Genomic DNA, 72,089 nt, shown 5'->3' on the forward strand with positions numbered 1-72,089 from the left:
TGCAGCCAGTCCAAGGCCAATTTTGAGGCCATGAAAGCTGGACAGCATTCAAAGCCTGCTTGACACACCAACAGATGTCAATTACATGCTGGGTCAAAAATTTACCCAGTTTGAACCACTGAGCTATCCAGGTTGGGTGGTCAAACAATCAAATCATCATACAGCTGGCTTGATCAGTTCACTTATATGTAGAGATGTAAACGGATAGTCGAAAATCCCAATTCGATTCGCAGCCGTATCCATTTAGGTGTATTTGTATCCGGTCAGAGGTATCCGGATACAAATTCAGATAATCTGGAAAATAATCTTTCCAATTCAAATAGATATCAACTAATAATAAAGAATTATGTAGCTAATGATCTTGAGTGGTCCTCCCTGACCCCTGTTACTTTATACTTGGTTCTTCATTTTGCAATAGAATTCTCTCCATTTGCTACCTTATTGTGTAATTTCACTTTGAGCGGCATCAACTTGGTATCAGAGCAAGTTCCAAGTCTTATGCCTAAAGGTAAAGCAAAGCGACCCGCAACGCATCTCTTGAAGAGGCTTCTCCCTATGATGAAGTAAATGAATTACAACAAACAAATGCCAACCTTCAAAGAACCATGGAAGAAATCTTAAAGAGGCTACCTTCATCTAGTGATCCACCGCCTCCACTACCTCGTGCCCCATTGTAAAATTCCTAATTTCAATGAAGAGCGTGATGATGCGTCAAGTTCTACATCAAACCAGTCACACCCATCGTTGCAGTCATTGGCACGCCCTCCATCACCGCCACATTAACAATATACTTGGACAATGAAGCGTCATGCACGTGCACGTGCACGTGAAAATGCTGATAAGAGTATCCATGTAGATGTTTCCAATTTTGATGGTAAACTTGATCCTGACTCTTATGTTGATTGGATTGCTTAACTTGAAATATTTTTCAAATGGAAAGAAATGAACAATGGAATAAAGGTTGATTTTGTTGCTACCAAACTTAAAGGTCATGCACTACTTTGGTGGCAACAATATCAATCAACACGTGAATAGAGATGAAACCGTTCCACTAGAAGATGGGCGGAAATGAAATAAAGATAGATAATAGATCCTTGAGTTTAAAAACAGTTTCTTCAGCATCCAGGAAGCTTGAATATAGTTGTATGGGGCCAGTAATGTAACTGAAATTTTCCACTTGTAGTTTAACCAATTAAATGAAATAAGCATGCCTGAAAGCTGCAACAAGGAACTACAATATGAAGTACGAACATACTATATGATTACAGTTAGTATACATCTGCTTTGCAGTAAGTTGATGGATCGCATAATGAACTCTCAAGAGAGGGGGGGGAGTCAGACACAGAAAACCAGTCAAGAAATAGAGATTCTACAACCCCAACTCTGGCAGAATAAAGAAAGACAAACACTGAACATTTTCTAGAGTAAGTACCTAAGAAACAATAGAAGAAGCCAAAGAACTAAATTCTGCAAGTATGATGGCTCTCAACAAGAGCAAGCAAATCACTCATAAAAGGAAAATTACTCACACAAAAATAAGTATCATTAGGGAAAATAGCACAACAATAAAAGGATAGATATAAATATCAGATTTAAGCATAAAAAAAACTTATAGTCAGAGCAAGAGTAGAATTCACATCATAATATACAGGTGAGTAAATTTTACCTGCAAATTGCAACTGTAACTGTGAAAGAAGTGTGAGCAATTAAGTTTAAGTAAAATGAACGTCTCCAATCTACTTCACCAGCATTTTCACCCATGACTTTTTCCAACTGGTTGACAAGTAAGGGCAAAACCATATTAATCTACAAATCATCTTTGAAATATTAAATCAAGGAATTATGCACTTGCCAATCTACGGTTGTCAAAATTTTAACAGCATTACATGTATAGCTAACAATAGATACTGTGTGTATAGCCGTATATTTTTCTTTAGTACATCTCAGTTTGAACATCAATGTAAATATTACTGTACATATCAAGAGCAATATATATGATCAATCAGATGAAGTGAGCCAACAAATGAAAACTTCTTTATTGCCAAGCAAAATGAAAGGGAATCAAGAGGGTCTTCACTTGTTTTCCAAAACAAAAAAATGTTGCAAGTCATTTTCAGAAAATAAACAAGTGAACGAAGTGTTGCCCACAATGTTGCATGTTCTCTTCATGACATGCTGCACACTTTTTTTTAGTCCAACACTAAGAATTTCAAAAATGGTAGAAATCTTCTACCAGAATCCGAAAGGCAAGATGTTGTAATACTGCTTTATTGGGGCAAAAATTAGGCACAAGGGTGTTAGTTGTGGACAAAGACATGGAGTGTCAATCAAGCAACTAAATGAAGTCCAGTGACTAGATATTAATGAACTGACAGGTTCCTGCCAGGCTCCCAAACCTCTTCCTCCCTAGGATATTAATTTTATGAAAATTTAAAAAAAAATAGAGAGTGGTGGGGGGGGGGGGGAGAGAAGAAGAGAGAGGGAGACGGAGGGAGGAAAAAGGAAAACACTTCTTGCTTATCTAAATAATGCTAGGATTGACAATCATTTGTATCAAATATAAGAAGCTTGAACTCATCTTCATGGTTTAGGTTTACCTTAGGTGCCCACCTCCGTACGAAATAAGGAGGGAATCCTTCCATATTATCATTGAAACCATATCCATGCAAGTTCTGAAACAACATATTTGACATGAGAAGTTGATCACCAAACTTGCTTAGCAACAAAGGACGAGCAAGCAACATTATATACTGCTACACATAGGAGATCAAAGGCCATACCATTTTCCTGACAAAAAATATAAGATCATCATCTTGACGTCCCCTTGATTCTCTACCGCGAATGAAATACATACCCAAGATGTCATGCCAAAAGTGTGGATCCATTTCAACATCTGTAGAATCTTGCTCATCAACTGTTGTTTTTCCTAACAAATTTGAGTGCTTTCTCACCATGCTCAGCAGTTCATACCTGCCAAGCAAACAGATGAATAAAATAAAAACCAACACTTGCCTCATGTAACATCAGACAAAAATTCAAACCCCTTGAGAGGTTGACATGTTTTTTTTTTTTTCTACAAGAAAGATTTCACAAAAGGGCTCAATATTCTTTACAAGGCTTCAAAATCAGAGAATATTCCCTAAAATGGAAAAAGACGGGAAACTACACCAAAAATGACCTCCAGTCTCTTTTAATGTTAGATAACACATCAGGAAAATCTCTAGAGTAGTATTTGACAATCCTATTCCAACCAGATTTCTATGAAAACAGGACATGGACTTAAACCGAAATCTGAACTCATATTCCTACCGATTCTATATCATAACAAAGCTAACTTCTAATATAAAAAAGAACCAAATAACCCCCAAAATTTGGACTAAGCTAATCATACTTGACTAATCCCATATTCCGAGCTCCTAGCCTTAGATTAAGCCCCATCAAAGTGGCCTATAACCAAAAGAAAAATCTCTTGGACCAAAGTACCAACACATATGTAACCCAGCCCAAGACTTATTTCCACTCAATTAAGCCTGTTAATGTGAATTTTCTGCATCACTAATCCATGGGTAACAGCCAGTTTTCTGTCCAATCATATCTGTGCACAAGTTCTTTGAAATACATCACCGATTGTGTGTGAAATTTCCACATAATAAAGTTCTACCAGAGTTGGTGGAATTATACCCACATGGCAGTCTTGTTGATCCTAGCATGTGACATTCAAAATTCTGGTGCTAAATCTTACAGTTAGGTTGTGCCTAGCTGCAGTCCAAGGCCCTCCGTAAAAAGTCTGTTGATGTCATGCTCTACAGAGAATTTAGAAATATAACAGTCCAACACAAATGATCTAACAAGGACCCTTGGTGTCCATAAATCCAAAACCCTGTCTCATAGGAGATTGTACCCATGTAACTTGTTTTGTTCCATGATCTAGCACAACAATACTGTCCATTGGGTATCCATCTCCTTATCACTTAGCTCCTGCCCGTTGGTTGAGATAGTTGAGTACTCTCAATCCAGTTAAATAAGGGTTGTTTTTTGTTCTTTTCCTTCCCCTTTTTAACTATCATCTTAGGTGATACAGTTAGGTATGTTTTAATTACCAAGCAGAGTGTCTCTAAATGGTAGCTTAGTCAAGGATGAAACAAATCATTCATGTAGTTTCAAACTCACATTTTTCAACCTCCATCAAGTGCAAGAATGGGATTTCAGCCGGCAACTTCTTCAGTGGCATGAGCCCTGGTTGCCAAGTTCTTTTGTATTGATGGCAGTTGATTTTTCATCTATACCCTCATCCTTCAGAAGAGGTCATCTAGGCTTTGCATCCAGCGCTGCTGACAAGGTGTGTTTGCCTGACAGGTTTCTTATGTGAATTCGGTTTTCAAGGTGAGCAGATTAGCCATCTCCCCTAACTCCCTCAATGGGAAGTATTTCTAGAAGCTAGTATTATAATTTAAAGCGAACAAGGTATTGCCTTTCTGGTCACATCATATCTTTATCAGAAACCATCATAATTTGGGGAGTTCCATATCATAGTTCTGCATTTCACACATTTGGTGCGGCACCACTTGTTGTTTTTCCTTCATTTCTTTCTAATTTGTTTCTTTTTCTCTTTACCAAGAACCAATTCTCCACAGGAAATGTATTCCGAATTCATTGAAAAAACAGGAGAAACCATGCAACAGAGTAACCCAAGAACGGGTGAACCCATGTAATCGATCAAATAAGAAATATCATCATAACTGCATCCCGAAATATTTATTCGAATGAAATGATAAAAGAGAAGAACAAACAGGAGAGCTACAGATGCATGCCACTTATGTTTCGGCAAGTAGTACCCTGAGGGGGAGGGGAACAGGAAGACTAGGTTTCCGTACCTGGAAGGTGTTTCTTCTCCTCCTCCTCCGGTAGCGAGCATTTTTTCCTTATTCTTTTCTTTTTTTCTCTCAACAAAACCCTTTTATTTTCTGATCTACGTCGGACTGTGAACTTCAAAGATGAAATGGATAGATGATGGCCTTCTCTGTTTTCCAAGAATTGAATAAAGCAGTTTTGGTTTTGGTTACCACAAGTCTGACGATCTGACCTCTCGCAGAAGAAAAAGGGACAAGAGTCCTGAACCCTGATTGGTAGCTGCCAAGTATTAGATCCGAGTCCAGGGTGCAGCCTTCCGAAGCAAGAAAGCGGTAACTTAGGCTCTGTACTGTAATCTTCTAAAAAATAAATTCTATCATTTTTTCATTTTTTTTGAAACGGTAAAAGCTGTTTGATAAATCCGATTCAATTTTTTGTTTTTTGAAATGAACCGGCACTTTTTAGGTTTCAGAATCCATTTTTTGAAGCATGAAAAGCAAGCTTCTCACACTCATAATCGATTCTGAGAAAAAGGCGCAGAATGAAGGTTCCCACTTAAGTACAAAAGGGTAAAACCGAAATTTGCGATCAAAACATAAGAAAATGGTAAGCCATTATGTGGAAACCCTATTTCTTCTTTCTTAGAAATCCTGAAAAGAGAAGCAGAGCCTAACCAAAGCGGGAAGTGGACGCTCCAGCTGTCGACGAGAATCTAGAGAAAGAAGCTTCTTCGCCTGCCGTGGACGAGAAACTGTATTGCAAGATCTCTCTCTCTCTCTTTCTCTTTCTCGTTCTCTTTCTCTTTCTCTTTCTCTCACTCTCGTTCTCTTTCTTTCTTGATCTCTTCTCCCTCTGCCCCCCTGAATTTGTTCTTGTTCTACGGTTTAGCAGGTCGAGGGTTTTAGACTCCTCTGTGCACGAAGACGCACAAGATCTGTGAGGTTTCTTCTGTCACTTCAGTAGGGTTTGCACTTTGCTCAGAGGTACGCCCCCTTCCCTTCTCTAATCTCAGTTCATCCTTTTCTTGTGAGGCTCAGAGTTATTAGGCTGTTGCCGAATCTAAAGGCTGGTTTGGTGTGTTCAATCATCTCAAGATTTACTGGTTTATTTTTATTCTGTTTCGTCTTATACAATACATGTTTGGGAACCCCCATAGCCCCACAACAAGATTCCAGAATCCATGATCTTGAAATCCAGACACCTTTATCCTCATCACAAGTTTTCTGTACTTCTCACGGAGCTAAATCCAGACACCTATCCCTTAAAATGTAGAGAGAGAGAGAGAGAGAGAGAGAGAGATTGAAAAGAAAAAGTCATTCCCGCCTCTGTGGCGTTGGCGCTTCTTCCTGTTTTAGTAAACTTTACTCCATAGCCACACAATGTCTTCCAAAGCCAGAAACTAAAAATAATTAAAAAAAAAAAAAAAANCTGATTCTCATTTTAGTGGTTGCTCCTCTTTGTCTAACTGATACATATGCAAAATGCTTGCTTTGAATTGTAAGTTGAAATTAGGTGATTTAAAAGGAGTATTGTTGGATACAGAATTTGCAATGCATGATGGGGAGAATAACGTGAAAGTTTGTTTCACGATGATCTGATTGTTAGCTTACATCAATGGTTTGCTTTCGAGTTGCATTTGGATGCCTTTATATTTAACATATCTTATAACTGAGATTGTGGTTGTCATCCTCACTAGTATTTTTTATATATAATGATGAACTGCATTTTTCTTGTTTTTAATTTGGAAAAATTTTGGCAATGGAGCCATATTGGAATCCTCCTTGGGATAGTCAGGGTAAGCTGTTTCACTGGAACCCTTTGTATAAGGAATTATTTAGATTTTTTGAGTTTCTTCAGCTGAGATTGCTGTCCTTGTGCATTGAGATAATAGATTCAATTCAACCACTGTCATCTATTGCTGAACCTGCTCTATTTGAAGCTTTTGTCTATGCGATTGAATTTGGTAGTGATGCAACTTAGATATATTTTTGCTAGGAATGGTGAAAACTGAATCACAAATGGCTTGATTAATCATTACTTTTGGGTTGTTAATTTGGAACATTGACAATGATTACCAATGTGCTTTGTAATTTGTGTTTGAGATTTTGGTCCTAGAAGTGATGTTCCTTAAAGCTAAGTAATCATATATGGTAGTATGCAAAAATTATGTAGAGCTCTAGCCTTGAGTTGCCTCAACAGATTTCCCATGTTAGTGATTAGTCTTATCTTTGTTACAATGAATGGCTAACATCCAGTAATAGGACTATAGCTAGCTCCTCTGAGCTTAATTATTGTGATGCCGTCCATAAAATTTTGTTAGAAAATCAACTCAAAAGAAGTTTTAGATAGAGGATTCAGGACTTTTAGGTTATTTCCTTTTTCCCCCTTTTTCTAGCCTCATGATTTTGTTTAATGTAAGAGGTAGCAGACTTGGATATGTGGCTTGCTTCAAATTCTTAGCATGCATAGTGCCCGGCTCTTGTGTAACTCAAATGCTGGAGTCACCCAAGGTTTCCACTTAGTTAATCTATTGGAGTGAGCCAACATTTTTCTTACTAGAAATTCAGTCCCTCCTCACTCTTTTTATTATTGTCTTATGAACTTTGCAACTCTTTTTATTATTTTGTCATTTGTCATCTTGTTTGTAAGTTTTATCATATTCCCAATTCATCCAGTGCTTTTGGATTTTCAAATATGGAACAGATTTTGGAGTATGAAACTTCTACAGCTCAACTATTTATGTTCCAAACGACTTGGCTTGGTTGCACAAGATTTTCTTTATGATAATAAAATCCCCCACCTGGGGGTTGAGGGTTTGGTTGTCAACAAAATGTTGTGCTTTTGCATTTTGTTAAATTTGTTGCTCTTTGTTTCTTTTCCCATATGAGAATTGACTCTTCCAATTGGTTTCCTTTTTTATATATAATATGACACCCCCTTGGTGATTAGATCACCTCCAAGGTGAAGGACCCTCTTTGGTGGTCCCATTAATACCCCAAAAGATGGGAGGGATCTGCTGGACATATGCCTCTTTGTATGGAATCTCGTTTTTGACAAAAGGTGCTCTAAAACAGGGTAGCCACCAGGTCTATTATAGATGATTCTTGCTGTCATTTAATTCCCAGTATGAACAGTACATAACCACCGATAATTAGGTGATAATCCTACCCAAAACTCAGATTAAATAGATAACAGCAAGCCTGAATAGGAACAGATGAAACAACACTTAAATGAAGGAGGAAAACAGATTATATGATGGAAGAATGTAACTTTTGGCTTCCCACCATCAAACCTGGATCAGAATCACACTGATCCCAAGTATTTCCCACCCTTTAACTGAATCTCATGGTAGCTCCATTGAAGCAAACATCAATTTCTTTCATCATAAAACACGGGGAGCTCATGGCTTTTATAACTTATAAGTAAAACTGAATAATACTGAGTTTTCCTATCAGGAAACTGAAATACAGTTTACAAGCCATTAGGAAACTGAAAAGAAAGTAAAAATGGAACTCTCCATGTGGGGAGAGTCCTAATGTATCTTAGCTACTAAAAGTAATGGTTAAGAAAAGAATCAAAACAAGTAAAGACTAACCCACGGCTTGGACTGGTGGATCCAATTCCAAGCCAGCAGGACAGGTTAAAGGCCACTAAGTCCTGTTTGGAAAAACATAAGAAAGGCCATTAAGGCCTCTTTGCCTTACCTTTATTCTTCTTATGGGAGTATGTTATAAATTCCTCTGCATCACATGGTGTTTAATTGAGTGAGTCCTGTTTGTTAAAGGCCACTAAGTCCTGTTTGTTCTCAGCGCAGTTTTGGTTCTTTGAAGAAGCGCTTTCCAATTCTCAGCAAAATGCCATGTTTTCCACTGAACACCCAAACATGCATCGTCATTGCTTGGTGTGCACTTCACAACTTCATTCGGGAGGAAGAAATTGCAGACAAGAATTTTAAGGAGTTTGGTGAAAATTGGTGGAATGAGGAGCCTGAAGAAATTCAAGATTATGTACCACCGGCTCACATTAGTATAAGCTTAGCAGAAAGAAGAAGATAGATGGATGATCTTAGGAAAAAGATTGCAAATGAGTTAGTTGTTAAAGCCGGAATGACTCAAATTACATGATTACATTTTGATTATTGGATTTAAACTTTGAACTAGTGGGACATGTTTTGCAGTTAAGAATTAAGTTCGAAGACCTAATTTATGCCCTTAAGTTCATAATTAGATACTTTAAGAATTATGTCAATACTTGAATTTATTCTTGTTCATACTTTTATGTTATTATGATAGATCATATTTTTGTTGAAACATTTCATATTTCATATGGCAAGGAAACACGGCCAAATATTTCATATTTGAAGTGAACACCATGTTGTTGATATGGAGATATTCTTATTTGTCTCATTCAACTTAAGTTATTTGGGTAATAATGATTTTCGATGCTTATAATTTATTAAAAAACCATTGACTATCCTTAGATTTTATTTAAAAATCACAACTTTGACACCCATGTTGAAGATGGCACTTTATGTAAATATTGGTTTCTAACAGAAACGATTCTGTTAAGTATGAACCATACATGTTTCTGTTTCTTTCAGGTTACAAAATCAATTTTTTTTTGCGATTACCATACAACATTTAAGATGCAGAATCACTCCAAAAAAATAGAAATGCAAAAAAATGTGCTAGCCCCAAAATCATGTTAAAAAAACAGAATCGTTACAGTACAGAGCCTAAGAGACTAAGAGGAGAAGATCTACAATAAGATTGACAGATGAACAAGTCTGGCAAACTAGACAAACAAAAACAGGTACAGATCCTAAAGACTCAGAAATCAAAATCGTTCCTTAGAATCGGCAATCTCTTCTCAGGGGTTTTCCCATCTTTCCGGGCGGTGATCCACCAAACGATCATAACAACTAATCCAACGAAGTAAGGATGTCTTTTCATATTCTTGTAAACCCTTCCTGTTAAACATCTTCTGGGTCTCTTCTTCCCCCTCAGATCCATAAAGTAAGATCTAGGGCTTATCTCGAAATCTTCTCTGGCCATCGAGTAGTCTCTTCCGGGGGCCTTCATCATCTTCCTCGGAGGAGCTTTCCACAAAACAATCAAAACCACTAGTCCGAATACGTAAGGATGTTCTTTGATCTTTTCTGCAGAGAAATCCATAAAGCTCTTCACATGAGGGAGGGCTTCAGTCACCCTTCGGTCTGTGAAACCCACGAATTTCTTCAACAGAGGATGGGAGTCCTTCAATCTCGTTACAGTGAAGCAAACTAGGTCGAGTGTTTCGTTTATTTTACGTGACAGGAGCCTCTGCAGGTTCTCTAAGAAAGGGAAATTATCTTTGAGCTTCTCTGAGAGCACCTCAATTGTTGACTCATTCGCCATTGTTATGCCAAAGAAACGAAATGGAATTTGGTAAAGAGCATAGACCCCTACCTCAATGAAGCTAAGAAGAGGAGTTGCTTTTAACCATTACTTTCTTGGGCGGCTGGACCTTGGAAAAAATTGGTCTGCAATTCCGTATAATTTTATGAAATATCACATTCGGAGGGTGATATGTGTATTGATATTAATGCAATGGTCCATATCTGATTTCAATGTCTCTTTACTGAATTAAGGTTTTATTAATTGTATCAGATCTGGATCATTGTATTGGTATTAATATATGTATTACCACTAAAGATGATATTTCACGAAATTATACGAGATTGAAATTACAAACGATTTCAACCCTTGGACCTTGGGTTGGAAGGGAGGTTTATCGCGAGTTCGGCTCCTCTCCAATATTTCTCTAGTTAAATGATGGTAAGAGTGGGCCCGGTCAGCGACAACACTTTAGTTTGCCCGGTTTGGTGAATGTCGTGACTTGGAAAGAAACAAAAGACATAATTGGCTTAGGACAAGTATTTGATGCAACTATGAGTGGATGGTTTACGATGGGTACTTTTATCACGTGTAATGGTGACCAAGACTATTATAGGGAGAAAGAAGGCTATCTTAGTTTTTTTTTTGTTATGATTTTTATTTGTATTTATTAATTATTTTTTAAAAATGATTGGTGACAATGAATTATGGATCACAAATAGTAATCATTTGTTTACTATTTATAAAATATATTATATAATGAAAAAATGGGTTTTAGATTTCACCTTTATATTTGAGCTTCGAGCGAGAAAGATGATAGGATTTGAAAATTGTTATTGAAAAAATATAAAATACACTGAAGTTACTTATTTATATTTGATTTTGAGTAGTTTAGCACATGTGTTCATTTAAGGTAACATAAAAATCAACATAAATGATTTGTGGAACAAATCACAAATAATTTGAGAGTAATTTGTGATTTATTCTAATTTATCATAAATAGAAATAAGTGCTATAAATTATACCAAACATTTGTAAAAATAGAAATAAGTCAAATAAATACAATAGAAATCAAACCAAAGAGAGCCTTATCCAGAGCTTTATCTGAAATGCATGCTTAAATGCTGTTGATGTTCTTGCCAACCTTCGATATAGGAAAATTGTTGATTTAAATTTATGGTCTTGTTGTGGATCTGCTTCTTGTTATGGTGAAGCCTGGTCTCAAAGCATTTTGGAAGTTGTTTACCGAGGAAATATATAGGGGTTATCTTGTAAGGGTTAAATATATAGTGGTTATCTTGTTATGGTCAATATTTTTTTTCGTTCTGCTGCGCTGTTAATTCCTAACACTTGTGAGACTATTGAGCATGTCCCATGGTTCTAAGTATCGATGTTTGATTGATTGTATTGATATTGATATTGATTGAGATCAATACCTGATTGATTTGGATTTTGTGTGTGTGTGATCTCTTTTTTCGTTTTGCTGCGCTGTTGATTCCTAACACTTGTGAGACTGTTGAGCATGTCCCTTGGTTCTAAGTATCGATGTTGCATTGATTGTATTGGTATTGATATTAATTGAGATCGATACTTGATTGATTTGGATTGATTACTAGTATGTGCTTTTTTTGAAATGTAAGGAAACCAAAAAAAAAAAAAAAAAAAAGATATACTTTTCTGAAAAAGAAGAAAATTTACATCTTTTTCCTTTACGTATCATATATTTTATGATGCTTCAACCCCTCTCCCCCCACCCCCAACCCCAACCCCAACCCCCAACCCCCAACCAAAAGCAATGGGCTTAGGATCTCTTATCCTGGATGACTGGGGGATATCTTTATAGTGGCTAGAGGTCATGTGTTTCTCACTTCTGTCATGATTGGGGAAGCTATGGCCATTGGGATGGGTTTGAAGATTGGTATTGGGCACGGTTTGAAGAGGGTCTCTATCCACTTTGATTACCAAATTCTAGTTTTTGCATAATGGAATTTGTCTTTGCCCTCTCACGTTGAGGTGCACCCTATACTCTTAGATGTTAAAAGACTGTCTTTGACATGTATAGACTTTTGCCCTTTTCATCATATTAGTAGATCTGATAATGCTTGTGTTCATAGTCCATACTTTTATGTCTAATATATTTCAAAATTACCCTCATGGTTCTATTTCACTGTAAAACAGAAAAACACCCTCATCATGATTCTAAAAGTCGGATGGATCTAAATGGTATCGCCTTAGCCATCGGATTTTTAAAGATTCTTTTTTTTTTTTTCGTTTTGTCCGATGAGGTTCTTATATAAAATTTCCCACGGTTGTAGTGCAAAAAATGAAAAAAAAATGTTTTTGACACATGGGTTCTTTCTACTTAAAAAAAAAAAGGGGTTTCTTTTGTTTTTTGGGTAGAAAAAAAGGGTTTCTTATTCAATAGAATATAGTGAAATATTTAATTATTATATGACGAATCCTAGAAAAGTGGCTGGATTCATCCCTACGGGTGGGGCAAAAAAGGTCAGTGATATACCCCACACCCTCGCCAAGTTTTCGGAGCAGCAGCAAATCAACAAGTCAAGCCATCCAATATCACGACGACCTTATTTCTCGGCATCAACTTATCAGAATTCAGTTTCAGACAATTTTCTCCCAAATTCTACGATTCTTCGACATCTGCCTGCAATTTCGCATTTCAGTTTCAGGTAAGTATTCTTCATTCAACGTTTTTAATGTAATAATAATTTCATCTTCTCCGTTTAACTTTTTCTTTGCCTTTCGAGAATTGCTCTTCCAATTCCTTGATCGATTGTGTAATTAACCTACTAACATAGATTCTCCATTTATTTTCTCATACTTTCTAGGGTTTTGTAACTCTTAATTTTTGCTTTCTGGTGTTGTTGTTTCTTATGAAGCATTCATGGGTACTAAATATAATAGATCTCTGTTTGTTATATGCCTTAAACTTGGAATTATTTGGATTTTTATTTATTTTTGTTATTAGTGAAGCTTGTAGTGGAAAATGGAGATTCATGATGTTTTGGGCGATTCACGACCTGTCCAACTTGCGACCAAGAGTGCGATTTATGTTTGGGGTTATAACCAACGTGGGCAAACGGGTAGAAAGGATAAAGAATCCCAGTTGAGGATCCCAAAGAGTTTGCCTCCCGAGCTTTTTGGGTGCCCGGCAGGATTCAATTCTCGCTGGTTGGATATTGCCTGTGGTCGTGAGCATACTGCGGCTGTGGCCTCTGACGGTTCACTTTTCACTTGGGGTATATTCTCTTCACTCTGGAAAGGAGTTGACTTTTTTTTTTTTGGTTTCTCCTTTCTCCTCTCCTATTCTAATTGTTGTTTCATTTTATCTATCTGGTCTTTTCTTTTCGTTGGAGAATGAGTTGAAATTCTTGTATATTCCAGGTGGATTGTGAAGGAGTTGCCGCTTAATTATGAGTCTTCTAATTTGTTTAGTTGTGTATTTTCTCTTTGGTTGATATATGTTACATGTTGTTGCTTCATCATCCATTCAGATGAAAATAATGGAACAATTAATCCAGCTAGGAATCGAGGGGCTTTTGAGAACTACTCCCTGCCAGCATACAGGTGGCCTTGAAAGCTTGTGATATTGGGAAATATGATCATATTGAGCAAACATTTTCATGTAGTTCTGCTTATAGGCATTTTCCCCTCCTTTTCTGAGGATCTTCTGTGTTCCTCCTTATCAATCAAATTTCTTTTAGCAATAAAAAAAGGTGCAAGTAACATAGCATTGTAGGGAAGTAAGGTCATGAGTATTACAAATGTTGATTTGATCCGTGTTGCGTAGGTTGCTTCTGGTTGGATGCAAATTGTTCTAAATTTTTTTATGTAAATATTTTGAGGAGAAGGATCTAGAACATAACAAAAATAACAACTTATCTTATAGAAGTTGAAAGTGAAGTCAAACAGTACCTATGGCATTCACATTCACAAAGATCTAAGAAAGTAAAATATTTCCTATGGCATACTTATCCACATAAATCAAAGTAGTTTAGTTGAATTTTTTTTTCTTTTCTTGAGAGGTAAATGTATTGTATTAAGGAAAAGAAAAGAAAAATACATAAAAAGACAGCCACTATCCTCCTCCTTTAGACATGCCTGAAAAGAAGAAAAAGGACACCAAGCAAGCATTCATCAGAGATCAAAGACAAAACCAAAATTAACTCACTTACATCTGTAATAAACCTTATGATCCAAATCTCCCTTAATGGAAGCAAGGAGATCAGTAGTAACACAATTTCTGGTATTAGTTGAAAATTTTGGTTACCATGTAGCTAGTTTTTGAGTTAGTTACACCATTTTAGGTATTAGTTTGAAAGTTTCTATTTTGTATTTGTTTCAACCTGATATTACTTTACAACAAGTCATCCAATTTGTTGGAGCCAAATTTCAACGATGGACACTAGATTGATGTGCTTTCATTTACATGAATCTGATGCTATAACCAGTTCAATGCTAGGGAGCATTGTATATTATGCAATCCGTACGACAAGCTCACTTCAAGGTGTGTATCTCTAAAGCTTACCTACCAATGTGTGTTCATGTACCTCACATTTCTTGAGGCTTGCTTCATGTTTTGAGTCCCTCTCAGAAGATTGGCGCTTGAAAAATTGTTTTCGATTTTTTTTTTCTTGATTATTTGTTCAGAATAAAACTTCTCACCCTTCTCTTGTAGATAAGTGAGAAATTGTACTAGAGTAGAAAGAGGGTGAACTGAACTGCAAAAGTGTGATGTGAACATGGTGGAGGGCTGGTAGGGAAAGGGGAAAGAATCCTGAGATGTCTCAGAGTTACAGGGGGGAGAGGAATCGCACAAGAGAAAAGAGGGGGGGATTACCAACACAGCCAAGGGGCTGCCAAGCAACGCATGCACACACTCAAACCAAACTCAATTCATCTTATATTCTATCCAATATGTTGGTTTTTTTTTATTTTTTTTTATACCCAGGGTGTCCGGATCTTTGACCCGACTAGTCCCTGGGGTCATTGTGATACCGCTTACACAGGTTCAGGTCAGTCCGAGATGGAAACTCTTGTGCTGTTACAAGCATATAAATAGGAAAATAAAAAAGACTAATATGGAAACAAATCCTAAAAGAGACAAGTTAAAAAAAGGAAACATGGAAAACAACTCTATGTCCTACTCTAAATCCTAGATATCCTACTTGAAATAAAAGATTACAATATTCCAAAATAGAAATAAATTAAAATACTAAAAGATCCTAATAGCCAAAGACCCAAATTGGATCGGGTTCATCTGCCTCTGGATACCCAGATGGGTTTGGACCGGTCCACGGGTATCCACCTGTAGATTGTCTGAAAATAGAATTGTCATTTTACTTACCAACCTGGTTACAATCAATTGCTGTAACCTTACTTGTTTTCCTATCCCACACTACTGACCTACTTTTTATATAGAGTTAGGGTTTGTTCTTTTTGCATTATTCACAATTAGCTATGTTTTAGACAAAAAAATTTCTATCGATGAAGGTACTTCGACAAAATTTGTTGGGGGTTGATAATTGTGATATTACCATCCTCTTCTGCAGATGGTTACATTTCCTTTGCATCATACGTATTTGTTCATGCTTTATACAGTGGAGCTGATTATTTACCTATTTCATTGCACTTAGGGGCAAACGACTTTGGTCAGCTGGGGGATGGAACTGAAGAAGGTAGAAAACATCCGCAAAAGGTACAATTATTGCAGACAGAATTTGTGAAATCTGTATCTTGTGGAGCACATTGTACAGCTGCAATTGCAGAACCTTGTGAAAATGATGGGACTATCTCAACCAGTAGACTTTGGGTGTGGGGGCAAAATCAGGTATTTCTATATGGGTTTTGAGCTTATTGTCTCTTCTAATGATATAACCTCTTATTAAGCTTTGACCTTTTTCTATTTTCAGGGCTCAAACTATCCATGTTTATATTGGGGAGCCTTTACTCCAAACACGGTACAGTTATATGATGCTTCTTTTTAATATTCATCTTTTATAATCTTAGGCTTCTATGGATACCTTTGACTCATCTATGGAGCAACGTGGGAGACATCCCATATATGCATGATTCACAGCCACAAGTTGATTTCAGCTTTATGACAGTTTTCCTTTTGTATGCATAAGAAACTAGTTGTAGCATTAAGAGCTTGAGTATGATTAAAGGGCAATCATTCTAGATTTGGAACGTTGGAAGATATCATAATGTAGTGCTAATGATGCAGATAAGTCACGTAGTTAGTTTATTTTATTGGAAATAAGCCTTGGGTCGGGTTATGTATGTGTTGGACCTTTGATCCCATGGGTTTTCTTTGTAATGAGCCACTTTAATGGGCCTAAAATATCGGTATAAAGAAAGAAAATGAGATTTAATTCATTAGTTTAGTTAGAGTCCTGTTTTGAGTCTATTTCCTTTGTTATTTCAGTTTCTTAGTCAGTTTAGATTTCCCAATTAGTTAAGGATTGGGTTTGACCTTTCCTTTTTAGTATTTGAGTCAGTTATGAGTCTTCTATATAAGTTTGTAAAGGGCTACAACATTGAAAACGAATTTGATTGAATGAAAAAAGGAGAAAGCTTGGTGCTGAAAAACTGTGAGACGTAGTGCTGTGAGAGACAACTTGGGTGAGATGCCCTAGGGAAGAGTGAGATGCTCCACCCATCCTATTCCCCTACCCTCATTCTTCCCTTCATTCTGTTATTTCTATTTTGTTCATACTATCTGTCTCTTAATTTGATTTTTATTGAATATAGTAAAGATCCTACCTAGGATTGGATCACTTGTGATTCAATCTTACATTAGCTAATCCCAAACCATTGAAATCCAGTAGGAAGATCAGCTTGCTATAGTACCTTAGGAATAGGGATAGATCATGGTTTTTGGGAAAACCTGATAAATTGACTTGAACAATTATGATCAGCCTGAAATTCCAATTGAATGGGAAATACAAGCAGTAGATTGAGTCTATAAAATATGATCTAAATCTGACGGACAGATTTCAGGTAATGAGAGTATCTGTCTTCGCCCCTAAGTGAGATTGCCAATAGGCATTGAAGCTGGGGTGGGAGGATGATTATAAAGACCCAATGTTCCAGGTCTTGGTGATGAGGCTGTCTCAATGTTGTTGGGGCATGTTGAATTCCAAGTAATTTCTACTTCCATTTTTAGGATGGATGCTTAATAATGTAAGATAAGATTTTAGTTGTTGGGTTGGAATCAACTGCAGTGGTAACCCCCATGCTTTATCAGAGGTGAATCTCCGCAAGTTTAGGGGTTGTTTGAAGTTTGAACTCCAATTGCCATTGGGAGATAGGAGCTGGTGATTTGGATGATGCCTATTTTCTTTGCCTGATTCAACATAAAATCAGTGAACAGCTGACAGTTTGGATTCTCAAAGATTTACACAGACAGTTAGCAATTTCAACTTCTGATTCTTCCTTGTGAGAATTCCTGATCTCATGAGGATGAAGGTTAGGATGGCAGTGGGTTGAGTTGAAAGTGTAACTCTTCAAATGGGGTGGGTGTGATATTGATTTTGATAAGTATGGGTCGGGATCTGGTTCAGTTGTACCTCTGGGCAGGGTTTGTTGTTGTTGTTGTTGTTGTTGTTGTTGACTTTAACCGGATGATACTTGTACAGTTGTACCTTTATATTGTTTTGGTTTTGAGTACCACTGCCCTTGTGACTGAGAAGACTGTTTTTCTCTCTTGATATTCTAAATGGTTAGGAGAACTTTAGATTAGCAGAGAATTTAATATACTTTACAATGGAAAAAGAATAAGGTGGGGCAGGGATTGTTTTTATATTTTGCATTAGAGTAGGTGGTGTAGGGTGGGCAAAGCTGGCATTTCTCTTTTACATTTTAGTCGGGTTGGGTTTTCATTATACAGACCCTATGATGGGTTGGGTTGTCTAGGTTTCCAAAATTAGGATGGGGAAGGAGTAGAATATTGCAAACCTGACCTGCTGGCACTGTGGTGCAGATCTACCAAGTTGCTAACTTTCATCCCGTTTTGTTTGGGTTTTTTGAAAGAACTATTTAGGGAGTTGAGACACTTTTGAAATTGTTACCTAAGCAACCTAATTAGGGTTTGGAACTGTTAGAATAAGGATTAGTGTGCCGCAGGGGTACATTGGAGCTTTCCCTCTTCCACCGACCCTAATTAGAGGGGCGGCTGGATGGGGGTATACTTGTAAATACTTTATATTCTGTTTTGTACTCCTATCCTGACTCTATCATGATTTTATATGATAAATAGGGGACTTGTGTGATCAATTAAAGACATACAGGCATTCTTCCATTCTTCCTGTTAACACAGTATCAGAGCCTAATTTCTGATCTAGGTTTTCAGTTTCCAGTCCCTTCTCCTTCAAAAAATTGCAGACCTTCACCTGCCCTTCCATTGCCTTTGGTAGCCTCAATCTTATCCTACCTTTGCCCATTAACCTACTATAGGGTAGCACTAATGAGGTTATTCCTATGAATCTAGTGGCTGTCCTATATCCTACCTCATGAACTAAAACACCAAAAACCCTTGCAAGAAAATTTGGGTTCTTCACCCTTTGTGATTTTTTATTCTTCTATTTTATGGAGTGTGGTTTCTTCCTCTTTAAGGAACACACCTCTACCTCTTGAATATCAGGTACAACTACCTGGAAGGGCTCATCATTATTTGTGAGATCAAGATCTACACAAATCGACTTTGTGCAAAAAAAGGGTTTTCCCCTAAAACCCTGACAAAATCAATTTTTGGGACTCCCTCCTCAGAATTGGTTGAGTTTTTGAGGAGATCATCACCATTACAGAGAAGATTGACCAGACTTATGGCCCTATCTATCGAAGTTTTGTATCAAATCTCCCCTCTTCCTTGATAATTAGGGTTTTCTCCCAAAGACCTAATTTTCTTATCTCAATAGTTCTTCATCAAGCTTGATAATATTTGGATTACCTCACTACCCTTATTGGGTGATTCGATCCAATTATAGACACTTTATGACGGTTAATTTTGAAGATCTGGTATTTCTCTCTCATTGTTGATTTTTTACTAGTTCAATAATGTTTGAAGTAACTACTGTGACATCTGGATCTGATGGACAAAATCGCAATGACCACATGCCTTTTGGGACTAGCTCTGTGAAATTGGAGTGAAATGACCCAGATCTACATATCTTACCTTTATTGGTAGAGGTCTCACTGAACGCATTACAGGGAAATTGAAGAAACCCTCTGATGAGGGTACCCCTCAGGATAAATGGGTTACTAATGACTCATTGGTAATGTCTTATTTGATTGGTTCTATTCATCAATTTATTTCTTGAGGATATTTTGCTATTGGATACTGCTTCTCAAATTTGGGCTGCTGCCATGGAAACTTATGGGCAACTAGGGAGTCATGTTCAGGTATTTAATCTTCGCGAGAAGATTCATACCAATACCCAGCAGGAAAACTTTGCGTCCAAATATTATGCAGAACTTCGGTTTGAAGTGGACCACTTTGCATAATATCATCCCAAAAATATTGAAGATAGTATTGCTTACATCAAACATGTGGACAAAATTAGGGTGTATGATTTCTTGGCAGGTTTGAATGTCGAGTATGATTAGATTCGCGTTTAGATACATGAGAAATCTCCCTTCCCTACTCTAGAACATTCTTGTGCTATGGTTTATACGGAGGAATGTTGCCGTACGTACCTCTATGCTACATACCCTTACTGTTGAAAAATCAGCCCTACAGACTGGATCCACTACTACTTCTAAGGGAGCAAATCAAACTAGTGATACTATCAAGGAGATTGTTAAATGTGAATATTGCCACAAACCATACCATACTAGGCCAATTGTTAGAAGCTCCACGGAAAACTTGTTGACTTTGAGGCACAGCGTTCTAGGGATTGATCCAAAACTAAAGCCCATCAGGCTTAGACTGTGGATACTCCACCTGCAGCTGATATAGGACTCTCCCAAGAGGAATTCCAGGCTTTCAAACGTATGCTTAAGGCATCAAATTCGTCAACTCCTGCCAATTCAGTCCCTTCAGGAATCAATTTTGCTCACTCAGGTATTTTATTTGGTGGTCATTGTGCATCAATCATCTCCACTCCATGGATTATTGACTTTGGTACCACTGATCACATGATCGGTTCCTCTAGTTTATTTCACCAGTATTTACGCGCCTTATGCAAAGATGAAGTTAGGGTAGCAGATGGCATCTTATCATCTGTTTCCGGAAGGGGTTCTATTAAGCGTTATTCTTCTATACCTCGTTTTCAGTTTTAAATATCACTAATTTTACTACTAATTTGCTATCCATTAGTAGTCTTACTAAGGACCTAACTGTAAACAAGGATTAAAGTATCGGTATCGGTCGTCGTATCGGTCAGCCAAAATTAAGATACGTATCGGAGGGTATTGTATCGTATCGGAGATACGCTAAGATACGCTAAAGATACACATATAAATAGATATGATACACTTTTTTATACATTTTTGCATAAAAAATAGTTAAAAAAAATTATATATAACATGTATTATGCATAAACAGTAAATTGAGAGTATCGCACTAAGAATCCAATGTTTGTAGTTGTTCCATAAATGTAAAATCCTTGTTCCCAACCTTGATTTCCACTTTAGTTAGAGAGAAAAATGGTTGGCAGCAACTTTGGAATAAAAACATCTCAAAAAATTTTTTTTTTTTTTAAAACTACCCATTTTGGCCATTTTATGACCGTATCGGTGTGTATCGACCGATACATACCGAAACATACATTTCACTTTGATTTTGAATTTTCCATAGAGTATCGGTACGTGTCGGTGAGTATCGGTGCGTATCAGTGGTGTATCGGTGCGTATTGTAAGATACGTATCAATGCAAAAGGGTTTTAAAAAATTCATGTATCGTATCGGTTTGTATCGTATCAGTAAGGGCCGATATGATACGATGCAGACCGATACTTTAAACCCTGACTGTAAATTAACATTTTTTCCTTCCCATTGTATTTTTTAGGATTTGGTAACAGGGAAGACGATTGGATGTGGTAAGGTGTAGGGTGGTCTTTATTTACTTGATGATGGTTGTCTCCCTACGACTGTAGCATCAACTTCTCTTTAGTTGCACTCTGCTTCTTATGAATTGAATTAATGGCACTGTCGTTTGTGACACCCACTAATTGAGATCTTATCTTTTTTATTTTCGCATTTAGTTAAATCATATACTAGGGATGAACTCTTTTGTGAGGCGTGTACTCTGGCTAAACAGACTCGTTCCAATTATTTACCTTCAAATAAAAGAAACTTTTTATTTTTCATTTAGTTCACTCTGGTGTATGGGGTCCATCTTGGAAATTTATTTCTGGGAAAAGGTGGTTTTTGTCCTTTATTGAGTGTCACTCTTGAACTACTTGGATTTACATGATGCAACACAAAGTGAAGTGTTTGGTTGTTTTCAGCAGTTCCATAAAATGATTAAGACTCAGTTCAATGCAACTCTGAAAAATCTGCATAGTGATAATGGAAAAGAGTACATGGAGGGTTAGTTTGAAAAATACCTAGCTGATCATGGGATTTTTCATTAGACAAGGTGTGTTGAGACTCCTGCTCTGAATGGGATGGTTGAACGCAAGAATAGGCACTCGCGAGATATTGCTTGAGCCATGATATTTGCTAGATAGGTTCCATCTCAGTATTGGAGTGATGCTATCTTCATAGCAGCTTACCTAATCAATCATATGCCGACTCGTGTCCTCAACTCTCGAACTCCTGTTGAGGTTCTTCAAGGGACTACATCCTTCTTGGTTCCTCCAAAGACTTTTGGGTGTGCTTGCTATGCTAGGATCATCATTTACTGGGAAAATTGGAATCTCGAAGTACTAAGTATATCTTTCTGGCATACTCTTACACAAAAAGGATACAAGTGTTGCTATCCTCTTATCCGGCATACAATAGTAACAATGGATGTTGTGTTTCCTGAATCTGTTGGTTATTAGTTATCGTCATCTCTTCAGGGAGAGACTGGAGTTAGTAGTGAAGAAGAGATGACTTTGAATCTGCTTGCTCCAATGGTATATCCATCATCTTTGCCTCTGAATCCTCATGCTCCACAAGATAGTGAGGGGGTAGAACCTATTGTTCCAACTCAGGGGGAGATGACTCTAGTTCAGAGAACCATTGGTGAATTCCAGAGACAAATTGATGACTCCACTCTTTAAGTTTATAGTAGGGGACATACCTGAAATAAACATCACCACTACTACATACCTGAAATGAACATCACCACTACTACAACACCTTTACACATCCCTTCGCCAGCCTTGGATCCAGAACTGATTGAGCCTCATACTTCAGATATAATCTCTCCTTTTGACCAACCTATTGTCCTTAGGAAAGGCAATAGGACCTGTACTCAATACCCTATATCTCATGTTGTTTCATATAATTCCCTTTTCCCCTGCTATCATGCTTTTGTGTCTTCTCTTTCATCTACTTGTGTCCCTAAGAATTGGCAGGAAGCTCTTGTAGAAAAAAATAGAAGGCTGCAATAGAGGAAGAAATGGATGTCTTAAAAAGGAATGCTACATGGGAACTTGTGACTCTTCCACCTAGGAAAAGACTTGTTGGCTGTAAGTGGGTGTTTGTGGTAAAACAGAAAATCGATGGTGCTGTTAACAGATACAAGGCAAGGCTTGTGGCTAAAGGGTTCACTCAGACTTATGGAATTGACTACCAGGAGACATTTGCCAGTTGCCAAGTTGACCTCTGTGCGAGTGTTACTCTCATGTGCTGTGAACGTATGATGGGAACCCCAATAACTTGATATGAAGAATGCTTTCCTCCATGGAGAGCTCGATGAGGAAGCTTATATGAAAATTCCACCAGGTTTCTCTGGCACAAGAACTCAGGGCATGGTCTGTAAGTTGAAGCGTGCTCTCTATGGTTTGAAGCAGTCACCTAGAGCGTGGTTTGGAATATTTCACAAGGTTATGACATCTGTGGGTTATAAACAGAGTAATGCTTACCATACATTGTTCATAAAGAGGTCTGGTGAGAAAGTTACTATACTCATTGTCTATGTGGATGACATCGTGGTAACAAGAAATTATAGCATTGAGATTGATCATCTCAAAGATTTTTTAGGCAAAGAATTTGAGATAAAGGATCTTGGAAAGTTAAAGTACTTCCTTGGGATTGAAGTTGCCAGGTCCTCAAAAGGCATCTTTCTCTCTCAAAAGAAGTATATCTTTGATCTGCTATCATCCTTTTGATATTCCTATGGAAGCTAGTAGCCGCCTCAAGGAAAAGGATAGTGAACTAGTTGACAAAGGCAGCCCAACAATTGGTAGGAAAACTGATATATCTCTCTCATACACGACCTGACATTATTGTGGCTATGAGTTTGGCCAATCAATTTATACATGATCCCTATTCCTCTCATATGGAAGCTATTATGCGTTATCTTACGATACTTAAAGTTAGCTCCATAAAAAGGGATCCTCTTAACTCCTCATGATCACCTCCTAGTTGAAGGTTATCCATATGCTGATTGGCTGATTCACCTGATAGAAAGTCTTATTTCTGGTTATTGTACATTTGTAGGAGGGAATCTTGTCACTTAGCGTAGCAAGGTGCAAAATGTGGTGGATAGTTCTAGTGCTGAAGCAGAATTTCATGCCATGGCACAGAGAATTTGTTAGTTACTATGGTTGCGTACACTTTTGGATGATATTGGTGTAATTGTTCGTCTTCCTATGATGCTTTGCTTTGATAACAAGGCTGCTATCAATACAATTGCTCATGATCCAGTACAACATGACTGAACCAAACACGTGGAGATTGATAGACACTTCATCAAAGAGAAGTTGGATGTTGGTTTGATTTGTGTTCATGTTTTGATGTCTGGTGATCAACTAGCTGATGTGTTCACTAAAGGGCTGGTTGGAAAACTTTTTCATCCTAGTTTAGTCAAGTTGGACATTTGTGGCATCTATGCACCAACCTGAGGGGGAGTGTTAGAATAAGGATTATTGTGCCACAGGGTCACATTGGGGTTTTCCCCCCTCCATCGACCTTAATTGGAGTGGGTGGCTGGATGGGGGTATACTTGTAAATACTTTATATTCTGTTTTGTACTCCTATCATGACTCTATCATGATTTTATATTATAAATATGGGACTTTTTTGATCAGTTAAAGACACAAGCATTTTTCCATTCTTCCCGTCAACAGGAACCCTAGGTTGCAGCAATGCTCCTGCCATTGATTAGGAATGACTCATTTGTGGCACACTTTTAAGCCGATAAAAATGTAAATAAATCAATGATGGAGTCAAGTCTGAAAGTAGACCTTAGAAGAAAAAAAAGGACTGTAGATGTGAATCAAAGTAGTTTATCATATCTGTGGAAAAAATTGATACTACCAATTGATATTACTCTCTTTATATTTGTAGCATCAATTTTCCTTCTTTTATTTTTTTGGGTTGGGGGTGGTGGGGGGTGGAGGGGGATAGTCTTGCCTATGATTCACATAGAAAATCAGATTTAAGTCTTACATATTCTACTTCAATTCTTTTATTTGCATAATTTTTTGTCTTAAGGCCACCATCTCCATCATCTTCATCATTGTTGTCAATACGCTGTAATACGTTGCATTTTTACAGATCATCCGCCAAGTATCTTGTGGGACAGTTCACGTGGTGGCTTTGTCCGAGAATGGCTTACTTCAGGCATGGGGTAATGTTTGGATAAATCCATCACCTTTTGTACTACGATAAATTCTTCTATTTAAAACCCTGTTAGCTGCTTCTGTGAATCTCTATTGGTAGTTTAACTTTGTACCTTTTGTGATATTTTGAGGGAAGATGTTAACTGTTGCTGAAAGATTTGAAGCATGAGCATGGTTCTATTAAGTTTTAAGCTGATGTATTCTATGCTTTCCATACATTGGCTTTGTTACATAAAATGAATGATATGGAAGAGAAACTGAATGTTCTCACATGGATTTCTACAGTGTATTAATTCGAGCTGTGTTACTGTTCTGATAAACCAGGCTACAATGAGTATGGTCAACTTGGCAGAGGTTTTACCTGTGAAGGGCTCCAGGGGGCTCGTGTTTTAAATGCTTATGCGAAATTCCTTGATGAAAGCCCCTGAGCTTGTGAAGATTATTCAAGTGTCATGCGGGGAGTACCACACAGCAGCTATATCAGAAAGTGGTGATGTGTAAGTGATCTGAAGGACCTTCATTGCCGGAGATAAAGTTCTTCTGTTACACATGACAAATGTGGATTTCCCCATGACACAAGTGGAAAGTCTTTGAAGGTCTAGAAAGCTGTTCTATTAGGAACTTGATTGGAGGATGCAAAGGAAATTTATTTATTGATCACTTCCCTATCAACTTGGTGGTGAACATATACTTAGTCCAGTCACAATAACCCATAATAGTCGTTCATTCCTGTGAATTTCTTCTTGATATATGCATTTATTATTTTATTTATTTTCAGTTTTTCGTGCCTTTTTATGAAATATGTGACTCTTTTGATTCACCAGCCTTTTCCCATTCAACTTACATTTCATGTTGACGAGTCCCTTCTTGATTATATCTTTTAGCAGCCTGCAATACCCTGATCAGTCATTCTACCTGTAGTACCGGTGTTGGACATAATACGATGTTTTGGATCCTCCAATTCTAGAGATTTTTATTTTCTTGGATGGTTTTTGCACACATTATTTCACATGCATGCAAATGAATTGTGGCTCACATTACCTCAAGTTCATACCCTTATAAATTTACTGATGCTGGACTTTTGGTTCTTTAGAACTTACTGAAGTTGCTTTTCTCCATTTATAAGCTAATCTTTAATAATTTGTTGTGTCCTTAGTTTTTAGCTTCTTGAATTATTATCTGATCGGACAGATTGTTCATGTCATTTAAATGATTTGGTTTTAATTACGCAAAACAAGTCATGTAAGTGTTTTTTCTTTCATTCTTGCAGGTATACATGGGGTTTAGGCAATATGGGTCAACTTGGTCATTGTTCCCTTCAATCTGGAGATAAGGAGCTGTTGCCTAGGCGAGTGGTTGCTCTTGAACGGATAGCGGTGAAGGATATTGCATGTGGCGGTGTACATACATGTGCTGTGACCATAAAGGGGGCTCTTTATGCTTGGGGTGCTGGGCAGGCTGGGCAGTTAGGGCTGGGACCCCAGACTGGATTCTTCTCATGCTCTCCCAGTGGGTCTGATATGTTCCTCCGTAATATTCCTATTTTGGTTGTTCCAGAAGGTGTCCAACTTGTTGCATGTGGACATTCTCACACGCTTGTCTCGATGAAAGATGGAAGGATTCATGGCTGGGGTTATAATAGCTACGGTCAGGCAGCTAATGAGAGATCTACCTATGCTTGGTATCCGTCACCTGTTGATTGGTAATGTGTTGACATCAGTCTTGCTGGTTAAATTCCTCATCAATGTTGGATTATAGCTTCATCAATGGAAGCATTGCCTATGCAGGTGTGTTGGAGAAATGAGGAAACTGGCAGCTGGTGGCGGCCATTCTGCTGTGTTGACTGATGCATGCTCCTTGAAAGAATTATGTGAATTCAGGCTTGCAGACAATGTCAATCTAGCAAATGCATCCAAGATTGAGGATGTTGCATCAAGAACGGGATCAGATGCATTAGCACGTCTTTGCGAGAGATTGAGGTATGCCTTCTGTTTGTTTACTCTGCTCTTCGAAGGATGATTTCATGTCAGTCAGTTTGTTATGACATTTGGGTCTTTTCTATGACATCCAATTTCTTAACCCTAGTGCGCTTAATCTTTTCTATGGCATCCAACTTATTTCCTGCACTATCTTGAATTCCCAATCTAATGAGTGAGAGTGCCTCCGATGTCCATACTATGGATCCCTTTGAAGTGAAAATGATCCTCCTCTCAAGTTCATTCCTGCCATGGTTTCAAGAACCGGGAATCGGATCGGTGATCGGCCATGATCAATCCTGATTCTGGATGATTGAATATGGCTGTTCATGCCTAAAAACCCTAGAATTGCCATGTTTTTGGATCTGAGGGCCAATTCTAGGGTTTTTGGGACCAATTCCGTGTTTTAAAACCTTTTTCCTGCTGATGTTTTGCCTCTGCCTTTAAAAGGCCTGAAAAAGCATACACATGGGTGGGTTTGTAAGTTGATGAGATTTAGTGTTAATAGCTTCTGCATGTGTTTCATTTATTGCTTTTAATAAATTCTAGGAAAAGGGCATGAGCAGAGGGTATCCTCTCTCCCTTTGAAGAGACTGACACCAGAAGGGAATCCCACGATCTTCCCTTAAATTCCCATACTATGAGCCCATCCTCCCTTTTCAATTACTGAAAGTGTAAAGTTGACTCTTATATGCTCCTTTATGTTAGTTCAATTTTTTGTCTAGGAATAGATAGCACATTTTGTTATGATTTTCCCATTTGATTGATCTACTCATAATTCAACCGCAACTAGATTGTTCTATATGGTTAAAGCTGTAAATTTTGTAAAGCTTCAATTAGCTTGTTGCTTTTTGGTGTTCTGAGATTCATGGCCCACCTAGATTTATTTTGGTAGGTCGCCCCATTTAGTCACATAGATGAGATTACTTTTATGGACCTTTGTTATTGGATGGGTTACATTTAAGGTCTAATCCACCTCAACCATGTAACCTGCCATGTAGTGGAATTTTCCCCTTATGATATCAGCTGTCAATTACAAAATGGCGAGAAAATTTGTTTTGCCATGATGCGAGTTTCTTGCGGCTTGAACTTATCACATCAAGTTAGAGGTAGTGATTACTACAAATCCTTTTGGGTTGCTTGCTGAAATTATGTGGATGATTCCTCAATCTTGTAGATTCCTTTAGTAGTCACTCATCCAGCTATGTACACGCAAAATAGAATGTGGTATTGTGTACAATTTGGCGGCACCCAATCATTGTGATAGTGTCTCATCTTATGAGTATTAAATGATTGAGGCTTAAATGGATATGAACTCTGTATCAGATAGTACATCTGTCGGTCATAAGAAATGAGCATATCGAATGAATGGCTCTAGCTCTCCAATTGGCCAGCACAAGGATTGGGTGCTATCTGATAGTGATAATTTCGTTTTAATGATTTTGGCTTTATTATTATCAGTAAGAATTCACATGTATTTCTTTATTTGTGTTTTACAGGGAACATTTGCTTGATTTAGGTGATAATCAGTTTGAAGTGGAAGATGCTTGATGAGGAACTGTGAATGATGAAATGTTGAAGATTTGATCCTTGTATTGTCCGTGTGGATTCAAGAATTCCAATCAATTCATTATATGATCTTCATTTGGGTCATACTAAAGTTGGACTGTTGCATCAAATCATATACATCAAGTTATATGATCTTGATTTGGGTCTTATTAAATTTGGACTGTTATATATGATTTGACTAACATCAGGTTAAGAAAGCAATTAAGTGGGATTTGAAGTGCTTGCATTTCTTCAAGTAGACCTGTTAAGCCTTTTTGGGTCAACAGTTCAACTTTGTGTCAGTTAATTGTCATTTCACTGAACAGATGATTTTATATGTTACAGAATGGCTTTCAATATTTTAAATTAAAATATGAGACCTATGTCGGAGCTACCTCGTGTGTGCACAGTTAGACATCGTGCATGAGCAAGAGCCGCACTCCCCTACAGGAAACGGTTCCCCAGATATGGAAATTACTATAATGCAATTGATGGTATTCTTGCAAGTTTGTCACTATCGAGTAGTCAGAGACTTACAATAATAAAAAAGCAACCCAGTGACCGAGTTTCTCACTATTGTGGGGGTCTGGGTGGGGCAAATGCCATGGCCTATTTGTGTTGTTGCCCCTTGGAGCTCCATTGGAAGGTATGTCCCTCCATTGGGGTTATCCTCTCTTATTTTATTTTTAGGTTTGCCACCAGAATCGAGTTAACTACAGATCTTATCATGTCTGTGAATCCCCATATAGTTGTAGGGTAGGGAGAAGGATATGTGGAGAGGCGGTGAATCACAGGCCTATGGGTGGGGGTGGGGGCAAAGAGGGTTGGGGAGGGAGGGTAGGGAGGCAGCGGAGAAGTTGCGGGGTTGAAGTGTTGTGGAAGATTGGGATACCTGGGGTTGGAGAAAGAGTTGCATGTGTGGAGGTGGGGTGTGGCGTGGCAGGGTTGACAAGGATAGGGCAATGTGGTGAGGGGTAGGAGGGCAGAGTGTAAGGGGTGGAGATTGGGCGATGATTGAAAAAGAGGGCCCTAGGCATTTGTAGTAGGCGAGCTTGTGGCGTGCAATGGTTAAGTTGTACTTTTGTAGCATGTTAGTCATATGTTTGAAACTAGAAAACAATTTCCCCTACTTTAGGTTGCATATATTTTACCTCTTCCAAACCATGCAACTGGTCCTTTATTTGTTTTTTGATTTTGAATTGCAAGTTGAGTTTGGGGGCAGGGTGTGGGCGAGGGAGATTGAGGGTGCAAGAGGGAAGGGTAGGTAGAGCAGAAGTCAATGGAGGGGGCGTCAGAAAAATCAATCTGATTTATTTTGACCCTATGCTCGATGAGAAAATGGGTTAGATTCTATAGGATGAGATCAAACCTATGGGACTTAAGGAATAAAGAAAGGAAATAAAAAATAAAATAAAATAAAATAAAAAAGCAGAAGAAAATAAAATAAATAATAAAAGAATACAAATCAAAGTTACTGTCCAAAGGAAGGGATAAATGCTCAATCCCATCAAATTAAAGTAAGGGGCTCTTTTCACAGCAATTGAATCAGGAAAACTAGCAATGGTATTCTTAGGAGCAGCAGGAGAAGAAGACGGCATAGAATGTTAGTACAGAGATGGTGGAAGAATCCCCTGTTGATGGAACAAGAGCTGGGGCTACTGGTGGGGCGGGGATGGGGGTAGCCGGGTAGGGTTGGCTATTTTTTTTTCTGAAACAAAGTTACCTTAGGCTTGTTTGGTAGCAAAAGAAAGACAAGAAATGAAATGAAAAAGAAAAAAAATTTAGAAAAGAGAAGACAAGAATAGAAAAGAAATAAAATGGTAAGAAAATAAAAAATTATGTTTGAAAAGAATTTTAAAAAAAATTTTTATTTTCTTATGTTTTAGGTAAGATTTTAACAGTAGAAGAAAACCTAAACATTCTCAAAGTGAATTTTAAAATTCGAAAAAAAAAAACCTTCCTTTGATTCAGAACATATCAAACATGAGAATTTCTTAAATCAAGAAAATATTACAATTTTAACTTTTATATATATATATTTTTCTTTTTTTGTAATCTCTTGACTATCAGTCACAACCTAAAGATTTTGCACGAGTTAACATCTATTGAACTGGTCAGCCTGGAAGAAGCAGGGATTGAACCAGGGCATGGTCTTGTTGACAGAGCAAGTATCTTGGTAAAAACTGCCTATGTTATCTCATTTTCAAGGGCCAAGGGACAGATTCTAGGTATAGTACTTCTGCTTATTCGACAGCCCTTAGGCTTTGGGTTTAATAATATAAACTAAAGGTTTGTTTCCAGGGTTTAATAATAAACTAAAGGTTTGTTTTTAATAAAATAGATACATTTACCAATAGAAAACTACCGCCACTAAAGTGTACATAATACGCTTTACCCAAAAAAGGGTACATAATCAAAAGCTTACATACCTGTTCCAGTGGAAATACTTGGAATAAAAAAGTAATGGCTTTTGTGCAACGTCAGAAAAGGTCCTGCTGTAGTGGGATCGTTCGGATTGTTAAAACCACTAGCAGATGGTTTGAAATTGATTCTAAAAGAATACGGGTGACAAATTGACAATAAAATACCCCCATATAACGTTAGCTGCACCACCAACGGTGGATTTTCAATGATGAAAAATTCCGTCAAGAAAGGCATTAGTGTTGGTTTTGACCTTTAGCATCGGAGAATACTGCCGCTCAAGCCATTTTTTCCTTTTAAGTTTACAGTGGTTCAGAATTGCCATGACTCTCTCAAATGTAGCTCAATCAGGGCTATCTATTAGTTGATCAATTTGGCCCCATTGTAGCTCAATAGACTGTAAAGATGAGCCTTATCCACACGCGAGGCAATGTCGAATTGAATACAGGAGGACTATGTAAGGTTTCTACTCCTAATCATTGGATATTTGGAGAAATCCTAGTCAGGGCAAATGAGGAGTTCTTTCACCAATGACTATCATTGAATTTGGATGGGTGTCTAGAAAATTTCAGATCAACAAATAAGGAGAGAGGAAGAGGCAATTATGATGATAGAATTGTTGGCGTTTCCTTCTCCATTGATGAAGGAAAACTCTCCTTGGATAAAACATGCGAACACAGCATGTTGAATATGATTCGGATATAATTATTGAGTACCCTGCGAGTCGCCCCAAAATTATGTGACTTCTAAATTAAATTTTATAATATCTATGAATTAGATATGATTCCAGATGATATCTGGCCCAAGGGCAGCTATTGAGCGAGAGAGTTTGATTTGCTGAATGAATGGAAAAAGAAAAATGAAAGATAAAGGACAATTTAGAGTTTTTTTTTTTCCTGGGAGAGTCCTTTATATACATATTAGCATACATACCCAATAAATAAATAGGAAGGGTGTAGGGACACAAGTTTTTGGCAGACACTCCACCCTTCCAGTAGATAATATAAATCTGGTGCATAAATAGAGACTCACTCAGAATAGAGGTCCCAGACAGACACATCCAAACCTGACCACTTTTGGTTTTGAGTACATATCATGATAGTAGTAGTAGAGATTCCACATACCAACTGGGAATTAGGAAGATATATTGAAGTGATTTATATGTATAAATGGCTATTGGATTTCCACTTACTGATCTTAACTCCATGCAGTCTCATGATGATCGTGAACGGTTAAAACTTTCTGATCATGGTTTTTAGAAGAGTGCATCTTCCTCTTCTATTCATTCGCGTGACGAATCATCCAAGATGGAATGTGAGTGTTGGTCCGACCTTGATCTACTCGCCCTCCTTCCTTCCCGCATCCTATGCTTCTCCCCTGGTAAGCTCCACTGCATCACATACTCTTATGTTCAGTATAAGAGAGAGAGAGAGAGAGAGAGAGAGAGAGAGAGAGAGAGAGAGAGAGAGAGAGAGAGAGAGAGAGAGAGAGAGAGAGAGAGAGTACCCAATGTTGAGGTAAGAAAGTGGCTGGGTAAGCAGGAATGGAGATGAGTTTTGGTCCTCATTCTGCTGCTCCAAATCCAAATGCTGTTGTTGGGCAATTTCTTCCTCCTTCTCCTTGAGCTGTCGTTTCAAATCAAACATATAATAATTAATGCAGGACTTAGCTACAGAATTTAATTAGTATTATAACGTTAAATTAATTAGGTCACACCTTCTCCATAAGCTGGTTATTTTGGTCCTGTAACGCCTTCTCCTGTCACAGACGACACAAGTGAGTTAAAGCAACTTACAAAATTTGAAGTAACGGTGGTTTTGGCTAACCTAGTCAGTCACAACCTGACTCACTGACACCAACCCTTAAGTTGTTATTGAGAGTTGTGTACGTGGAAGGTCTTACCTTTTTCTGGAGATCGGAAATGGAATCATACATGAGCTGATTCTGCAAAAAAATTAAACCAATTCTCAAGAGGTTAATTTTGATTTCTCATGATCATCATCATAGTGGGTGAGCCAGCGGCGCAGTAGTTAAGTTGCACCATTGCAACATATTGGTCATAGATTCAAACCTTGGAAACAACCTCTCCTGCGAAGCAGGAGGTAAGACTGCATACATTTGCCTCTCCCAGACCCTGCAGTAGCTAGAGCCTCATGCATTGGGTTGCTCTTTTCTATGATCATCATCCTATTATGAAGCCCTAAGAATTGACACAATAAGTAAAAATTTATTACCTTTCTTGTCCTTATATGCTTGAGACCAGTATCAAGATGTTGCTCTAAACTTTGGAGTTCTTTGATACTCAGGGGCTCCAGATCTTGTCCCATGTAATGCCTGCAAACCTCAATTAATTACAATTTGTTATTTGTTTTCCTGATCTATATATGCATGCATTTGTTTGTGTACGCATTATGAAATGCTATAAGATACCGACTGACCTTTGATTTTTCTGTAAAATCTCAATCTTAGCCTTGAGTTTGGCATGTTCTAGAGACCAGTTTCCCTATCAAATATTCAGTCAAGTGTAAGTTTACATTTGAAAGAATTTAAACACAATATTCATCATGTATGGAGTAGAATAGTAAGTTTAAAAGATTTGAGAATATAATTTTTTTTCGATCCCAACAAGGACAATTTAAGTGATACTACTGTCTACAACGTAATAATAATAATAATAATCCATATATAAGCATTTTTTTAGGGGACAGATGATACAAGGCATACCTGTGATTCAGGATCAGATGCCACAAGCTGTCGCTCAGCATAAGAATATTGCTCGTATCTTTCAAGGATCTTCTCCATGCTGTGTCATAAGATGAAATCTTAGAATCTACCAACATATTCATAACCAAAGAAACCTTTGTGATTCACTGACAAAGGATTTTCATGGTAAAATGAAGTTAATGATGCTAAATGCATGTCACACACACACACACACACACTCGATTTCCTTTTAAGAAAATTCAATCATATAATCTATGTAGTTTCTGCATTGACCCTTTTGAATCCTATGCTTGTTGGCATTTGATGACATGGCCTCTATGTTTTGGTATCTATCTCCTACCTTCTTTGTTGATGCGGACGTTTTTGAACTGGCTAATGCTATTTCTTCATCCTTACTGTACACTACCAGTTAAACCAGTTAAAATATTATTTCTCACCACTTAGTATGATCATTCTATCTCATGATATTGTTTGTTGCTTCCGGGTTTCTCCCCTGCAAAATTGGAGAAAACAGACTCAAGAGAAATAACAATGTAAAAGGGAAACACCAACTATCATACTCTTCAAGGAATGATAGATGGTGGAGAAAAGCTACAATTCTTCTAGATTGTAGTAAAACTCTTCTAAGTTTCAGGAGGTCGAACTTTCAAGGTTCAAAGTTCTTAATTGATAAATTAATTCATCAAATCTTCACTATCTTCGTAGTGAGCAAAGCTCTTTATATATAGAAAACTAGTACTCAATTAAAAATCTTAATCTAAGTATCCTATGCACAAGTAGCCAGACTTGGCTCCCAGGCACAATATTTCTATTAAAACTACAAAAACAAAACAATCAAAATAGACTAATTAAAATCATGGTTGATATGTTATCCAAGATGTTGCCTATGTACTAAGATCCTTGAGTGGTCCTCCATATCCATTACTTCTCATCTTAAGAACCAAATAATTAAAGCAAGTGAAGAGGAACTAGAAAAATCATTCAAGCATGCTTTTCTTTGATCTTCCAATTGTGATGTCAAGTCAATGGTAAGATGGGCCAACAAAAGTGTCTAGGCTTTTTTATCAATTGTTCCCAACTTGCTACCATAAATAGAGAGATTTCTTCCAAAGTTAAAAGACTTACCTTGAACAGGGATGAATAGGGAAGACTTTAAATTCTTGAGAATTTGTCCCCTTGTTGGACTATTAAAATTCAACAAAGGAAACTCTTGCATTTAGTAACTCTTTCTCCTCAAGACTAGTTGAAATTGAATAAGAAAAGTTACCATAATTGAGTTGTTGATGTGGCTTTGAACTCGAGTTGATGATGTGGAATTCTTGATCATGCAAGCTATGTTGTTAACATGGGCTTGTTGAGCTAGGTTTGTTTGAGCTATTTTGGGCTAGTTTAGGTGCAAGTTTGGGGCTGCATCATTTTCTATCTAAGAGCGGCCCCTACACAATAGATATAGGGGGCGCACAATGACCACCGTGCCCCTCCTGGGGCGGGAGCCTCTATGTCTAGACGTAGGGGCCACTCTAGGACATAAAACATTTGCCATTGTAATTTAGTTTGAAAATGAGTTAGTGATTGCATTTAATTTCTTATTTTTGGTGTGTTATTGTGAGGCCCATTGTGAGTTTAAGGTCCTCTAGAGGTGAGAGAGTCCCACACTTGGGCAAGTGAGTTTCCAAGAGACCTCAGAATTAATCGGTCTTCTCTGATCCTTGAGTTAAGTGGTATTATCTAACCTTTGTCTTGTACTTGGCTCATTTTTAATTTTTTGAGCGGCATCAACTTGGTATCAGAGAAAGTTCCAAAAAACAATTCAACCCCGTATAACATCTGTTGAAGAAGCTTGTCTTTGTGATGAGGTAAATGAGTTACGACAAACAAATTCCAGCCTTCAAAGTATATTAAAGAAAATCTCAAGGAGAGTACTTTCATTTAGTGATCCACCATTTCATGCCCCATTCAAAAATTCCTAATGTTAAGGAAGAATGTGACAATGCATTAAGATCTACATTAACCTGATCATGCCCGTCATTGTGGTCATTGACACATCCTCCATCACTGACACATGTGCACTAAAAAGTGCCAACAAGAGTATTCGAATAGATGTTTTCTATTTTGATGGTAAACTTGATATTGACTCTAATGTTGATTGGATAAATTCTCTTGAAAATTTTCTGAAGTGGAAAGAGATGACAGAGAAAAGAAAAGTTGATTTTGTTACTACCAACTTCAAAGGTCATGCACTACTTTGGTAGCAACAATAATCTAAAACTTATACCTTAGGCCACCTTCATTACTAAATATCAATTAGTAGGTAGACACATTGGTGGTTTGCAATAAACCAATAAACATTTTCTCTACACCATGTATCTTGTCTTAACATAGCTCACCGATTAGCCTCAAAGGCCAAAGAGAAATTAGAACAAGTATCCTATAGGAGGTTTGATAAGTCTTCTACAGTGAGACATCTTGGAAAAGGAGCACTCAACCAGCCAAACCTAAAGCTCAAATGGCCCCAAACAACCTTATCACATGAAAAACCTAAAAATAGTGGGGTCTATTCCATTTGTTTCCATTGTAGAGATAAAGGTCATCGACGTGTGATCATCCTATAAAAAGATAGTGACCACCATTTAAATTTGAGTGAGCATATGAAAAATGACTGTGACTATGAAAACAATGATGAGGATGTTGAACCCCAAGAAGTGTATGACCCCAATAGTAGTGGACTGGAAAACCTTGTCACATGGCGAGTTTTATCCACACTAAAAGTTTGGAAGATGACCAAATGGGTAAGAATTAATATTTTTTCATTCCTAATGTATTGTTAATGGTCGCAAATGTATGGTTTTATAATTGAATTAGGTGGTTGTGAAAATATGGTGGCTAAGAGCATGGTGGAAATTTTGAATTTAAAATGTAAACCCCATCTAAATCCCTATAGCATTTCTTGGTTTAAATAGGGAGGTGAGATCCCCATTAATCAAAGATGTTTGGTAAATTTTTCAACTTGAAAATATTGTGATGAACTTTTGTTTGATGTTTTACCAATAGATGCTTGCCCCCTCTTACTTGAAAGACTTTGGCAATTCTATTGGAAAACATAGTATGATGGAGAAAAGAAGTCAAATGCCTTATCTCTTGTAGGGGTGTCAATTGGTCGGTTCGGTTTGGTTTCGGTCGGGTTGAATCGGATTCGGTCTAAGAATGAGGGAGACCAAAACCAATCCGTTAAGAAACTTCGATTTTTGGTCGATTTCGGTTTTGGTCCAGTTTGGTTTCGGTTTATTTTGATTTTTCAATATCGGGTTAATATCGGTTTAGATCAGTTTATTATTGGGCTTGAACCATAATGAAATCTTATATTCATAACTTATAATGACAAGATTTGACCAAAAAAACACTTTAAATTTATGATAAAATCATGGTTTATCGTTCTAAGGGAACTAATATTGAAACCAATGGATAACAAATTACTAAGAAGATAACTAATATTGAAATCACAAAATGAACCCTATTATCCCCAATCATTCTTTTAACTATTCAACTAGTTTTGTACAGTGAACAAGGAAATCAATGGAAACATTATTACAATTTACAAATCAAATTTCTCCATTCATGACCTAATATTCAATGATTTGTAACATTTTCTCTTACAATAATATTTTTTTTTACTAATATTGTGAAAAAATGGATATTCAATTCACCAATTTATAATCTCATAATCATTTATTTTTTAATTGGTTTCATTTGGTTTGGTTTCGATTTGGTTATTGGTCAGTTCAGTTTAGACCGATTTTCAGTCAGTCCCAACATACCTCAGTCCAAAACCAATCCAATAAGGATCGGTTGGTTTGATTTGTGTTTTATTAGTCGGTTTCTATCGATTTTTATCGGTTTGGGCTAGGTTTTGACACACCTAATCTCTTGGTGGAGTAAAATATATTTTAACTCCATTATTGAAGAAGTTGCCTTCCAAATACCATAAGAGTGAGAATTCTACTTTCTTATTGGCAAAATTATTGGAAAAGGTTTATAAAGAGACTTCTCAAGTTTATGTTCTACTAGACATTGAAGTTAACCACAAGTAAAAGGATGAGATGCCTAGTGATATAAAATAGCTACTCAATGAGTTCTCCAAAGTTGCTCCCGAAGAACTACCAAGTGGTTTACCTCTAATGTGTGATATTCCACATAGAATTGATTTTGTTCTGGGGCTTTGCCAAAATGATGAACTCTAAAGGCAAGTAGAAGACTAGTTAAAAAAAGAAAGCTTATTCAAAAAACCTAATCCTATGGGCTGTTCCGGCTTTTCTTCGGCCAAAGAAGGATGGATCATTAGGATTTGAGTTGATAGTTGGGCTATAATCAAAATTAAGATAAGAGTATAGATTTCCTATACCCCGACTTAATGAGAAGCTTGATATGATACATAGAGCAAGAGTATTTTCAAAACTTGATCTTAGAAGGGGTACCATAAATTCACTGAAAATGAATAAAAAATTGCTTTTAAGACTCTGAAGAGATACCGTGAGTGGCTTGTCATGTCATTTGGCTTATCGAATGCACCAACTATTTTTATGAGATTAATGTCTCAAGTTCTTGGACATTTTCTTGAAAATTTTATAATTGTTTATTTTGACGATATTCTCATATTTAGCTTTTCTTGTGATGAATACACTAAACATAAGCATCAGAAGTTTTGTGTAGAAAATACTTAGTCAATCTCAAGAAGTGTTTATTAATGGCTGAGATTATATTATTTTTGGGATGATAAACTCCACAGTCCCGAAGGGCAGTTTACGGATTGAAAACTTTCTATTGGCGGTTCATTAGAAGGATTAACATTATTGCATTGGGTGGAAGCTTGTTTACATTTTTCATGGTCTGCTCAACTTAGCTGAACAAAAGCCTAATGACTGTTTTCTTGTTAGAATTGCAGAAATTATTTTCCTGCAGCAAGAGTACTCTCCTAAAGATTTTAACCTATAGAACAATTGCAGGTATGAGGAAGTGCCTCTTGGCGTGGTGGTGGATGTCAGTGTAGCGGAGCGCTGGCCTAAGTTCTGGGAGAGAACGCTTGTTCAACTCTTCCCCCCCCCCCCCCCCCCTAAATCAGATGTGTAACATCTTGTTATTCACCCCTTGTGGCCTTGGCCCCCTCCTTCCACACCCTCCACCCCTTGGCCGCCCTTCCTTAAGTTGGGATGCCAACCCTAATGGCCTACGGGTCCTCGATTGGATATGACAAACAGAAAAAAAACATGGTAGGTATGGGCTAAGCTATGGTGTTATTAGAATTTTGGCTAGAGCTTACTATTTACAAGAAGAAATTCAGGTAATCTCTATTATTGGGTTCTTAGGGGTGTGACACGGTACTCCGCCTCAAGAAGCGAGGTCTCGTGATCAAACCTTCGCCGCTACACCTAACTTCTTGGGGCCACCGCACGAGGGTTATTGTCTCGGACTGACCCGGTCTTGTGTAAGTGGTATTACAGTGACTCCAAGGACTGTCAAAGATCCGGACACCCTGTGTATCCAAAATAAAAACTGGGTGACCATACTTTGTTTCTAGAAATGGAAGAAAATGGGAGCAACGGTAGTAAAAAGCTAATCAAATATAGCTAGATATTTGGACAGATGCAAGTATCTTCATCACATTATGATGTTTGAATGTATTTAAAAACCTATTACGATGTTTCAATACATTTAGAAAATGAATTGTACAAAACAACTTTTAAAAATGTGTACTTGAATATTGGGTCAAAGTGTATTTTCTATAACTATGAGGTTTAGTCTTGATCCCCTACTGGATGTCTATAATTGTATTCAATTTGGTGACGTTTATCCTGTTGTTGTTGCCATTACAAGATTTCTTTTGTTTACTTCGATATATCAAGTCATTTCCTGATGACACTTCTTACATTCATACGTAGTATTTATGTATATATATATGTTAGTTTAGGTTGTTTTAAAGGTTATCTACTAGTTTTAAGTTATTGTGATGTTTAAGTGTTTCGTTAAGGGATGAAGATACTTAGGTTGTCTGAAATTTTTATTATGGTTCTGTTACTTTCATTGTGTTAATCCATTTCTTTGTTTTGCTCTAATTCTCAGATTTTAGGTCAAATTGTGAACTACTTGAAAATGAATGGATTCACTTTTTTTTCCCCGGTTAAATCAGAAATCTTACTAAGATGGGAGTATAAAAAACAATCCCAATATCCCAGCATCCATAAGACCTAGATCATGGCATGATAAATCTCCAGTTCTTCGTTGCTGACAGCTGGGAAAACTGTTCTTTATACATAAAATTTGCATAAAACCCTAGACCATCTTATCTGACTCTTAATTCATTACCCTTGACAGTCCATAGTAATCATTTCACTTCTACTTTATCAACCTAATTGCCATGGTTCCCCTCTTATTTTACATCCTGAAACTCTAGTGACAACCCTTCTAACCATATTTCCAATCGTAACTTCTAACCCTAATTTCCATAGTTGACTTTCCACTTGAAATTCTGAATCCATAGTTCACTTCCCACTTGAAATTCTAAATCTGTCCTTCACTTGGTAGCATTTTGTAACAATGACCTTAATTTTTTTATATTAAATCGTAACATTTGAATTAACTTAGAACAAAATTCATTGACCTTTAACTTATTTTTCATTTTTGAGTCCCTGGTTTTGCCATGACCTAGCTGTTCTGGTTAAGATCCTTCATTACACTGGAGGAGATTTGAGCTGGGTTAGTAGGGAGAAGCTTAGGCAGAGTTAACCAACCTGGTCTAAGGCTATAGAGCACTGCCTAGCTGACTGATGTATGTGAACTACATTTGATCACTAGAATAGGGCTGTAATTTCATGACTACCCAGTTGAAATAAATGACCAGGAGGCCAGGCCTGTTTTGACACCAATTTGGACAATATTTCTTTAAAGCAACATTAATGAGAACAAGGTTTTCCAGGTCTGATGATAGGTGACAGTTTCAGGGCACTCCAGCTCCTCAACTATTGAAAGAAGGTATGCGTTTGCACTCATCAAAGACTGAATTATAGATGGTCACTCTCTTGTTACTTTAATGTGCTTTAGTAGCTCATCCAACCTGGGCGGTGTATTTCCTATCATGATGACAAGTTCCTTGAAGGAGTCAAGGGTACTTAATTCTTGCCCACTACACAAACCCTGAATTAATTCTATGAGAAGTATTTAGGTGCGCAAAAAGAACAAAAGTTCTACTATTTATCCATTGAAATGTCAGATTGTTTTGTAACTAATACTTCTAAGTGATCAGAGATCTTCATGAGTTTGAAGCGGTTTTAAGACAGCCTGAATTAATGATTCAAAGATGGTTTATTTGAATCTTGACTATATTTAGTAACTATAATTACTTCTATGAATTTGAGTGAGTTGCTGTTTACAATTTCAAAGTAGTACAATATCACTAATCCTTGACTTTATTTAATTTTTGGAATCATTCTTGGTGTTTTAAAAGTGGTTTGTTTGCTGTTGAGATAATCTTTAGTTGAAGAGTCCTCACGTTTCAATCCCATTTCAAGCAAGTTATGGATAAGATGTGAAGATATTGTACGAGAATTTGAATTTATGTCGGTGGTTTCTTGCAGGATTTTCTTCAGTACAAGCGATAGCCTAACTGTTTATGTCCTTTTGCAAATATACTTTCCAGTACTGATAGTGTATAATTTTTTCTCCAAAAAACTGTATACAAGTATTAGGTTGATGTTCTATCTTCTACTGATTGCGAATTAGATCTTTACTCCTATTTTATAAGTCTTGAATCTCAATATAAAAGACTTGATAATTATGGGTTGAACTTAAATTTATCCTATTTCCATAAATGAATAATTTGCAATTATCATGTCATTTTTTTTTATTTCATTTCTAGTGTTTCAATAATTCCAAGTTGATTTATCCATCCCACGTCCTGTGGCTATCAAAACTGATCAGTTCTTTACATGGTTCCTGAATTTTGCTAGAAATCAATCCTATGGATTGCCCCTTTCAGTTAAAACTAGGGAGTTTCAATTATATTGGCCTTTTGATCTGGGGTTGTATGGTATATGACATCTTTAAATTTCTCTTAAACCAAAATCTAAAAGTTTTTTCCCCCTCCAAACTCTTTTCACTACCCTCTTATTTTAACAATCTACAGTTTTCTAGGGTATACCCTAGTTACATAACTGTAGAGTTCCACGCTGGTTAATCCTTCTTGTCACGTTTTATCCTCTCATCCAGAAATTATATTAGTTTCTGATGAAAAAGTGGCTGTCTGATTCAAGAGCTAGTTAATGACCATGAGCAAATAAAAGAGATCTGAAGAACAAATTAGTGGACAAGTTAGATGGGCCTTTGGAGTGATCACTCAGATTTCAGACCCTAGGAACTTCAGAAATTTAGTGACGAGGCCATAATCCAAGACTCTATATAGGCAATAATACAAATCTCTTTTTGGAAGGGCGAACTCTTGATGGCCATCTCTTATAATTGAAGTGTTAACTGGTGGCTGCTTGATTGAAAAGCTGTGAGAACTCACGGTAGATGATCATCTAAGACGAGAGCATCTTAGGGCTAGTGGTCTGTAGATGCATCCATATGGGCTGTAATGTAGTAGTTATCCACTCAATCTATGCCACTTACTTACAACAGAATTTACTTTTGCATTTTGCACAATCTGTGATTAGGAGGTCAAAACAGAGATTCTTACACGAAGGAAATCTACAAGACATATGTTGTCTTGGAGAGAGTTTGTTCTGGTGCTACTCTCTATGCCAAAGCTAAGGTTTAAAAGGGAGCGATATTGTGACAGCAGAGAAAACTCTTTTATGATACGAGGAGCACACCACCAGGACAAAGTAAACTCCAGACATGTGAACCTACTGTTTCTCAAGGAAGGTTTGTTTCTTACAATGAGAGAGTAAGCAGGGCCTATTGTAGTTGCCACTGGTGGTGTATTAATGTGGCTATTTACAAAATGGCCTGGCTATGAACCCCCGCCACCAAAGAAACAGCCACAAAAACTATAGTTTGGTTAATGGTGTATGATGTTGATTGTTGGAAACCATAAGAGATTATGTTGAGTGAACCTGGCAATCTGATACCAAAGAAGTTTGCAGTGGAAACAAAACCACTATTGAGATTTGACAAGGAGGCAACATCAGTTGTTGTTTCATGACTCCTTGTAAGAAATACTTATAGAAAGGAAAACCTAAAACAATGCAAGTAACAAATGGAAAATCGCAAACAAAAAATCATACAATGTAACACAAGGATTTGCATGGCTCGACAAGATTAATTGCCTATGTCCATGATGAAATAAGACTTGCTTCATTATCAATGGAGAATAGGGTTACAGCCGTTTGTCCTCCCACATCTCTCAGATTACAGAGAATGAACCATCTCTATGAATTTATAGAGAAACATATCCAGACACACATTACCAAAATACATAGTTATTAGGGCATTGCCAAGGCACTGCTAAGGCGTTAAGACGGTATGGGTAGGCTAAGGCAGTCATGCGCTTAATGGGTTCATGTAAGGCGACGCCTTATGACCAAGGCAGACACCTTTTTATGTTTTTGTTTGTTATTTCTTTTTAAATGTCTAACCATAGATTCCATATCTTTTGTTGTGTTTGGCAAGTCCGTGGGAATTCAATACACTTGAGAACTACGGGATTAAGTCTATATAAAGTTAAAACCACATTTGTGGTTAAACATATCACAAATTGCAAAATCCTTTTGGCTATTTTCTTCTTCGTTTGGGAGAATTAGGGCATTGGTATTCCTTCCTCCATCGATTCCAGCTCTGGCGACTCTCCTCCTGTGATTCTTCCTCTGGCGAGTTTTCCTCAGGCCATTCCGGCTCCGACAAGGTATTCTTTTTCTTTTTCCAGTTCTTTGTTACTGAACGGAGATCTCTTTCTCATATGTTTTTCCTTCTTCTTTCTTTCTATTCCTCTTCCCTTATTCCCTTCTTCTTATTTCCATTCCAACGAGACTTCCCTTTTCTTCTTTCATGGTTTTCTTTTCCCATTCCAGCTATTGACCGTAGTTGCAACCCGAATTAGACTAACAGGATTAGAAATATAGTAGATGATCTTAGGCACTCATTTTTGCATCATAGAGGCAAGTATAATAAATTCTTACATATTTTAACGACTTTTTTTCTTTATATTTATAATGTTGTTTCATAGTTATATTATTTGTTATAATAAAGTTGAACTTAGTTTATTCACTTTATTGATTTGTTTTTTTGATGAATATCCTACACTGGTATGAATCTTTAACCTATATTTTGCATATAAGTAGAATTATATAATTTTTAATATGCTATTTGTGCCAAATAAAATGGCTACATAAAAAAAAAACAACACTAGAACGCTTTATTCGATAAGGCGACGCCTTATTATCCACCCTATCGCCAAAGCACTTCAAAAGACCCTCAAAAGCCTTGATCGCCTTCCCGCCTAAATAACTATGCCGAAATATCCATATAACCTAAAAAAATTTCCCTAGAGGCTATCGCTCTGAACCCCCGCATGGTGGACTGATTCCTTTAGGGCTCTTAACAGTCCTTCAGAATCAGCCTACAAACACAAGTGATGGGATACAAGACATCATACTCCCAAAGTACCAAACAAATGGTACAAATTCCAGAGGAGGAATTAATGAAATAGAACATTAAGATGAATCCATCCTTCCTTAAAATGAGCTGAATAAATTACCTTGTTTTATTATTTACTCATTTATTTATTTTTTGTATGCATTGAGCTTGATTTACTACGAGTATTGCAGTGCAAGGGAGTGAGGTAGGCTCATACCGTGCACTACAAAAAAGAGGGGGAAGGTGGTGCATATTGTGCAAGGAAAAGGCATGTTCCTACACCAAGATGTGGCAACAACAATCCTCTACCCTTACCAACTAAACTTGCTTACACCCTCTGATGTAGGCCTAGATCACATGGCCAAAATATTTGAAACAAATGCGACCACCTTGAGGTGTTATAGTGGTCCAATTGTATAAAGGCTTGCAAGGGTGGCTTAAGAGCTAGTCCAAAACCACCAGGCCAAGGGAGAACCAACCAATGAGGCCAGCCTAGTTTGGTTCAATCCAAATTATGCACCTACTTCTAAATCTTTAGTGGATTCCACCTCAGCCCCCTTGAAACCATAACCCTTTAGTAGAAAGTGAGGTGACAACTTCTCTTTAACAAGAATCATTCTTCTAAAGTCTTCTCCATTGGAACTGCCATCAAGACTTTAGAATTTGCATCAAAACCTTGGATAACAAAAGAAATAATTTTTGTAGCAAAACAAAATAGTGGGATTTCTCTACCATTTGGTTTTTCTTTTCTTTTCTCTTAAGCAAAGATCTAGTACAATCTCAACCTTAGGATCTTAGGGATAGAAGCTGGGATTTTAGGATCTAATTTTCCTATAGAAGGCCACCAAAGTTAGCTTGCAAGTCAGTGAATTACTAAATATTAAATGAAGATTGCCTAGTGCATTTCTCTTGAACCTTGAAGAGGTCATTTTGAAACGTAGAAGAGTTTCACTGCTTCCTTGAATAATAGGAGCTTTTCCTATCCTAATTGCATCTTAAAAGGATCGTAAGACCCGGTGCCATAAACACATCCTAGAAGAGTTGAGTTTCAACTCATACCAATTCTGTCTCCATCCTTTTTGTTTAGAATTCTGTCCTTGCTCGTGCACAGATTCATGAGACATTTTGAGCACACTACACTACTTTTCTGAGAAAATATTTGTCATCAGAATTGTAGAGCTGTAAGTTTTTATTCAGTAGGCTTTAGAATTAGGTCATTCTGACCTATATTGAGCAAGATATCCTCATTATTCTGAGGTCCTACAAACTGAAATTTCTGAACGTTGAGTGCTTGTATTTGAAGTTGTATAATTCACTCTCCCAATCCATTGGTTTCAACAGCCTATATTGAGACTTGCATCACCTAATAATTTTGATATTTCAATGTCTTAAAATTATTTTTACCATAAGCTTGACTTCTTTCATTTTTTTTATTCAGTCCTAGCTAAAAGTTTTGGAAGTAGTCTATTTTTCCTTAGTTGTTTCCTATACAGATTAGGGTTTTAAGATTTAGTTAGGTTTATTGGTCGTGTTTCAGTCTTTAAAAATTAGGGTTGGACATGGAGTATCTAAGCAAGTTGTTAAGTAGATGTAGGCATTGATTTAAATTAAGAGTAAAAAGTGCCAGTTTCCAATGGGCAGTACTTGGACATTGTCACTGCCTTACTATTTGTACAAATTTTGCTGCTTTTCCCGTTTGTTCTTCTACTATAAACAATCTTGGGTTTCTGCATCTTTCTTTATGTTGATTCCGTGTTCGTCCAAACTTTCTCACTAAATTTCTAGAATATGGCTAGGGACCATCTATTTTTCTTAGATTATAACATGTTTTCATCTAAGACCTTATATTCAAGCATCATCAATAGTGAAATCATCAGTTCTTGATAATTCTTAGTCATGTAATTGCATAACTTGAGGATACAAGAACTAACTAGGTTAGTGAATTTAAAGAAGCCAACTATTGCCACCTTCAGTGATTGTAAGAAATCCAGCTTTAGTCAACTAATCTTTATATTCTCCTCTACAATGGCAACACTTTCATCTTCCATGAGATATGGATTTCCATGTCATAAAATTTCATGAATTTTCCTGCTAAAAACCTATATTTCATACACTTTTTTTTTAGTTTGGGGGTGGGGTGAGTAAAGGTAAAGAATACCATGCTTGTTTCTTTTTCTTCTTGGTTCATCCCCTTGATGAGAAAAAGTTAGATTCACAGCCGATCCATTACCAATCCAAATACAGGCCGAAGTTCAATTCCAATCCAATCCGGGACCCAATTCTATTATTTTGAGATTAAATTTCCTTATTTGTTTCCAATGCAGGATAAGATTTTAAGTTTTGATTAGAATCTTATTTGTCTTGTTTCAGTCCTTTGAAAGTTAGGGTTGAAAATTGCAAACAAGGCATTGGTTTCAAGATTTAAATAAAAGTTCTAGTATTTGTTTAGGGCTTGTTTGATAACGTTGCGTTTCTGCCGTTTCTGCTTTTCTTTGTTCCTAGAAATGGAGAAACGGGGTAAAAAGAGTTTGGCAACCATGTTTCTTTTCACTTGTTTTTAGAAGTTGAAATTGAAATTTGTTTCTATTTATGGTCCAAGAAAAGGCCCATGCGAAACAAGTCTCACTCGTTTTGCCATTTCTTGAAACGACAAATTGAAGGGAAAAAAGACTCCAACCCTGACATTTTTACCCAAATTTCACTCTGAGGTCTGTGAGAGTCTCTCGATTGTGAAGACAAGAGTACTCCTCTTCACAGTACCACCTGCAAGTACCTCTGACGAAGAGCCTCCAAGGCAAGTCTCATGACGCCTGCGGTAGTCTTTTCACCTGCAGAGATTCCTTATACAGTGTTGCAAAGAAGATGTATTACTGACTTGGAAAGCTGGAAGCTTTAGGGCTACAAAAGAGGCAACTTTGAAGCTGAACATCTACCTCTGCTTCAAATTTTCAAAATCGTCGTGCGATTTCAGGCAGTGTCAAACAATGCCTTCGGTTCCCCTGTATTTATTTCACCTTTTCTCCATTCTTCTACAAAGTAGGAGATTCTTCTCCCAAACCTTACCAAAAATCCTAAGATTTTTCTTTGGAAAGGGTAGGATATGGCAAGTTTTTTATTGATTGTTTTGAACAAATTGTAGAACTTCCCGACCGTGCTAGTCTACGGGTTTAGAAGATGAGTTCGCTGTGTCCGATTACCTTCAACTACTACTCTGTGAAATCGGTGTGTTCCTTTAAGATCAACGAGGGGTTATTAAGCCTTTTGTTGTAATTACGCTTGTTATCAAACACCATTGCCTACAGAAAACGTTTCGAGAAACAAGGTTTATCAAACATCTTAAATTCCGTTTCTGTTCCCAGAAATGTGAATTTATGTTTGTTCTGTTTTTGGACACATAAACGTTGTCAAACGGTGCCTTAAATATCACCTGGGTATGTGCCATTGGTTACCATTTATGTGATTTTTGTGGCTATTCTTTTATTTATTTATTTAATTATTTTTTACTATAAACAATCTATTTTGTTAATGTTGTGTAGTATGTCCGTAAATTTCTTGAATTTGGTTACGCAATGGATTTTTTTTTTGCTAGTGGTCTGTAAATTATAATAAAAACAATGAATACCGATGTAAACCTAAAGATGGGCTGCTGAAACTTATGGATCAGGAGAGAATCAAATAACATGCTCAAACACTGGCAGAAGTACATAATTTTCAGTTTGGAGGGACCTTAGTAAAATGGTGATATGTTGCTCTGTATAGGTCGAAATGACTTGATTCCAAATCATACTGAAGAACTCTCTATCCTATAACTTTCATCACAAATGTTTTCTTAGACAAGCATTGTAGCATACTCGAAATGGCTCATGAAGCTTGTGCATGAACCAGGATAGAATTATAAAATAAAATAAAATGAATGGAGATAGATTTGGGGTTGAAATGCAACTCTTCTGGGATTATTATAGCTTCAACAAGGTCTTGCAACTCTTCTAGGATGCAAGTGAAGTAGAAAATCCAATTGTTCTAAGATGGATTGAAACTTCTTCTAGGTTTCAAAGAAACTCTTACAGGTTTCGAAGATGAACTCTTTAAGGTTCAAGAGATAAGCACTAAGCAATTTCGTTCAAAAATTTACTCAAAATCCACTTGTTTACATGAAATCTTTGGAGGTCATTTATAAACAAATTAAATTATAAATCTCTGGTTCTACCCTGAGATTCTAAGGCTGTGATTGCACAAGAAAAGATAAGAAAGATTGTAGAGAAATCCAACTATTTTGGAAAGTTGTTTTCTGTATTGTCCAAGGTCTTGATGAAAGCTTGAAGGTTGAATTTTGACATATGTGAGGTTTTCACAATTTCCAAGACTAACTCAAATTCCAAAGATGAGTTCCCAAAGGAGTCAAAGGAGCTGAGGTGGAAATCCACCAAGGAGGTTGAAGGAATAATCCTACAGGTATATGTGAGTTGGCTTGAACAAGCTAGATTGCATCAAGCTAGGTTGGCCTTATTGTCTGGTTCTCCTTTGGTTTGGTGGTGTAAGACTAGTTCACAAGCCACCCTCACGGGCCTAGATATGATCGGACCTCAGTAGCACCTTCGGGTATTTTCAGGCATGTAAACTAGGACTATATAAAATACATAATTAATGTTTGAGCATTCCTAGATGACACCAATACAAACAAAATTTTACCTCAAACTACACCTTCAGCATGGCTATCAGTAGAGGAAAGAAGAAAACCAAAAACATTAGCAAACCTATATATAGGTTGCCGTAATCATTCCCAATTCAGGTTAGAGACTTAGAGCTGATACACGAGGGACCACTATTCCAACTTTTGCATCTAGAAGATTTTTCTGCCCTCTTAGAAAGGGCATCAGCCATTGAATTGACTTCTCAAAAACAATGGGAAAAATATACCACTGTATGGACGAGAGATAATTTTGCAAGTGAATCCACTATTGCAGAAATTTCCAAGGGATGTTTCAATGAGAAATATAGTCCAAAACCTATCACAAGGAGTACGTGGAACTGTGGAAGAGATACCTGGTGAGCTGAATTGCATATCTCACTCAAAAAAGTAGAATGACACTACGGAAAGACCAACCTTCCATTCCTTATAAAGTCAGAAACCTTCGCAACAAAACATGCAAAGAAATCCAACCCAAATTTAAAGCTTCCTCTAATGAGAACTCCCCAAGCCATTGGTGCTCCAAAAAATTAATCTGAGTATCGTAAGCAAAGATCCACCAATTTCGAGAGCTAAATGAGTTCCAAACTTTTTATTTCCTAGAAGAATTGTAGTGTATACATACGTCCTAATAGACCCATCCTCAAGGAGATACTTACTTCGCATAGAAAGAAGCAAAAACTGAACTATCATTCTTCATTGCCCAACATTGTTACGCAATTAATGCAAGATGGTTAGGCACTGGAAGTCTTGGTAGTGAGTTTTCAATTACCATGATGTTACATCAAGGATCCTCTTTAAGTCCTTATCTATTTGTAGTTATCATAGATGATTTTTTTAAGGCAATCAAGGGGAGGTTCAATGGTGTATGCTTTTTGCTGATGATATTGTTCTAGGGGATGAGATAGTGGCAAGAATTAATGATAAGTTGGAGTTATAGAGATCTACTTCAGAATCAAGAGGTCTTAAGATAAGTAGAACAAAGATGGAGTACATGGGTGTAGTTTAGTCGCTCCAGGACTAACTCCGAAGTGGTGAAATTTGATGAGAGAGAGATTTCACAAAGCAACTGTTTTAGATATTTGGGGCCAACCATAAACAAGGAAAATGAGATAAATGATGATATTTCTCACATAATTGAAGTAGGATAGACGAAGTGGAGAGTGCTTTTAGAATGTTGTGTGATCAGTATAATTCCTCTAAAGTTTAAAGAAAAATTCTACAGAACTATCATAACATCGACTATGTTGTATGGGGGAGAGTGTTGGGAAGGCAACAAGCGTAACATAGATAAGTTGGGTGTAGTTGAAATAAGGATGTTGAGATGGATACATGAAAAACTAGGAGAGGTAGAGTGAGGAATGACAGGTGAGAGCTGATTTGGAGTGGCCCCGATTCAAGACATGCTCCTAGAATACCTCTTAAGGTGGTATGACCATGTTTAATGGAGGCCTTGGGATGCTCCAGTAAGGAGGAACGATCAGATCTAGTTGAAAGGAGCTAGAAGAGCTAGGGTAGGCCTAATATGACCATTGATGAACTGGTAAGGAAAGGCATGCAAATGCTAGGTTTTTTGAATCCTAATATGATATCTAATAGATCTGTTTGGAGGGAAAAGATCCATGTTGTCGACTACTTTTAGGTGGGATGTTTTGGAAGTATTGCATTACTTTGCTTCTTTTCTTTGTCTTTTCCTCCTTTCTTTTTTCTCTTATCTTTTGCTTTAGTGGATCCATGTAGTTGACTTGATTTAGTTGGGAAAAGGTTGAGGTGTTGGTTAGACACTTGATATTTTCTTGAAACTTGTAATAATATGGTTCTATATAAGCTTATATTCTTTCATCTTATTGTTGTGCTATTGATAATTCCTAACTAAGCTTGTAGTTGCATTACTGCTTGAAGATAAAAGAACTGATGAGGCTATGGAATTTTCAAGAAACAAACCCTACCAATTGCCAGCTTCATTTTTCTTAAGAAATTCAGTTTCAGACCCTCTCTTACATATTTGCACACTTTCAACCTCTGAGAGATCTGGATTTTCATTTTATATGATTTCTTGAAATTTCCACCTCCGATCCTTTATCCCATACTTGTCCGGTTGTCCCTCTCTCTTTTCTGCTGGTTTCTTTCCCTTCATAAGCTTCCTTTCACCCCTTTGTTACTAGCAAGGAGCAATCCCCATCTTCATAGGGTTTATTGTCGGCCCATCAAATGGACTCTAGGGGCTGTCGGCATTCCTACCACAAACCATGAAAACCATTACACTAACTATCGCCTACCTCCAAAACCTCTGAAATTATTTTTCACTTTCTCAGACCTTCTTAACATTCTTGGACATTCTATCTCAAAATAAAGGAAAATATCAAAGGGGGTCTATTTCCAAGCTTTCTCACAAAAAGTGAAAGCCCCACATCCAAATAAATAGGAAGTAGGGCAGGCGGCAGGGCATCTTTCCACAGCTTATCCCTCACTTTCCATGTATCTGGGACTGGGAGTGGGGAACGAAAGCAGATAGTGTTCTTTCTCTCTTATTTTTTTCTTTTGCTTTTTTGGTTGGGCGAGAGAATCTTGTCAGTTTGGCATAAGAAACACTAGAACAGTGAACTAATGGGAGGGCAGCAGGAACATATTCAACGCATGTCAAGGGAGGCAATGTGGTCTTTTTGCATCCTACAGTCTGCCATGGTTCTTTTTCCCCTTTTTGTTTTAGGGAAAATGCATGCTCCGTAGTCACTTGGCCCTTGTGCCTAGACATAGAGAGCGGCGAAATGATGCCCCTACCCTTGAAACACCAAAAACCCATCCCCAGATATGCCCATATGCACCCCTCATTACCCCATGCTGGTGTAGAAACTGTGCAACCACAGCGAGTTTTTTTCCCTTTTATTTTATCTATTTTGAAAATGTAAGGTTTATATAGATTGATACCGTTTTCAAACCACTAAATGGTGATAGCATGCTGGTTCTTTCACACACTGGCAGGGTGGGAAACCCTTTCCCCTCAAAATAGTAGCCTACTGCATTGTCATATAACTTCTGTTGCAATGTGAACAGGCGAGATCCTCTGATCATTCCCATTGTCTGTAAATTCAGTGGTCCTAGCTTTCAAGAGATAAGGGTGTCAATCTACCGACACCTTGAAAAATGGAACCGTCACAACCATCAGTTTGTTGGAATGATTCCGATTCTAGGTTCAATTATTATTAATTGAGAGAACCGACTATTCCTAAATGAACAAGTTTCTTTACATCCTCAATGATTTGTTGATTATGTGCCTAACCTTGAGGTGGAAGGTTCAAGATTTGTATCAGATGAAGACTATTCCTGAATGGAATAGCTGGTGACAACAAATTGGGAATTAGAACTCAGAACCTTTAAAAAAAAGTTCAGAACTTATTTTTGAGAAGCCAAAAAACCCTAAACCCTCTCTCTCTCTCTCTCTAGGTGAGGAGCTTCTTGGTGGAATCCTTCCGTTTGGTCCTTGGGTTCCTTCGAATCAGGTTGTGCTTACTTTATGTATTACTGCTGGTATGGGGATAATCCAGCTGTTTATGGAGTTAATCATGATGCTTTTGCATCGTGGAACCCAACTTTGGCATCTGCAATGAGTGCGGCTCCACAATCAGTTGCACCCACAACGCAATCGACAATGCCATGATTTAGAATGGGGAATCCTAGTTACCAGAACCGGGAACGTCCCCTTAAAAATGGATACTGATTCTAAAGGTTTAGACCCGATTAACTAATCAAGACTTCTCTAGTGCTGGTCCCAAAAGGGTGGAACCGAATAATGCCCATCCCTCCTATCATGATTTTAACAATTGACCACTAAAGTTTGTCCTGATGCTCAGGGAGATGGCCAAAGAGGCTATGACTAGAAATTCTTGATTTATAATACTGATATGATGTATAAACTATGTTATCCTAGGTATTTTCTGTATATTTTTATTTTTGGAAAAAAAAAATAAAAAATCTAAGAGAATCCTATGACTGTAAAATTGGAACAGGAATCAAAAACCGAAATTGGATTTGAACTGAATAAATGAATTGGGGAACAAAATTGAGGTTGGACTTAGGCTGCATTTGGTAACGTTTTTGTTCCAGAAACGACGTTCCGTGTCAAAAGCAAAAATTTCAGTTTCTATGTCAAAATGACATTTTTTTTTTTAGAATGACGGAACTGCCTTTCGTCGTTCCGTCAATTCTCGTTTTTAGCATTTTTTTTTCTTCACATTTTTTTCAAAAAAAAAAAAAAAAAAACAAAACACACCATAAGTGCACCAAACGCTTTATTGGGTTTTTTCGTTCCCATAGAACGAAAAACTCCAGAAACGTTTTTATAGAATGTTACCAAACGTAGCCTTAGTTATTTTTTGATTCCAACATAGGAATTGACAGTTAAAATAGAAATTGAATTGAATTTGATTATCACTATATTATATTATATTAATAAAAAATAAGACTAATATATTATATTCTATAAAAAAAATACTAATATATTATATTCTACCAAAAAATATTAATATATTATATTATATTAATACATTATAATACTAATATATTAAAAAAATTTACTAATATTAGTATTAGATTTTATAATAATAGTATTATAGAGAGTGGACCTTGGTGCAATGATAAGGTTGCTACATTGTAGGGTTCGAGTTAGGAAACAACCTTTCTGTGAAGCTGGGGGTAAGGTCGCATACAATATGACCCTCCCAGACCCTGCAGTGGCAAGAGCCTAGTGCACTAGGTACCCCTTTTATAAATATATGGTATAAATTGAGTACAAGAACCAAAATGAAACAGAACTGAACAAGTTTGATACGACTACTGATTTTCAAAATCAAGGTGGACTTGATCTGGTTGCAAATCACACCAACACTCTTGAAACTGAACAAATTTGGTACAAGTACCGATTTTCAGAATAAAGGTGGACTTAGTCCTGTTGCAAATCACACCAACACTTCCTGGAACTGAATCGAATCAAATCAAACCAAACCGAATATCCGGTTCGAAGCCAATTTGCACCCTTAACCATAGTGGGAGAGATATCATAATTGTTGGGATCCTCCTCACATAAGGAAGGGGCCACAAGAGTTAAGGCAGTGAGAGAGAGGTTTCTCTCACCCATATACAACACTTAAAGTATGTTTGTGTTTTACATGTTCGCTTATGCCACGTTTTCGATGACTTTCTTCTTTTGTTTCTTTATAAAGGGGAGAAAGGGTGAATGTGAGGTAATTGAAAGATCTCTTTCGGCTCTGGATTTTTCTATGAGTGAAAGAGAAGAGAAAAGAAAGAAGAGAAGGTACCCTCCCTTAGGGGTGTCAATAGGTCAGGATGGGCTACACTCGGTTGGACCTAAATGGGTTTGATCATGTTGAAGTCTTGCACAATGACCGACCGTTTATCCGACTGGGCATACGTTGGCGGGCATGGTACGGTTTATATTCGATCAATCGAGCTCGGTCTTCCTTAAATTGGGCTTTAGCCATGTTGAATGCATGTTTACCTATAAATGGGCCATGACTGAAAACAAGTCATAGCACGACTATGTGACAAATCCTCTATGCCCCACCATATGGCTGAAGGTAAGGTTCAATTAACCTATCTTTTTTCCCCCTCTTAAATTAAAAGTATGTCTTAACATAGACTATCTTTAGTTCATGGGCATTGGGGGTAAAATGAGAATTTCATATAGTGATTAATGGGTTGAGCTTAGACGCACATATAATTGATCGGTCCGGTCGGGTGACCGACAGGTAAGGACCTTGCACCGGTAAAGACCGACTATAATCTGACTGCATTTGAACCCGACACATTTATTAATCAGGCTAAGCTGGTTCGGGCTTTAAACAATCGTGCTCAGTCGTGCCTGAAATTGGCACCCCTACTCTCTCTTGTGTTCATTGTATTGGGTGGCAGTGTGATGGCGTTCTCTTTGTCAAGGGAAGAAGGAAGGGTACTGTAATTTCACCCGGATATGTCATGATGGGTTTTGAGGTGAAAGTACTATAATCTTGTGAATATACTTTTATATAGTAAGTTTCTTTGTAATCAAGAAGGGATTTTCTCTTGATGTTTTGATAGCCTCTAGCATTGACTATAAAGAAGATATTGTATTCCCATTATTGATTATACTGAAAGTTTTTACATGGACAAGGTCCCATAGTTTTTCCTTTTACCTTGAAAGGATTTTCCATGTAAAAATTGGTGTGCTTTTGTAGTTTGGGTTAATTTGTTCAGTGTATTATTATTATGCGTATTTAGTTTTTTATTTCTTCATTAACTTGCACATAGTGTGATATCGTTTGTTTTTCCCAACAAGTGGTATAAGAGCAAGGTTCTTGCAATCATGTACTAAAGAGGGAGAGAAAGAACATAATACAGATGATGAGCTTGAATATGAATAATTGGATGATTGGTACAATAAAGATGGAAGACTTGCTATATTGCAAGGATCTGTACCGCCCCGTGGAGGATGCTAATGTGAAACCGAAAAGGATGAGTGATACTGAAAATGAGATAGTGGATCTGAAAGTTGTTGAATTTATCTTGGATGACACTGTATCACATATCCACAGAGATGTCGAAGCATTCACTGTGGAAGAAACTAGAAGAGCTATACAAAAGGAAACCTACCAACAAAAAATTGTAACTTCAGTGAAACCTTGGTAGTTGATCAAAATAAGAGAAAAAGAGAACAACGAGAAAGATAGAGAAAAGAAGAAAGGAGAGAAAATAGCATAGCTAGCGATAGATTCCATGAGTGAATTCTATCGTTGGATAAACCTTCTCCTATAATAAGAAGTTTTACATAATCAAAACCTGAATAAGAATCACAACTAGAAAATGAAACTAATATTTCTAAAGCAATAATTAACTAAACTTACAACTAATAAGTTCCATCTCATGATAGGGGCATTCACATATCGTGTGTAAGCCCAAATGCAACTAATAACTAACTATGGGTCCAATAGGGGTACACATGACATTCCTATAGACCAGAATATAATCTAACACTCCTCCTCAAACTGGAGCATATAAGTCACTCATGCCCAACTTGGAACAACACTTCCTGGAAAATTGGACTAAATGAGACCTAATAAATACATCAACCAATTGGTAACCCGATGAAACAACAGTGTAATAATTAACCTCTTCATAACAACATCTTACACAAAATGACAGTCAACCTCAATATATTTTGTCCTTTCGTGAAACATCGGGTTACTGACAAGATAGATGGAAGCTTGATTATCACAAAACATATTCATAGGTTGAGTACTTGGAAAACCTAACTCTTGAAGAAAAGATTTCAATCACATCAACTCAACTACAATATGCGCTATTGCTCTATACTCATCTTCAGCACTGGATCGAGCCACAATTGTTTGCTTCTTGTTAAGCCACTAGACAAGATTTCCACCAATAATTGCACAATACCATGTGGACCTGTGGTAGATCTCCTATCACCATGATGCAACATCCAAAGAAGATTGCCAAACTTATATATTACCAAACTCAGATCAGGAGAAGATAAAACAAGCTTCAATGAAAGCTCAATTTAGATACAAAATTTTCTAGAAACGAGTGACCAACTGAATAAATCGGGTTGAGGTAATTCCAAAACCAAAAGTTCGAGGACTGGTGGATTTACAACTTTGTTGACAAAATCTACTTCAAAAAACCAGTATAAGATCTTTAAAAGAAAAATAGCTTGAAGTAGAAGTATAAGCACTAGACTAATTCTAAAATCTCAAAGAGATGAATGTTGATAGATATTGGGATGAAATGCAACTCTTCTAGGATGATTACAGCTCGAATAAGGTCTTACAACTTTTCTAGTATGCAAGGATGATAGGAAAAGCTCCTACTCTTCAAGGAAGGAGTGGTGCTCTTTCAAGGTTTTAAAGGAGAACTCTTCCAAGTTTAAAGGAAACTCTCAATTGGAGAATCACAATTTGATTAATCAAAACTCACTAATTCACTGCATTATAAGCTAAATTTAATGGCATTTTATAGGCAAATTAAATCCTAAAATCCCAGTTTCTACCCCTAAGATCCTAAGGTTGAGATTGCATAAGAGAAGAAAAGGAAAAATGGCAGAGAAATTCCACTATCTTGGTTTGCTACAAAAGTTATTTCTTTTGGTGTTCAATGTCTTGATGTAAGTTCTAATGAAGAAGACTTGATAAATAAGCTTCTCAACTAGTCCCATGTATCCGTGGTTATCATCAAACACTTCACCATGTTCTGTGCCAGACTACTGATGTGGAACTATAGGAGTATCAGTTGGCTTACATGCAAGTATACACTATTAAACAAAAGATCCAACATATACTGCTGTTGTGATGGACTGATCCCTTTTTTTGCTTCGTAGTACTTAAATACTAAGGAAATAGTTGAGAGAGCCCAAATCTTTCATTTGGAAGTGTAGATGTAGAAATAACTTTACCTCTGCAATACTAGATGCATCATTACCATATAAAATATGTCACATGAACAACCAACACGACCACCTTAGAGTCTTGGCGATGAACAAAAACTTACTGATCTAAATGGAATAACCACACTTTTTTGTTTGATGTCATTTCATTGCCTGTAATTTGATTAACTATATGCCACCTTCTGTTTTAGATAATCATTCACATTTTTTCCTTGTGTTTCCTAACACACCATTGTTTTCATTGTCACCTCAGATTTATTGTTGTATTTTTTTTTTTTTTTGGCTTATAAGTTACAGCCTTAGCACTTAGGTAGATACGTTGTCTCACAAAACTGTAAAATGTCTTTTTCTTGGGTACTCTTGCCCCTATTGTGATGGGACCTTACTAGTTATTAGTTTAGTTAATTATTGCTTTAGGAATATTAGTTCCTTGTGATTCTTATTCAGGTTCTGAGTATGTAAGGACTCTCTATTAAGCAATAGAACTCGCTTACACAATCCATCGTTGGCTCTACTAGTTTCTCTCTCTCTCTCTCTCTCTCTCTCTCTCTCTCTCTCTCTCTCTCTCTCTCCATGTTTTTTTTGTTCCTTTTATTCTAGTCGACTACAGGGTTCTCTGAAGTTACATGGTATCGGAGCATCAATAATCAAACTCAGCTACAATTGAGTATGGTTTTGAAGTTCTAAGAAGTCTCAGTTTTAGGTTGCAACACACTATGCTGCTTCAATTGTGTGGGCTCTACAAAATGCAAGACACAAACCCAACACCATATGACCTCGATCTGGATGTCACCCTACTCCTTATTCGTTTATTTAACCCAACAAATAATTAAGGAACCATGACTGGTAGTCCAGATTAAAACAATGGCAAAATTTCTCACCTACTCCTACTTGACTTCCTGAACCTGGATTATATGATACCAGCATCATGTGTGACTGGATAATGATAAAATAAAAATAAAATAAAAAATTTTGAGCTTAATTGAATCCAGTTAAAGTGGATTGCAAACAGTTTCTTAATTGTTTCCCTGGACAGAATCCCAACACCACACGACCTCGATCTGGATGTCACCCTTCTCCTTATTTGTTTATTTAACCCAACAATCAAGGAACCAAGACTGATAGTCTAGGTTAAAACAATAGCAAAACTTTTCAGACTCCACTCCTACTTGACTTCCTGAACCTGGATTATATAATGTGTGCTTGGACAACGATAAAAAAAAATGAGGTTAATTGAATCTAGTTAGAGTGGATTGCAAACAATTTATTAATTGTTTCCCTAGATGCAAACCGTACGGCAATATTTAACTCTGAACAAAAATATATGCCCAGTCTCAAAGGTAAGAAGACATAGATATATGAAATGGAATAGAAATCTAACCAGATTAGGCATGTAAAGAGAACTGGAGAACTCTTATCCACTTTGGATAAATTATGAAGCAAAAGCTATTTTCTTTCCTAGAAGCACATGCAAGTGCGAATAAATCTGAATCATCTAAGAACCTCTCTTGAGTATAAACCAAGAGTGACCGTTAGGACCTGCTACAACTCCATTTACTAATGCTATATAGGTCACCAAAGTACCAATTTCAAAACAAGAACAATGAAAAAGAACCTAAGGTCTTGCTCATCAATTTTTGGGGATGAATCAGCTAATAAACATTTCAAGAAACTAGTTGGAATATCATATATTAACACCCTTCTTGATATTAGATGCCCTAAAAGATCCTATTCAACCCACACCCCCTCCATTATTTTGTGGTTAGAATGTAGAATGATCGAGTCTGGAACTCAAACAAGTCCCCAATCGATTAAATTCACTGGGATTCAAGTGATAGATCGAGAGACAACATTAGATTAGATGTAATTAAGATCCCAAAGCCTTGAAATGTGAAAGCGGGAAGAATCAGACTCTTTGCTCGCAAAAGACAAAGAAGGAGATTTCGCATAAAAATTTAGGGTTTCAGCGTGGAAAGCTAATGAAGATTATTAATTTTCAGTTCTCTTCCTCCTGAATCTAGTTGCACTTAGAGACTGTGAAGTATAAACATGAACAAGGTGAGAAATCTCTCACCTCCTTGTTCTTGGGCTCCAAGTCAGCCCTACACTCAAAACGTTTGTCCGATTTTCCGGTTAGACCGGTCCCCGAGACTCTTTACGAAGAATAATATTAAAATAATTGTGGATAATATAAAATAATGACAGTTATTTAACTATAATTTGCTAACCGCATGAATTTTTCGAATTAAAGTTGTACGTTAAAGTCTCAAAGAATCATATTAAACATTCCACTTACTATAAATCCATTAAAAAAATATATTCTATTTTTCTCAAGAAAAAGAAAAAAAAAAAAGAAAAAAGATATGTGCGCGAACAAGAAAGAGCGAGCGAGCGAGCGAGCGAGCGAACGAACGAAAGAGAGAGAGAATGGAAAAAAAATGCAATGAGAACTAACAAGCATTGATGAACACAATAGTTGCAGAAAGAGATTTAAAAAGAATGATATTAATAAAATAAAACAACGGAAAAGAAAGAGAAGAAGTGGATGGATGATGATGATGATGATGCGTACCAGGAGTCGGTGGAGTACTCGAAAAGCTTTCCTTTAGTGTTGAAGACAATCAAAGCGACCTCAGCATCGCAGAGAACTGAGATCTCATGAGCTTTCTTCAACAATCCCGCTCTTCGCTTCGAGAACGTTACTTGCCGATTGATCTTGTTATCGATCCGCCTCAACTGAACTGGTCCTCTTCCCATTTCTTCTTCAAATCACTACTTCAGTTCCTCGATCACTCACTCTCACACTTCTCTGAGATTTTCCTTTTTTTAGGGAAAGAATTAAAAGGAAGAAAGAAATTCCTTCCGAAGAAGCAGGAGAAGAAGAAGAAGAAGAAGAAAAAACGGAAAGAAAGGAAACAGCAGATTAGGTAATATGAATAAGTTATTGAGGTTTCCTCGTTGTTTCCATTTCTTGAAGTATTGGGAGAGGCTTGGAAGACCTGAAACGAGGCTTTGTGAATATTTATATATGTACCTAAAAGCGGTTTTGATGAAACCAGAGTGGTTTGAGTCAATGTGTTGTCGACTTTTGATTGGCTGTCTTAGTTTAGAGCCACAAGGTCTAGACAAGTTGGTACAATCGAGTCTCAAATCTGTACGAACCGATGTGGGTTTTTGTGGTTTCTAGAGCGGGGTCCTTTCTGTGTTAGATTTTTTTCAACTTTTATTACCAAAAATTGAAAAATAAATATAATATATTATATAATTTGGGGCAAGGATCCAAATAATTTGCAGGTTTGCCACTATGTCTACAATTTTGCTACTTAGTGTGATCTTTTTCTTATTTTGGCAAGTAAAGTATGTTTTTCCTCTTTTGGTCCAAGTAAAATCAAGCCATACTAAATGTAAGGAACTGTCTGTGTATTTTAATTTATATGGTGAGATGAGGATAAGCGAATGGGGACCAGCAATCTTGTATCTCTTTTGGTAGCACAACAATCTTTATCTTTAACATCAAAGTAATCAACTGATATAGTCTCTAGGGTTGCAATGGGGTTGGATTGAATTGGATTTTTCAAAATCTTAGCCCAATCTTAGGTTTTATACACTCGGTCCTTATTGGGCCCACGATGAAGTTTGAGATGTCTCACAACTTAAGTCCAATCTTGTTGGCAGGGTAGACGCAGGTTTTGTTTCTTTGAGAATGTTCATGATAATGATGATGAAATGGATATTCTATGACAACAGGAAGAAATTATCTTTTATAGTTTTAAAATTATTAAAATACTCTTGAGAGTAGTTAATTTATGGATAAAATTAGTAAAATTAATTGTCAAAAAATCTGAAATTCATGAATTAATTGTATTTTATCATAATATATCCATAATTTGAATATTGTACAAAAACGGCTCGATTTGACTTTTAGACTGTGTTTGGTAGTAATTTTTCTCTTAGAAAGTACTTTTTATATAATTTTGCTCACATAGAGCAATTATAGGGAGTAGTTTTGGCATTTGGCAATAATCTCGTAAAAAAAGTGCTTCCAGAATAGAAAAAAAAAATGGCGTTTGGCATGCACTTTAGTGGAATCACTTCCAACACTTATTTATTTACTAAAAGGCCATTCACTTATATATTTATGAAAATGTCATTGTAACATCTCACTTATATAACTACCATAATAATAAAAAAAAAAAATTATTACAAAATATCATACTACTAGACTAAGACTGGTAATAATTATGAAAAAAAAAAAAATGCCTCATAAAAGTGTATAATAAGGTTACAATATTGTCCATATCTTTAGTTTTAATATGAAATTAACATTTTTTTCTAAAACATTGGCTAATACCCAACAGTCATTGGCATTGCCCTCCCAACCCGCATAGACGAACCCAAATCTCATATTAAACGAACATTTATAATTCATCTTTTGGGTCATGAATCCCTTCATCTACAAGAAAACACAGTGTTTGCTAGAGTCAATTTAAAATGATTGCTTCCATGTAGAATGGTATGAAATGGAAATCTTCCGAAAAACAAAGAAGCAGTGAAAGAAAAAACAAAAAAAAAGGCACACCAATAGTTTCCAATCATAAATGTTACTGTTTTGCATGGACGATGGTACGTGCACGCGTTCACCTCTTTTACCTATATTCGAAAAGAAGATAGCAATGATTTTGGCTAATTGGGAGGTTGCAAACCTCTTTCTTCAAGAGAATTTGTTGGTTAATTTTATGAATATTCATTACTATATTTGCTACCAAATAGATATGTACTCTTACAAACCTAGACTCCTTATCAGTTACAACTACTTCTTTAGTTACAATCCTGACCACCCCACGTACACCAACTCCTCACCCCAGAGTACACCCCTCATTCTACCAACTTCTCAATACAATGATAACTAATTAAGACTCATACGTGTCCAGTCTACATGGTTGAGGGCACGTAACAGCCCATCCTCCTAAGAAATTGTCTTGTCCTCAAGACCTAAGGGAACTAACAACTTCTTGCAGTGATGTCCCGGTACAAACTGTTCCTTGCTGTTATAACACAACCCTTTTGCCCTTCTTTCTTGCAATTATGTGGGAGTCATTCTCCTCACTGGAAGAGATAAGTTGCTTTCCTTCAAGGAAGCTACTTCCCCTTTTGCTTTAGATGTAAAATAACATGTTGCATCAAGTTACGATCTTCGAATAGGCTAGCGAGTCCAATGGCAATAGATATGGACGTGGGGTGCCTGGCCATTACATCTGCCCTTATGTTGTCCTTAAGGCCGCTAAGGAAGCAATTGTCTTGATGATGAGGTGGTAGAGGGCCAACCTTTGATAGCAATTTCTCAAATTGCATTTGATAACTCCAAACAGACCCTACTTGTTGTAGTTTTGCCAATTCTGCAATAAAATCTTGAAATTGTGATGGATCGTACCTTGTATGTAATCCGTCTTAGAAGTGTGGCCAAGTCATCTCTCCCCCTTACTGTCGAAACACTTGATACCATAACTGTGCATTCCCCTCCAAGTGAAATGAAGTGAGCGCCACTCATTCCTCCTCTGGAGTTTGATGAAAATGGACAAATTGTTCGACTCGACAGACCCAACTTGTAGTGTCCTCAGTTCTATTAAAGCAAGAAAATTGAGTTTCACCAGTTTGGAAGTAAAGGTTGATGATGATCCACTCGGTCGACTTCCCGTACTACACCCAAGTCGACCTACACGGCTTGGAGTCAGAGTCACAGAATTATCTCCAACTCGTTCTATGGGATGAATACTTGAGCTAAGTCTCTTAAGCACCTCGTTCAACTTATTCATAATTTGACGTTGTCCCTCAAAGAGAGATTTCACATCCTCTTCAAGCTTCTTCACCCTCATGCACATGTTTCAGCTCTCATACCAAGATGGTATGTACACGGGTTCTCCTTTTTTACCCATAGGAATGATTTCGGCTAATTAGGAAGTTGCCGACCTTTTTTTTAAAGAGAATTTGTTAGTTAAATTTTATGGATATTCATTATTATATCTTTTACCAAATATATAGGTACTCTTACAAACCTAGACTCCTTATCAGTTACAACTACTTCTTTAGTTACAATCCCTATCCCACACTAACACTTATTATCCATGTACACTAACTCTTCACCCCACAATGCACCCCTCATTCTACTAACTTCTCAATACATGCAATAATAACTAATTAAGACTCACATGTGTCCAGCCCTCAGACATGGTTGAGGGTAAGTAATAGATGATTGCTTTAACTGACTATGCTACCAACAATTGAATAAAAAGAAAGAGTCTTGGATGCTATGAACCACCATCCCCTTGGAACATAATGCTTGAGACATGCTCATGTTCCAAGTGTTTTCGCAACCAATTTGAACTAAAGACCCATCAAGTAGAGTTTAGAATTTACAAGTACCCATGAGACCTTGCTACAAAAAGAATACCCAGCCAATTGTGACCCCATTGTTTGGCCTGGAGATATAAAACTACTAACTGTAATCGGTGGAGAACTATTAAAAGCGTTCAATTTTTTTTTTTTTTAAATAGATCACTATATTGAAGCATTTTATGAATATGATTAAACAAGGTATCTGCAGGCCATAGGTTCAAGAGAACTAACTAGGAGAAACAAAGAAATTTTAGAATTATTAATTGAAACAACTAAACAATCTTACAGAATACTAAGACTGATCAACCTAATTAACATATCCTAACTTAGGAGCGTTCTTCATGGATGAAATGTAGAGAGTAATTAATCAACAACAATGAACTCACATCAACCTAGGAATATAAAATTAATAATATAAAGGAGTTATATCTAGTAAAGAACTGAGTAAAGCTTTCATCAACCATGCCCTACCAAAGTTACTGGCCACTGGGGTGTAGAACATTGATGCGTACAGATTGAGAAAATTTTGTTTGGGAGTCTTTCAGGTATTCTAGGATGTTAAACTGACATTGATAGTCACCTAAATGAGCAGGTAACAAGGGAGATTTTGGGTCTTTATATTCTTCTTTCTCAATTCTCTCTATTACAATTTATATTGCTGTGTGTGGGATATTACATAATTGGATATGCCCATTTTCTTAAGAGTGACCATCAAGCTGGTAAATCTCTTTCAAATACAGCTACATCTACAACATAAAAATAATAATAATAATAATAATAATAATCAATCTGTATACATACCAGCAGCACATGACTGGGGGTTTTTGGGCGAAAAATGGAATTATAAAGGCATGAAAATAAGAGTATTTTGAGAAAAAAAATTGGCATTATAACGGCATGCTGGGAATTTAAATTTGCAAATACAAGTCTATTATATTAGCTTAGCTTTTGACCCGGATTAGCTCTAATCTGGGCACAATCTGCAACAAAAATCTACATATTTATTATTAATCAGCATGCAAAACTATATAAAAATGGCCAAAAAAGAAAGAGACAGAAAAATATAATTTTTTCCAAGACGGGCTTACCGACTGAATTCAAGGGTTTTCTAACACCACAGCAATCTGGCGAGATTCAAAGCTTTCAAACACTTTGGGAAATTTTGGGCTTTTGGGGAATTCCCTCTCTCACTAGTTTTCCAAGATATCCCTAGATTTTAGGTATTCTCCAGGGTTTCATGCTTTCCAAGGGACTCAAGGTTTTTTTTTTAAGGGTTTTGATGTGAATTGGTTTGAAATGAAGAGAAAGGAAGTGTATTTATAGGGAAATGAAGGACCCATGGGAAGGCCTTGGGGCCTCCATAGAGAGGTCTAGCGACGCCACTAGAACTCCTTTTGGTGTGATGAGGGCCCTGTTTTTTTTCAATAGTTTTCAAAGATTGATTCTGGGAGATTTGACTGTTAGATTTTAAATATCCAATATAGTCAAAAAGTTTTTTGAGAGTACCATCCAATGATGTAAATATCAAGAAATAAATGGATATGTAAGTTCTAATGAATAAGTGGCTTTCTTTCGCTTTGAATGTCCAATCTTTTTAAAAGAAAAATTACAAACATTGACTGGTAGGATATAGATGATGAGGTAGTTGGCTATGCAGACGAGGAAAAGTTCAAGAAATCTAACATCACTTGTACTTTGTAGTGTAGTTAATCAAACCTAATGTAGGTTCAAATCCTAAAGATACCTACGATTATGTATCCTATTATGTTTAATATAATCATTATTTCTATTATGTTCTTTTGAAAAAATGGACTGCATCAAAATGATGTAGGAGAAATAATTTATTATTTTACTAGAAGCCCCCAAAGAAAATTCTAGCTCTCCTTATAACGGTAAAATACAAGCTCTGAGCTTGTTTTTTTTTACTTCAAAAAGAGTGGAGGAAAAAAAAAGAAGCATATTTCAATTAGTCCAACATAATTGCCTTATAATTACTGAAATACTACTAGGGTCATGTTTATTTGATGGGAAAAAAAATTATTGGAATAAAGAGGTGGCATACTTTAAAGATATTTTTTTATATAAAATTTTAAAAATCAAAATCGTTTGTTTGGATGAGGTGATGAAGTATTATAACATTCATTAAATATAGAAGTACATGCTTTGTCTACTTATGTGGAAAGGGAATTAACCCATCCCACCATTTTTCAATCTTAACCTTTCAAATAAAAAAGAATCACTTAGGACTCAAACTTTTTGGCCACTTTGGTATTTTGATCGTGAAATTACTTTGTTTCTATAATCCTGGAATAAAATCCTACCAAATATGGTAGGATTTGTGAGAAAAATGAGGATATGAATTATAATATTAATTTACGGAGAGTGTTCCTTAAAAGACAATATAGCTCTTGCACCAATGTCCGCGGGGGGCGGGGGGCGGGGGGGGGGCAAATAGAAGTACTAATAGGGGTGAGATTTTCAATTTTACAAGGGTGCGGTGTCACTTCACCCTCACTATGTCTGGTCCTTAAGGCCATGCTGCCTTTTAGGTTTATTTTTTCCATTGAACCATTATTAGGAAAAATAACACTATCTCTCTACACCCAAACACAGGATGTCGTGAAAAGACACCCTACCTCTGATTGGATGCCTGTACACGCACTCTCATTGACCCAAACATTGAAACAATGACCACACGACCAAGTAACATTCATTCTCCCTCTATTACTTCACCCCATTTTTTACTATAATTTCCTTTCCTTGCCTTTGAAGTCTCTTGACTCTATTATTATATATGGACCCATATCTTTTTCTTTCCCATCCTTTTGCCATAAGTCAAACAGTCCTCTACTCAAAACTTACTTTTGGAGTGTAGAAAACAAATTTCCACCTCTCTTTTATCCCTGGTACTTTATTACTGTCCAGCTACGGAGCTACCCCATCACCCTCCCTGTAGTTTGAGGTATCGCTGGTCTCGGATGGTATTGTTAGCCATTAATCTGAATATTATGCCAATATTATATTGCTGAAGCGGTATTAAATAATAAATAAAAAAACTCAGTTATTAAGAAAAATTCAAGAAAACTTGTCCGACACAATTGATCCATGCTAATACCATATTTTTCTATCGATTCTGATGGTGATCAATACACAGAATCCTACTCCTCTCCATGGAGCTCGGGACCCAGCCCTAGAATCAATCACCCTCTTCGTCCCGGGCTCTATGAAGAGGAATCCTATCACTGAAACCATGTTTTCCGCTTTTCACTTTCCCAATCCCTCTCCCCCATAAGAAAATGTATAAACTGGCCATCCAAATGTCCACAGAGGGGTGAGGTGTCAAGTCAGTTAGATGGCCTCCTCGGGTGGATCCCACTCCTCTCTTTATCGTCAATCGCCCATGTCTTGCTAGGTCTACTTGAGCATTTGACATGTATACATAATTTATCCAAGGGCTGTCATCCTTTTTCAAAAAAAAAAAAAAAAACCGCCTGTCTTCACTGCTAACCCATACACCCATACCTGATGCTTCTTTCTTTACCCATCCGCGATTTCTCCTCCATTTTTTTTTGTTAACTCATGTAGTATCTGACATGGGTTTAGTGGTCAACTCATAGAAGAAGCCCCCAAAGCACTGAACTAATAGTCACAGCAAGAACTGAAGCAAATATGTCATTGTCTTTCAGTTGATTATTTAAAGGGGAATTTACTATCACTTCCTTACACTTGGCCTATGTTTACTAAAATTCATGTACCTTTTAATTTTTTATTGATATTCACATGTTTCTTTATTTTAAAATCTCTTTCTCCCTTACTCTTTTTGAATACCCAGATTATCCTTCCTTTTCACTTGTAACCCATTACATTTTTTTCAAATTAATTGGTATAAAATATGGTTTGAACCAAACCACTTACAAGTTTTGTCTTATCCAATCATCAAGGATATTGACTAGCTAATGTGTCCTTAGAGATATTATTTATTTATTTATTATTATTATTTTTTTTATTTCGTCTCATCCAATCATTAGGGATGTTGTTTATTTATTATTATTATTATTTTTTATCTTATCCATCATCATAAATTTAGCAATCTATTTTTTTTATCGATATTAGATCGGATACAAAATTATTCTTTTTTGAATTTATAATATCCTTGATGATTGAATGAGACAAAACTTGTTAGTGGTTTGATTCAAAACATGGTTTGAACCAACCAATTTGAAATAAGTGTAATGAGTTACAAGTGAAAAAGAAAGGTAATCTGAGTATTTAAAAAGAGCAGGGGAGAAAGTGATGTAAAAATGTAAAAAGCAAAGGAGTATTAGTGAAAAAGTAAAAAGCAAGGGAATTTTAGAAAATATAGACTAAATGTAAGGGAGTGAAATGTAGGGGAGTGATGATAAATTCCACTTGGTTAAAACTGGACCTAACCCCCTACTAGCTAGCCTTTCCCATCTCCCAATCATAGTTATCAATTCGGCTGAACAGAATTTTTTCGAATTTTATCAAAAATTCGGACCGAATCCGAGTTAAAAATAAAATTCTTTAAAATTCGTGACTTTTTCCAAAATGAATATAAATCGCGAATAATTCGGACCGAATCCGAATTAAACCGAATTATTCGGTCCATTTAAACATTATTTTAAAAAAAAAAACCAAAAATAAAAAATTAAAAAAAAAATTTAAAAAAAAAAAAAAAAAAACCCGCCTGTCTTCACTGCTAACCCATACACCCATACCTGATGCTTCTTTCTTTACCCATCCGTGATTTCTCCTCCATTTTTTTTTGTTAACTCATGTAGTATCTGACATGGGTTTAGTGGTCAACTCATAGAAGAAGCCCCCAAAGCACTGAACTGATAGTCACAGCAAGAACTGAAGCAAATACGCCATTGTCTTTCAGTTGATAAATAAAAGGGAATTTACTATCACTTCCTTACACTTGGCCTATGTTTACTAAAATTCATGTACCTTTTAATTTTTTATTGATATTCACATGTTTTTTTATTTTAAAATCTCTTTCTCCCTTACTATTTTTGAATACCCAGATTATCCTTCCTTTTCACTTGTAACCCATTACATTTTTTTCAAATTGATTGATATAAAATATGGTTTGAACCAAACCACTTACAAGTTTTGTCTTATCCAATCATCAAGGATGTTGACTAGCTAATGTGTCCTTAGAGGTATTATTTATTTATTTCTTATTATTATTTTTTTATTTCATCTCATCCAATCATTAGGGATGTTGTTTATTTATTATTATTATTTTTTTTTATCTTATCCATCATCATAAATTTAGCAATCTATTTTTTTATCGATATTAGATCGAATACAAAATTATTCTTTTTTGAATTTATAATATCCTTGATGATTGAATGAGACAAAACTTGTTAGTGGTTTGATTCAAAACATGGTTTGAACCAATCAATTTGAAAAAAGTGTAATGAGTTACAAGTGAAAAAAAAAGGTAATCTGGGTATTTAAAAAGAGCAGGGGAGAAAGTGATGCAAAAAAGTAAAAGGCAAGGGAGTGTCTGTAAAAAAGTAAAAAGCAAGGGAATTTTAAAAAATATAGACCAAGTATAGGGGAGTGATGATAAATTCCACTCGGTTAAAACTGGACCTAACCCCCCTACTAGCTAGCCTTTCCCAACTCCCAATACATAGTGGTCAAGTAATGAATATTCACGAGTGCAAGTGAGGGACAGTATCTTTATATAGGGTTAGTAGTGGAAAAGTATTTGTTGTTCCCTGCATATGGTTCTCTTTTAATCTTTCTTCAACTTGGCCATCAAGATCCAAGACACAGGTGAAGGAGAAAAGAAGGGTCTAGACTCTAGTGGATGAGTTGTAGGAAAGATATAATATATTCTTCTTAGCGGCGGCACACGACCGGCCGGCACATAATAAAATACTCTCATTAGGATTATTACATTGCCAATCTATAGTACTTTATAGTCAATCTAGATAAAAATTCTAGGATATAGAGAGACTCTTATTGATCTCCAATTTGAGAAGAGATTTAATTACAACTAGCACAAACCAGGATAATACGATAGGTGTTTGTTTTCATGAGCAAATATAGATTTTCCTCATGATCATTAACTTGAAATTTCAAAGCATCCATCCAGGAATGAACCCATTGACGTTTTGGGCTGGAGTTGCTGCAGCAGTCATGTGATCTGGCCCACCAGGATTGTATCTACACAAGAAGAACAATGAGAAGAAATTCAGAAAGGTTTATATAGAAACATTTATCAATTGAAGAAGGTTGTTGAGGGTTTCATTAGAACCCAAAAAATGTTACCCAATTTGCAGAGTTGAATTGCATTCTAGAGGTTGGAAGAATCCCTCTGATTGGGGTGGGTGGCCATGGCGGTTGTATTGGATGTTTGCCCCAGCCGCTTCCCATAGTTGAAGGGTGTTTTCAGCATTGCTTTCATCGAGCTGCAGGATACAAAAATTCAATGTGCAGCTTCACCTTATTTTCTTATTAACCAAATGATGAGAATAGGTCAGTAGGAGTACTTTTAATTGTTAAGGTTCAACAAGTCCTATCTCACACAAAAAGACCCTTGGTTGAACTTTGTTAGCAATTTCCTTAAAATTTCTTGTCAGTACTTTTTCTTCAACGCCCCCCCCCCCCCAACCCTTTCTGGTTTAATCACTGGAGCTACATCCACTGCATCTATCAACTACATAAGCAAGCCTAATTCTTTCAACCCTCTTCAATCGTTTGTGTATTAGCTCAGTTAACTGGTGCAAGAGCCTGTGGAAGCATTCTACCAGACCTAAGCATACATTTAGAAAGAAAGAAAAAAAAAGACCTTACACCTTTTTACATAAAATTTGAACTCAAATGTTGGATCAGTGTCATTACCTTCCTTCTCAAGTTTCTGTTTGCTTCTTGAAGCATATGCTCCTGCATAAAACAGTTGCTGGTTTATATGAGAATTATATAAATATAAAGGGAGAGGGTTTTTTGAGCCAGTAGAGTACCATACACCTTCACAAATTTAATTTTTTTAATGGAGAAAAGTACATTGTCCTTCCCATGCCACACAACTGATATGAAAAGACCCAACTGCCCTTGCAAGTTGAGTATTTCCATGCCTAGCTGTGTTTGGCTTGGGAACAGGGTCTCTTTGCATTTTTTTAATCATTATTTCACTTTAATAATTTTAATATAATATTACATGTTAAGAGGTGTAGTATACACCTCAGACTAGAGAGTCTTTTTCCAAATATAAAAAAAATAAGGGTAAATGTTTCCAATGAAAGAGTGCGATTTCTATATGTGCATAAGGGACAATGAAAACACATATAAAAGTATCCACATATGAAACATTTTTCATTTTTTGAGAGACAAACCGATCGTCTCATTCTCATGTGTCCCGACGCAGGGGTCTCACTCTACAATTGAAACCTTTACTCTTGTAAATAAATGGGAAATGAGAAACACTTTTGCAACCCGTGACACACCAAATGTGCGCAGTACAGTGGGTTGGATGCCAATGCAGGGGCCCCTGCATTATGTTACAGTGTTTGGACTTGGCGTTTCCGAAATTATTGTCATTATCTCCTCTTAACTTTTTTGAGGGAGAAAAATAATTAGGTCCTCTTCCAAAGAAAATCCTGACATTATATTTTCACATGTAGATATATTACCTTTCTTTGAAGGTCAGAAAGTTGATCCAACATCAATTGGGTCTGCAAAGCAGGGAAAATAGCATTCAGAAACAATACTTGGTACTCATATTATTATAGGTCTCTCTCTCTCTCTCTCTCTCTATATATATATATATATATATAGAACAAAAGCTGGGACACAGCGGGTGTGTGGCCGAATGGCTCCTTTGCTTGTGGGTCTCCTGTCAACCCCATGTGAGTCTTACACCCAAAAAGAAATAACTTCTCCCTCTCTTGGGGGGTGGGGACTGTAAAAGGCTTACCTTTGTTGATCTGATTTGTTTCAAGGACATGTCAAGTTGATGCTCAAGCTGCTCAAGCTCCTTTGTATTTAGTGGGCCTAAATCTTCCCCAAGAAGGTTTCTACAGTATCCGTGGTTAAAAATTATAATGCATAAGAATGTAGGTCATCCTTAGATTCCTAACAAGTAGGTAAATGATTCCTAAGCACAAGCAAATTGATAAACTTACAAATAACAAAGCATTATATATCCAACTAAGGGGAGAATATATTATGTGCCAAGACTGGGACTTTTACCTTTGGGATCTCTGCAAGACCTCAACTTTTCCTTTTAGCCTCAAATACTCCTGATAGCTGCTCTGCTCGACG

At 36.8% G+C, this 72,089-nt stretch overlaps 3 protein-coding genes, 1 long non-coding RNA gene and 1 pseudogene across 6 annotated transcripts in view; 1 reads left to right on the plus strand and 4 right to left on the minus strand.

Moving 5' to 3' along the window:
- LOC122076940 overlaps positions 1-1,660 on the minus strand; it is a 2,368-nt gene extending 708 nt beyond the window's left edge. Inside the window, exons 1-2 of the long non-coding RNA XR_006139655.1 lie at positions 631-1,660; positions 1-553 (exon numbers count right to left, since the gene is read on the minus strand). The exon at positions 1-553 is cut by the window's left edge and continues 708 nt beyond it. This is a non-coding gene — a long non-coding RNA (uncharacterized LOC122076940). The remainder of the gene's footprint in view (positions 554-630) is intronic.
- Positions 1-5,163, minus strand: part of LOC122076939 (uncharacterized protein KIAA0930 homolog) — an 18,027-nt gene extending 12,864 nt beyond the window's left edge. The window contains exons 1-4 of the mRNA XM_042642605.1: positions 4,875-5,163; positions 2,781-2,970; positions 2,598-2,672; positions 1,667-1,773 (exon numbers count right to left, since the gene is read on the minus strand). Coding sequence (XP_042498539.1) covers positions 1,667-1,773; positions 2,598-2,672; positions 2,781-2,970; positions 4,875-4,915 — 413 coding nt within the window. The 5' untranslated portion in view covers positions 4,916-5,163. The remainder of the gene's footprint in view (positions 1-1,666; positions 1,774-2,597; positions 2,673-2,780; positions 2,971-4,874) is intronic.
- Positions 5,164-12,701: 7,538 nt separating this feature from the next.
- On the plus strand, positions 12,702-28,882 carry LOC122075184 (annotated as a pseudogene).
- Positions 28,883-31,769: 2,887 nt separating this feature from the next.
- On the minus strand, positions 31,770-60,389 carry LOC122076172 (truncated transcription factor CAULIFLOWER A-like). The gene is made up of 8 exons (XM_042641483.1): positions 59,968-60,389; positions 33,634-33,712; positions 33,348-33,412; positions 33,144-33,243; positions 32,812-32,853; positions 32,626-32,667; positions 32,416-32,534; positions 31,770-32,299 (listed from the first exon to the last, which is right to left on the minus strand). The coding sequence occupies exons 1-8, from the start codon at positions 60,150-60,152 to the stop codon at positions 32,188-32,190; spliced, it is 744 nt and encodes a 247-aa protein (XP_042497417.1). The 5' UTR covers positions 60,153-60,389; the 3' UTR covers positions 31,770-32,187.
- A 9,249-nt stretch (positions 60,390-69,638) lies between these two features.
- The window catches only part of LOC122077199 (agamous-like MADS-box protein MADS2), a 27,096-nt gene continuing 24,645 nt past the window's right edge, over positions 69,639-72,089 (minus strand). For all 3 annotated transcript variants that reach the window (XM_042643062.1, XM_042643061.1, XM_042643060.1), the window contains 6 exons: positions 72,018-72,079; positions 71,743-71,842; positions 71,459-71,500; positions 70,671-70,712; positions 70,098-70,237; positions 69,639-69,992 (listed from right to left, as the gene is read on the minus strand). In XM_042643062.1, coding sequence (XP_042498996.1) covers positions 69,905-69,992; positions 70,098-70,237; positions 70,671-70,712; positions 71,459-71,500; positions 71,743-71,842; positions 72,018-72,079 — 474 coding nt within the window. In that variant the 3' untranslated portion in view covers positions 69,639-69,904. The remainder of the gene's footprint in view (positions 69,993-70,097; positions 70,238-70,670; positions 70,713-71,458; positions 71,501-71,742; positions 71,843-72,017; positions 72,080-72,089) is intronic.

The sequence above is a fragment of the Macadamia integrifolia genome, chromosome 4 (genome assembly GCF_013358625.1).
Source record: "Macadamia integrifolia cultivar HAES 741 chromosome 4, SCU_Mint_v3, whole genome shotgun sequence".
Lineage (NCBI taxonomy): Eukaryota > Viridiplantae > Streptophyta > Magnoliopsida > Proteales > Proteaceae > Macadamia > Macadamia integrifolia.

Excerpts from the sequence above, each read along its gene's own strand:
- LOC122076172 (XM_042641483.1), bottom strand. The coding sequence starts at position 60,152 with ATGGGAAGAGGACCAGTTCAGTTGAGGCGGATCGATAACAAGATCAAT. Across the intron at positions 33,413-33,633 it reads CATCTGATCCTGAATCACAG|GGAAACTGGTCTCTAGAACA; the intron begins GTATGCCTTGTA and ends AATATTTGATAG. Across the intron at positions 32,668-32,811 it reads TTTCCGATCTCCAGAAAAAG|GAGAAGGCGTTACAGGACCA; the intron begins GTAAGACCTTCC and ends CGTCTGTGACAG.